Consider the following 72,089-nt stretch of genomic DNA (forward strand, 5'->3'; position numbering starts at 1 on the left):
TAAATCTCGGGGTTAGGAAATGAGGACCCACACACCATTAATCTAAGAATAAATAAACATAAACCCCGTTTAACTAATAATAGGGTCAAATAAGATTAAGTTTGAGACAAGATTACAACAACCATCCATATTATATAAATTACAACCCAAAATAATACCAAATTTACATAATCGATTCCGACTTGGAACCGACAGATAACCCATTGTATCTTTACAAACTTTTCGACTAAACGCTTGCTCACACATAACCTGTACTACCTGCTCTGGCATCTGGAAGCCTACAACACGGTAGGGGCCACCAGGTACGCTCTTACGAGCAGTGTGCCTAAGTCTGACCATCCTCTTGCTTAACTGCCATGGTTTGAACAAAGTATAATATATGAGTATAAAACTCAGCAAGTAACTAAATGACAGTTCTATGATGTAATAAACAATATCTTTTCACAATTACTTTTGGGGCATTCTACTGAAATTCTCTAGGTGGTAGAATTCTATCTTTGGGCTTGGAAAGGTTTAAGAAGAGATAGTTGGGCTTTCAAGAATTAAGGTTCAAGATAAGGAGAAAGCCGACATTCATCACAAATCATCAACAGGATCTCAAGGATCTTTCAAATAGAAAGCGAGAATCTTTTCAACTCTAAGAATCAATTATATGATTGATAATAATATTAGAATAAGAATCAGGGTTCACAAGCTGTATGCTAATCAATATCACCATCAACTCTTTTCAAAACATTATAAGACATTTCATTTTCAAAGTAGCAATTTGCTAAAGCAATGTATTTAATATCCTTTATAAAGTTATAGGGAACCCTTGATTGGACTACTTCAACTTTCAATTAATAATAATAATACGGGTGCTCAGCCCGTACCGACCTCCATCTGGTCATTAAGGTACCTATGGCATAACTTCAGCCTTAAATTGGACAAGCCCCGCTAGTCTCTTATATAACTGGACTAGTCCCACTAGTCTCTTACGTCTCAATCCAATCCATCAGGAATTCATTTGGAAAACCTTTTGTTGGAAAAGAAAGGTTTTACTAAGTTCATTTTAATATTACCAAAAATATGAAATCATTCAGACTCTTTCAAGACGAAACTCATTCTTAAGTTCAATTTCAAGAATTCAAAGAAAGTGAATGAATCAAAGGTAAGCAAAGTTCAATGCTAAGGATCTTGATCAAATGATCGCAAGGTATACAAGTTAGGGAATCAAAACAGTTCCAAGGATCATCATGGAATAAGGTAAACAAAGAAATGAAGGATCATTACGCAAGGGGGTTCATAAAGGTTCTTATAGGGTTTACAAGAGTTCAGGGTATCAACAGGTGATCAGGATATGAATAAAAAGGATACTATAAGGGTTTGAACAATAATCATATCAAGTTATTACAAGAACAATAATAGGGTTTCTCAAGAATCTATAACAGGTTTATCACAATTGCAATAAAAAGCCTCTAGTTAATCATGGCATCATCAATATCCTCTCACTAATCAAATTATACGAGTAGGCAGAGTTACTTGCCTGAATTCGCTTTCCTGTTTCACAAGGGTTGAATTATTGCCACCTAGTACACTTTTCCCTTTCCTGGCCTGAATGCCCACAAGTTCCAAATCTATAATCCAAAAATCAAAACCCTAATTAGATTCCCATTCGACATTCCCAGAACGATTAACAATTTCCCTTTATCGCAATACCCTAAAAGTACATATACTCAATCATAAACACAAAGCACGTTTGTACCATAACTCGTATACTTTAACCAAATAGTCATCGAATCACATATTGCAACGTAATTACGACACGTATCATATAATCCTTGTATTCAAACTCTATACTCGAGTTATAATAACAATTATACAATCTCATATCAAGACGACTCAATCCTTCCTTTTATTCCATTCAATTCGAACCAAAACCACCAAATGAACCAAATATTTCTTAGTAATCTTACATGCATTCACTTAGTGAATCCCTAAGATCAAATCAACCACTTTTATTAGTGATAAACCATTTTACAACTATGATCTATTAGGCTTTATCACAAAACACAAGCAAGAAATTAAACGATTCTTTTAAATCTTAATTTTACCAAATACAACACCATTCCTTAACATGCATCCACTATTTATTCAATTTTAACCTCAATTCAACATTATAACTCATGGAAACATATGAACAACACCTTGAGCACATAAATCATCTCAATTTCTTATAAACTCGAATTATACTATCTGAATTTCCCCAAAAACATCACATGCAAACATCAATTTCATCTTTATTCCATCAATCTAACTAATTACATCATGATCTCTAGTGACAACTACCACAATTATCAAGCTACTACATGCATGCATCATTTTAATTCTTTAAACCACATCTGAATCTAATTTCTAAAATCAATCAATAATAAACCATTTTTATCAACAAAAATTCAACTTAATCCTTTTAAAAAAAATCAGGAACCATTCGGGTTTGAAAAGAAACATCACATGCAACTTTTGAAAATCAAGTTTTAAAAATCTAGAGTTCAGTTTGTACATGATTACTCACCACCGGTTCACCGAAGTTCATCACCAGTGGCGGTGGTTTCACGGTGGTGCCCTCATTCGGGGGTTTCCAACCTTGAACCTCCAATTTTCACCTAAAAAACACAGCAACTAACACATACAATACACAATCATCACTGAAATCATAGAAATTCAAGTTGATCATTCAAAAGAAGCCAAGAATTCGGCCTTCGGTTCATCACCGAATCCAAACACACACATACACACTCGCATGCAAGCACCTACACTCACATGCACATGATTTAGAGCTCACAAATGAATCAGAAATGAAGTTTAATGAAGGAATTTATAGAGATCAATGGAGAAAGAGAGTTGTACCGAGAGGAAAAGAGAGAGAGACTTCGAGAGTGAGAGAGAAAAGAGAGAGATGGGAGAGAGTAGATCCGCGTGAAAGAAAAGGAAAAGGAAGGGGAGAGAGTATATATATATAGAATTGGCAAGGGTAATATGGTCATTGCACCATACTTTGATTTTCCCTTTTCTCTTTTCTTTTATTTTCAATCCAAAAACGAATTCCAAATAATGAATAACTCTCTCAGAAAAGGTGGGAATGAAAAGAATAATAATTTTAGAATAAATATCTCGAAATTATCTTTTCAGCCATATTTTTAAAATAATTTTTGAGCGTACGGTTGATTTATTACGGGTTTTACAAGATTGCGCTCAAAATAGAATTATAACTCGATAAAATCATTTTGAAATACACCGATCATGAAATAAATCCATCTATCATTTTTATAAAGTCTCTAGGACTATTTTGAAGATAACACAACAACTTTCACACCTCGAACATACTCGGATTATTTTATAAAAACATTTAAAGGTCCAATAAACCTTAATATAAATCAAATAAATCCCTTAAAATCATTTAAAATCATCCATATCACGTAATCATGCATACAGACAACAAACACATATATTCACACATCACAACTCATACTTGATCACAAAATTTTCCTTTTTATCATTACTTCCCTTTTTCGCGTAACGGGTCGCGTCCTGTCTGACGGCCCGACGCTGAGCGTTTTTAGACACGCTTCACAATCATTCTCTTTATATCAACTGACACATCACTGGAATATAATACTCACTTTAACTTTCCTATTTCACACAATAGCACATAGTTCACATTTAAACACTTTAATCCCTTTTAAGACGGGTTATGTTCTACCTGACGGCCCGACAACACAGCTTATCCCCTAAGCTGACTCATCAAACTGGAACGGTTCATTTTACTTTCCCAATTACTAATATACAATAAAGACAATTAACCAACAAAATAATTTGACACTTTATTTAATCACATAATTTATAATTACACCACAAACTTATACTTTATTCACTTATTCATGTCACGAAATTCCCAGTCGTCACAATCTACCCCCCTTAAAAGGATTCTGTCCCCAGAATCTACTCTAAGCAAATAGATGGGGATACTTTTCTTGAATTTCACTTTCTAATTCCCAAGTTGACTATTCTACTAGAGGGGGAGGGGTAAATACAGTTAATATAATCAACTCGAAAAAGATTCAACAGAATCAACAGTTTTGATATTAATCTTATAAAAACTTATTACACAACTACTCTCTCGAAATGATGAACAAATATCCTTGAGAGCTTCTAGGTTATGCGAAAGATATAACAATGTCGCAATGCTTATAGCATGAACCTAAACTATGCTTTATATAGAGCACAACTACCAATGTATAAGGAATTCTATTCCATTAATAACAAGGAAACCTATACTATTGCTTCTGAGATAAAGTCCTTCACCGCCTTGAAATTCCTGTTTCCTTCTCCTCCTCGAAGATCAACTGATGTGACAAATACTGATTTCATTATCCGTTGAAATTATCATCTGTTGATATCCTATCATCCGTTGATATTGTCATCAGCATCCGTTGATGTATAAGTTCTGAAATGAAATTCTGATAACTTCTGTTTGATATCATCAATTGCTTCTAACAATCTCCCCCCACTTGTTCATTATGGAATTATGGACAAGTTCCAATTGATGATGTCAAAACTATCTAAATGCAGGAATCAAGTATGCATATTCAATCTTGTTTCAGTGAATATCAGACTTTAACTCTTCATCCTGAACTGCTTCTTTAACTTAAGCAATGTCAAAGGTTAACTTCACTTCCTCAGCTCAGAATGCTTCCAGAAATCTTCTTTCTTTGACTAGCTTGAATAATTCCCGCTTCAAGTAAATTTTCTTCAGTATCAAGAGTTTAAACTACCGTATAGAATAAATCTATCAGAGTGTAAGATTTAGATTCCTTAGATACTGACTCCAGCTTTGGCTTTAGACTTTGAAATCCTTGACTTTTCTTCTATTTTCTCCTTTCCTTTAAGCTTTATGTCAACAGTTCCAATAACTTGTGATCTAAGAGATCTTTCATCTTCTTCCTGACTGATGTTCCTTATAACTATACCTCTGGTTGGTCTATTAAAAGGATCATCTTCATAAAGTACTTGAGAAACAACAATAATATCAGCATTTGTTGTCTTCGTAGAATTTTAAAGTCTTCCTCCGTTTGCCTTAGCTGTTCAAGATCAACTCCAGGATTTTCCTTTGCAAATATTCTTCTACTTACCTTAGAATCAAATAATTGAATCTTTGGCTCCTTGTAGAACGGAGTTGTCTTTCTTCCTTTAACTTTCAGAGTTTGAGGATATTGGTTTGCTTCAGCACCAGCTTCTTTCTCCAGAATACCTTGATTTTCATCAGCAACATGTGTGACTTGTGAAGATTGTAGCATTTTAGTAGTAATAGTCAATTCTTCAACTCTTCTTTCATTCCTCTTGCTTCCTCTTTTACTCTCCTTCTGTTCCCCCTTATTACCTCCATCAGGATTTTCATCATCAGTATCTATCAATGACAAATGTTTGCATTTAGATTTATCAATTTTCTCCCCCTTTTTGGCATCATCACCAAGCAATAAAGAAAGAATGAGCTCCATTGAATTCTGTACTTCTGTAAGTTGATCAGATATTTGAGCTTGATGAGCTTCCAATCTAGCTTGACTGGCTTCGATTGCAGCTTGTCTGATAACTATTGGTGATTTTTTTTTCTAAATTTCCTGATGAGTAAGAAGCTTTGAAGCAATCATTGATTCTTTAATTTGATTGATTTGAGTAGTAGTTGTTTTATGAGTTGTGTGTAAGGATCTGACAACTAAAGTTGATGCTTTCAGATGATTCAGCACATCAGGATTTGTAATCTTTTGTTCAGCTGTTTCCAGATGTTCAACTGCATGTGTTATGGAAATATGATATGTATTATCTTTCTAATAAGCTTTCCAGAGATTATTAGAATAATCGTGCTTCTTCTTAGCATCTAACTCTTTCATTTTCTGTTGTCTCACATGCATAGGCATATCTTCAGGAAAGAAAAGATCATTCTCAAGATCTAACATAACATTAGATACATGAGTTTCTTTACCATCATTAGATTCTTCAATAGCAACTGGATCTTGCACTAATTTCTGAACTTTATCGTCAGCCTCAGTATGCAAAATAGAATGAGAAATTAATCTAGTGGCTTCAGAAGCTTCAACACCTTCAGCAGTATCTCCACATCTTCAAGTATTGTACATAAATGAATTGGAGGTTCAAGATTAACTTCCAAGAGTGCAGGTCCTGTATAATACTGTGGTCATTATGAAATGGATGAATCTTTATGTATGGACGGTTGTGCTACTACATCTTCAGCAACTGTTAGTCCCTAAGCACGCGCTAAAATTCACGCAAGCATAGGCGTTCGCAAGTAATATAGAATATCTTCTAGTTCTTTCCCACAGAGAATCAAGTTTGTAATTTCAGTCAATGTACCTATGCAATAATGGTATGGTTATTATTCAATGCTAAGATGATTAACAATTTGAGATTGTTTTTAACTAAACTTAAGCTAACAATTATAACTAAGAGAAATAGAATGTTTGAGTTAATATATATGACAAACATGGATTCTAACTTCATTAAATACTTCATTCAATAGCCTTTTCATTCTTAACCTTAGCATATAATGGTGATGACACTAATCAGATAACACGAAACTGATAAACGCCAATTTTCGTTGCATGAATACCATACTATCAAACATCCACAAAAGAGATAAAAGCTGAATAGACACCAATTATATTGAGACCCTATATGTCTATAGAATTTGACAACATAACGGTTTAATGCACAAGTTATCTATCATGATTACATAGGGCAAGTAAGATTGTTAAAATTACCTATGAATCATGCATAATAATAACACATGAACCTATGCTAGCATGGCAAGTTCTAAATCCTTAAATTCATTTTCGCTTCATTAAGAATTAACACACTATCTTATAAGTTCGCAACGCTCATAAGACGAATAAGCCTAACCAATACTAGGTTATCATACAATCACCACACACTAAGGCATCAAAACAAATCAACTAAAGAAATCCATAAATAAATCCGCTAGAACCCCACGATAACGATTAGCCCATGATCGGACTCATCATCAATGTGGGTTCCGATGAAAGCATGGTATAATAAATGTATTCTTTATACTTAATAAAACCAAGTACGAAACACAAGTAAAGGTTCAAGAATAAGAAAACTAGCATCCAACTTTACAACTTATCTTTATATATATATGCTGTAGAATTGACCAGGATTTCAAACTCTCAAAATCCTATTAGAAACAGAATTCTGCTATCCCGACCTGGCGCGGGCGCGCTGAGTTTCTGATCTTTGGGCGCGGCCGCGCGCTATCACAGCGGGCGCGTTGACTCCTTGGTTAAATTCTGACTTCTTCTTTTCCTTGCTGATTTAAGTTGGTTTTCCACGAGCTTTTATTCCAACACCATCCTAACACCCAATTAGCACTAAAACCATGCTAATTTACCTGATTACCTGGAGAATGCCTGAAAATGCAAAAAAACTAGAAAATACATTAAAACACCAACAACTTGAGTACAAATACACCAAATCAAAGCTTTACGGAGCGTAATAAAGTGTCATAAATGCCACTCAACATACCCCCAAACTTGAATTGATGCTTGTCCTCAAGCATAAACAGACTCAAAGAACAAGAAATAAAAATGCATGAATGCAACTAAATGAATTCAACGATCCCCAATAGAATAATCTAAACAAATCAACAAGCAACATCTCAACAAATGCAGTTATTCGCATAAAGATCAATCAAACCATACAAATCAACTCACAAACCAGAGACGTACGTGTGTGCAAATGCTTACAGATATACTGTCGCAACTAGATCAATAATCATGACTCACTACTCATCAAAGCAATCACAAGTTTATAAGTAAAATAAAAGCTAGACTCAAAATAACTTATAAGACTTCAATTCTTATTTTGGAGTTTTACATGGATTCACGCTTTTATTCACAACAAAACAACAAGTATGCTTACTTGAACGTGCAATGAGTGAGGTCCACAAAAGACTTATACAATAGTACCCATGTAACGAGCGTTAGGTTAGCGGATCCCAGACTATAAAAGCCTTAGGTCACTAGGCAAAAAGTCCCCTAAGAACTTAAGAACTCGAGTACTAAAGAGCCCACTCATGATCAATTATACATAACGGTTATTTTTTTTCTTTTTTTTTCAAAAATTTCTGAACGAGTGCGTTTCGCTCCATCTCGCTCAACCCTAGACGACTCATATAAATATGAGCCGGCTACTAGCCATTTGACACCTAGCCACACAACTAGCAATGAAATCCACTTTTCTCCAATTTTAAAAATCCATGTTAATTTATCATTAAGAGAATGTCCTAAATTCTAAATATAAACAAGCAATTAAACCTTGACAAACAAATAAACCATGACCATGATATAGCACTCAAGCAACCTATAAGACTTAGTAAAATATAATTGTCACTGTCATGCAAATCAATTCAATCAGACTTAACATCACTAAATACGACATCACTATACTAGCATCAATATCACAAGTCAATCGGAAAAATCATCTAAGGGATCATGTTATAATGCAAATGCATGAAACTATATGAACAAACTATCATAAAAAACTACAAAAAAACAAAAAAACTACTATATGGAAAATATACAACTATATGCACTAAACTATCATGAACATGCAAACTATATATGCAACTATATGTGACTCACACAAAGCATATTCCTTCAACTACTACCCCCAAACTTAAAATATTCACTATCCTTAGTGAAGGTAATAGTAAGGAATCAAGCATACCTACTCCGAATCAGGATCATCACCCTCAACGGGTGGAGTGTCATGCGTGTCTGGTGGCGGATACACGAAATCCTCACTAAATACTGGCCACTGGATGTCAACACATGTGGCTCTAAATACAGTCCCTAGTGCCTGGGTGAGATCACGTGCAAACCTACTATGGATGTCGTGTATAGCATCCATCCTCCTCGCTAGTCGCCTATACTGCATCGTACTCAAACCAGCTCCAACATCTGATCCTGCCTTCTCCTGCTTCTATTGCTGTGATGGACCAGCCTCACCCAACTCAGCTCTCCAAGCTGCCTTGCTCGCCTGTGCCGTGCCACCAGTATATGCCTGAGGAGCTGGACGTCCACCTGGAAGATGATCATAAGAATAACCAAGCCCCTTAGGATCGGGCTAGCCACCATACCACTCAGTCATGTTCAACAGCGTCGAACTGTCGATAGGAGCACTGGGAAGCTGCAACTGCTTATATGCGGGCCAATGAACATCAACTGCCACACACAACTTCGTCACAACGGACGCATAGGGTATAGAACCTGTAGTACCTCCTCTCAAGAACCTCAAAATACCTTGGTAAATAACCATCCCCAAATCCACATAGTCCCCCTGAAGAATACCCCAGAACAGACGAGCATGCTCCACAGTAATCTCATGCATATGAGAAGATGGCATGATGTTAGCACATATAAATGAGTTCCATGCATGTGCAAACCTGTTCATGCACAAGGCAGAGAACGTGGAATAATTAGTCATGCCCCTCTTGAACTTCCAATGAGTCTCAGGCATAAATAAAGTAGCAACAATCAGATCCAGATCAAAGTCCTCTAGAGTCTTATCGTTCTAAGTGTCCTGACCAGGCTTCCTCGCGGGCTGCTCCATCACCCTCCTTATCACATCAACACTATACTCCACAGTCATCCCTCAAACCACAGTGAAACCATTCTTCTCTGCCTTCGCATTAGCATAGAACTCTCGAACAACGCTTATGGGCACAGCAGCGGGATCCTCACATAAAGGAACCCAGCCCATCTCCAATATCATCTCCAACAACTTACCATCCTTTCCTGATGGCAGAAAACCTCGCTCCTTTGCTATAGGATTCGAGAGAAGCCTCGTGTACTCCGTTTCAGCCTCGGGAGTTGAAAACCTCGGCCTCACACCACCCACACTTGAAGAATCGGTGGTGCTATTGCTTACTTGAGTTCTTTGTCTCTTGGGTGCCATTGGGATTAAATAAGAAAGAATAAAAGATACGTGTTTGAGAGAGATTTTTGTTTGAGAATTTGTGAAGTGGTAGAGAAATTTGTGTATAAGTGTGTGTATATATAGGAGGTGAGAAGAGAATTAGATATGGAATAGAAGTGGGTATTGATTATGAGAATCTTAGGAATAATGGGTTTGATTTGGAGAGGGAAATTTGGGAAGTGGAAGATTAAAATTCGGGTAGAAATTGATATTGTAGTAAAAATCCCGATTTTCTCTTCACAAACTGCTGTTTTTTTAAAACAAGACCCCGGCGCGGGCGCGCGCTAGACTAGCGCGGGCGCGCTCACCTTCTGCCAAATTGGCGCGGCCGTGCGCTAGGTCAGCATAGGCGCGCTTGGTTTCTGGAAAAATAGCGCGGCTGCGCACTAGATGAGCGCGGGTGCGCTCAGCTTCTGAAGTTGTCCCTGAATTTTTTTCTTTTTCTGATTTTTTTATATTTTTCTCCTTTCTTCTTGCTTCCTCTATCTACTAATGTACAACAAACTTGGGTTGCCTCCCAAGAAGTGCTTGTTTTACGTCGTTACCTTGATGTAGAGACTTGAGATCAAACGGACAATAAAACGGCACTAACCACCTCACGGTTTGCCGTGTCACCATAGTAATGCTTCAACCTCTGACCATTTACCTTGGATGCTTGACCCGAATCATTCTCAAAAATCTCCACCGCTCCATGTGAAAACACAGTTTTGACAACAAACGACCCTGACCATATTAACTTCAACTTTCCAGGAAAAAGACGGAGACGAGAGTTAAACAAAAGAACTTGTTGCCCCAATACAAATTATTTAAGCACTAGACCCCTATCGTGCCACCTCTTGACTTTCTCCTTATACATTTTGTTGTTCTCATAAGCCTGAAGTCGAAACTCGTCGAGTTCATTCAATTGAAGCATCCTCTTCTTTCCAGCTGCATCCAAGTCCAGATTCAACTTCTTTAAAGCCCAATACGCTTTATGCTCTAGCTCCACCGGTAAATGACACCCTTTACCATACACCAACTGAAATATTGATATTCCCAATAGGGTCTTGTATGCTGTTTTATATGCGCAAACAGCTTCGTCAAGCTTCAAAGACCAATATTTCCTTGATGGACACACAACCTTCTCTAAAATGCGGTTGATCTCTTTGTTAGATACCTCCGCTTGACCATTTGTCTGAGGATGATAAGCCGTAGCAATGCGATGATTCACATTATACCTTTGCATCATAGCAGTGAAGTTGCGATTGCAAAAATACGACCCATCATCACTAATTATGACTCTTGGAGTTCCAAACCTTGTGAATATCTGCTTGTAAAGAAAATTAAGCACTACTTTCATGTCATTTGTTGGAAACTCCTTAACTTCAACCCATTTCGAGACATAATCGATCGCCAACAAAATATACTGATTATTGCAAGATGAGACAAATGGCCCCATGAAGTCAATTCCCTAAATATCGAAGACTTCAACCTCGAGAAGCACATTAAGAGGCATCTCATCCCTCTTGGACATATTAACAACTCGTTGATATCGATCACATATCAAAATGAACTGATGAACATCTTTAAATAAGGTTGGTCAAAAGAAACCTTCTTGAAGAATACGAGCTGCTGTCTTTTCTCCACCATAATGTCCTCCAAAAGCCGTTGAGTAGCAATCTTGCAAGATTCCCCCCGTTTCACTGTAAGGAATACATCTCCTGATGATTTGGTCTGCTCCTTGTCGAAAAAGAAACGGCTCATCCCATATATACCACTTCACTTCATGCAAAAACTTCTTCCGTTGAGCATATGTCAAGTTGTGAGGCATGATATTACTCACAAGGTAGTTCACAATGTCTGCAAACCACGGTTCTTCCTCTTGTACTCCAAACAGCTGCTCATCGGGAAAAGACTCATTGATTAATGTCATATCTAGTGAAGTTGCACTTGGATCTTCTAAATACGAGAGTTGATCAGCAACTTGATTTTCAGTCCCTTTTCTGTCCTTTATTTTTAATTCAAATTCTTGAAGCAACAGAACCCATCTGATCAATCTAGGCTTCGAGTCATTCTTCGAGACGAGATAACAAATTGCAGCGTGTTCAGTGAAAACTATCACCTTCGTCCCAAGAAGATAAGATCAAAATTTGTCAAAATCATAGATAATAGCCAAAAGTTCTTTCTCCGTAGTAGTATAATTTAGTTGAGCACCATTTAGGGTCTTTCTAGCATTGTAGACCGCATAATATGTTGTTCTTTCTCTGCCCAAGAACTGCTCCAACTGCATAATCACTTGCATCGCACATCATCTCAAAAGGTTCATTCCAGTCAGGTTCTGTTATGACAGGTGCCGTGATTAAACTCTTTTTCAATGTCTCAAAAGTGGCAAGGCACTCGTCATCAAACTTGAAAGGGACATCTTTCTCTAGAAAGCTGCATAATGGCTTTGAAATCTTAGAGAAGTCCTTGATGAAACGCCTATGGAAACCCGCATGACCAAGAAAACTGCGAATTCCCTTAATAGAAATAGGTGGAGGAAGATTTTCAATGACCCCCACTTTGGCTTTGTCCACCTCAAGACCCTTACTAGAAACCTTGTGCCCAAGAAAAATGCCCTGTCCCACCATAAAGTGACATTTTTCCCAATTGAGAACCAGATTGGTCTCAACACACCACTTGAGAACGTTTCCAAGATTTTGCAAGCATTCATCAACCGAATCACTAAATACATAGAAGTCGTCCATGTACACCTCCATATTCTGGCCAATCATATCAGAATAGATGGCCATCATACATCTCTGAAATGTGGCTGGTGCATCACACGGACCATAAGAAACTCATCTGAAGGAGAAAGTACCAAATGGACAAGTGAAGGTAGTCTTCTCCTGATCTTCTGAAGAGATACAAATTTGATTATAACCAGAATAACCATCCAGAAGACAGTAGTACTCATGCCCAACCAACCTGTCGAGCATCTGGTCAATGAAAGGCAGAGGGAAGTGATCCTTCCTAGTGGCCTTGTTCAGCTTTCTGTAATCCATACAAACTCTCCATCCCATGACTGTTCGATTAGGGATGAGCTAATTCTTCTCATTAGAAACTATTGTGATACCTCCTTTCTTCGGTACACACTGGACTGGACTCACCCAAGAACTATTAAAAATGGGGTAGATAATCCCTGCATCCAGCCACTTAAGAATTTCTTTCTTCACTACTTCCTTCATGATTGGATTAAGTCTTCTCTGTTTCTCAACAATAGGCTTGTTACCTTCCTCTAGCAGAATTTTATGCATGCAATAGGAAGGGCTGATTCCCTTAATATCTGCTATGGTCCAACTGATTGCCGATTTGAATTCTCTTAGAATCCTCAAGAGTTTTTCTTCATTGCTACCTGAAAGGTCAGATGCAATAATAACAGGCAAAGTAGATGCATCACCTAAAAATGCATACCTCAAATATTCTGGTAAAGGCTTAAGCTCAAGAGTGAGAGCTTTCTTAATAGATGGCTTGAGGTGCGTAGGATCTTTGTTCAACTCCTCCATTCCCAGAGATTCAAAAGGCATATCAATCTTCCTCTTCCAGGGAGAAGCATTCATAAATTACAACGGATCCATCCCCTTCATCATCTTCACTATCGGAATTCCCCAACAAGGCCTTGTCTAAGGCATCAAACCTTAGCAATTGATCAAGTCTTGAAGTAACCACATAATCATCAAACTCCACTTTTAAGCACTCCTTATTTTCTGTAGGGAACTTCATGGCATTGAACACATTAAAAGTTATATCCTGATTCATCACTCACCTGGTAAGCTCACCCTTCTGAACATCTATCAAGGTTCGGCCAGTAGCCAAGAAAGGTCTTCCCAAGATTATGGGAATCTTCTTATCCTCCTCGAAATCAAGAATTACAAAATCAACAGGGAAGATGAGTTTATCCATCTTGACCAAGACATCCTCCACAATACCTCACGGATATGTAATAGAACGGTCGACCAACTATAAAGTCATATAAGTAGGCTTTGGATCAGGCAAGTCTAACTGCTTGAAGATTGACAAAGGCATCAGATTGATGCTAGCTCCCAAGTCACATAAGCATCTATCAAAAGGCACTTTTCCAATAGTATACGGAATAGTGAAGCTTCCTGGATCTTTTAGCTTTGGAGGCAACTTCTGTTGTAGCACAGCACTGCATTCCTCCATGAGAGCAACAGTCTCTAAATCATCTAGCTTCACTTTCCGAGAGAGAATTCCTTTCATAAACTGTACGTAACTAGGCATTTGCTCAAGAGCCTCCGTGAAAGGTATGTTAATATGAAATTTCTTGAACACCTCCAAAAACTTCTCAAATTGCTTATCCAGTTTTTTCTTCTGCAGCCGGTTAGGAAAAGGCGGTGGAGGATAGATCTGTTTCTCCCCTGTATTACCCTCAGGTGGAGTGTGCTCAACAGTAGTCTTCTTTGGTTCCACATCTGCTTCCTGCTGCTTTACTACTTCTTCAGCCCCAGCTTCTTCCTCCAAAATTTGAGTTTGTTCAGAATTTGCAAACTTCCCAGACCTCAAAGTGATTCCCTTCACCTGCTCCTTAGCTTCCCTCTTTCCTGGTACTTCAGTGTCACTAGGTAGTGTACCAGGTTGATGATTTAGCAAGGCATTGGCAATTTGTCCAATTTGATTTTCCAAGGTCTTGATAGAAACAACTTGGCTTTTGCACATAAGCTTCAACTCCTCTAATTCACATTTTTCATTAGCTTGTTACAGTTGAGTTTGCTGTCTTGGTGCATATTGTGTTTGATGAAAACCAAGGGGGTTGTACTGCTTTGCTGGGTACTACTGATAAGGCTGTTGAACCACATTCTGAGTGTTGCTCCAGCTCAAATTAGGATGATTGCGGTTGTTTGGATGATAAGTGGCTGGAGCTTGTTGCTGTGATCTCTGAAAGTTGCTCATAAATTGAGCTGATTCGCTAGAAATAGCACACTGCTCAGTTTCATGTGCTCCAGCATAAAGCTCACAAACACTAGAGATTTGATTAACTCCATAATTAGCCAAATTGTCCACCTTCATCGTCAAAGCCTTAAGTTGGGCAGCTATCACAGTTGCTGCATCCAACTCCAGAATTCCTGCTACTTTACCCTAAGTTAGCCTCTGAGAAGGATTCCGGTATTCATTAGCAGCCATCAGTTCAATCAATTCATAAGCTTCATTGTAGCTCTTAGCCCACAAGGCTCCTCCTGATGCTGCATCGAGCATGGGTCTAGAAGTAGCCCTTAATCCATTGTAGAAACAGTTTATAATCATCCAGTCAGGCATGTCATGGTGTGGGAACTTCCTTAGCATCTCCTTATATCGATCACAAGCCTCACACAGAGATTCTCCAGTTTGCTGAGCAAACTGAGTAAGAGCATTCCTGATTGCAGCAGTGTTCGCCATAGGGAAGCATTTAGTGAGAAACTTTTGAGCAACATCTTCCCAAGTAGTGATAGACCCCAGTGGTAGAGAATGTAACCAGCACTTTGCTTTATCTCTTATAGAGAAAGGGAAGAGTCGCAGCTTGATAGCATCTTCAATCATACCATTGAACTTGAAAGTGTTACATATCTCAATGAAATCCCTAATGTGCATGTTGGGGTCTTCTGTAGGAGAACCCCCAAACTGAACTGAGTTCTGTATCATCTGAATCATGCTTGACTTGATCTCAAAAGTGTTAGCCGAGATTGCTAGTCTGATGATGCTCGACTGAATATCATTGATCTTAGGCTGAGAATAGTCCATGTTAGTCGCTAAACATGTTAGTCGCTAAACACGCGCTAAAATTCACGCAAGTATACGCGTTCGCAAGTAATATAGAATATCTTCTAGTTCGTTCCCACAGAGAATCAAGTTTGTAATTTCGGTCAATATACCTATACAACAATGGTATGGTTATTATTCAATGCTAAGATGATTAACAATTTGAGATTGTTTTTAACTAAACTTAAGCTAACAATTATAACTAAGAGAAATAGAATGGTTGAGTTAATATATAAGATAAACATGTGATTCTAACTTCATTAAATACTTCATTCAATAGCCTTTTCGTTCTTAACCTTAGCATGTAATGGTGATGACACTAATCAGATAACACGAAACTGATAAACGCCATCTTTCATTGCACGAATACCATACTACCAGACATCCACAAAAGAGATAGAAGCTGAATAGACACCAATTATATTGAGACCCTATATGTCTATAGAATTTGACAACATAACGGTTTAATGCACAAGTTATCAATCGTGATTACATAGGGCAAGTAATATGGTTAAAATTACCTACGAATCATGCATAATAATAACACATGAATCTATGCTAGAATGGCAAGTTCTAAATCCTTAAATTCACTTTCGCTTCATTAAGAATTAACACACTATCTTATAAGTTCGCGATGCTCATAAAACGAATAAGCACAACCAATACTATGTTATCATACAATCACCACACACTAAGGCATCGAAACAAAACAACTAAAGAAATCCTTAAATAAATCCGCTAGAACCCCATGATAACGATTAGCCCATGATCGGACTCATTATCAACATGGGTTCCGATGAAAGCATGGTATAATAAACGTAGTCTTTATACTTAATAAACCAAGTACGAAACACAAGTAAAGGTTCAAGAAAAAGAAAACTAGCATCCAACATTACAACTTAAACAAAAAATCATAAGAATAAACTAGATCTTCTTCGCTTTGGTTGAATTGTGCTCTTCGGTCTTCTTTACTCCTTTTCCTTAGCTTTTATACGTCTCTCCTTTTACAAAACATCTTTATATATATATCCTGTAGAATTGACCAGGATTTCAAACTCTCAAAATCCTATTAGAAACAAAATTCTGCTATCCCAACCTGGCGCGGCCGCGCGCTTTACTAGCATGGGCGCGCTGAGTTTTTGATCTTTGGGCGCGGGCGCGGTGACTCCTTGGTTAAAATTCTGACTTCTTCTTTTCCTTGCTGATTTGAGTTGGTTTTCTCTGAGCTTTTATTCCAACACCATCCTAACACCCAATTAGCACTAAAACCATGCTAATTCACCTGATTACTTGGAGAATGCCTGAAAATGCAAAAATACTAGAAAACACATTAAACACCAACTTGAGTACAAATACACCAATTCAAAGCTTTACGGAGTGTAATAAAGTGTCATAAATGCCACTCAAAAGCAACAACAAGGATTTTTTCAAGTGATGGAAAAGAAGAATGGATGGACTAATTTTCAACAAAAACAAGGATTATCTCACGTGGTTGAATAGTAGAATGTATGGACTGCAAGAAAGTATCAGTACTTAGACCTGCAGGGAGATCAATAGCCTTTGATACATCAGAGTTTTCCTGAGATTCAACAAACTATTGTTCAACATCTGTTCCTTTAGTCTCTGAGCATCTGCAAACATATAGCAAATAAAACTTAATCTCTCTATTATTTTAAAGTAGTCTCACTACTCCTCACACCACACATCTCATGACTTTTAATAGTTAGAGCTTCCTCACAAGGATTACTAAATCTTATCTCTTATCTACCTCTCATTTTTCCAGGAAGGATCCTGCCTCTCTTTAATTATGTTTTTCTCTCAATCTTTTCACACATCTCACAGAAAAAGGCTCAGAAAGATTGTCATACAGAAATAAGAGGTGGCTAAAGAAGGGTGATATGTGAGCATACAACTAGAGGTAGTCCTTAACGAAGGTCTAGATGTAATCATGTCAACATGATTTATATCATGAAAAGCATACTATAAATGCTGAAAGAACTAAATCAGTATTTATAATAAATGCTGATAAAGTAACACCAATATTTATACCTTGTGAATTCACTAATAGGTTCACAGTAGATACCTGTGGTTATGACATTTATTGTTCATCAATAATGAGAACCTCCATTTGAATGGGAGAGGATTTGATCAGGTTACTGTCATGTACCATGATCTCAAACTATTATTCCTAAAAAATACAACAAGAATTACAGAAGGGGGTTGAATGTAATTTTGGCTTCTTTTTAAATTTCAAGAATGTTCTAACTTAATATATAATAGTGTTTGATTTGCAGTAATGCATAATAGAAGAATAATAGAAATCAAAATAATAAGTAGTAAAACACAAAGCTTTAAAACTTTCCGGTGGATTTGAATGTATCCACCAGATATATATATATATATATATATATATATATATATATATCAAATTGAGAACCCTGTGCTGCTTTGAATAGCACACAGCTGCTTCCAAGTGAACAATCAAACTTACAGAGAAATTCTTAGCAGATACAGCCTTATCTATTTCTCTTGAAAAATAAGCTTTCTTAGTTATTTTTTCTATTTGCTACACTTGGTTTATATATCACCAAGTTACATGATAATAAGACAAGAAAATAAAACAAAATGTATCTAGTTTAAAATCATGCTGCTTCACTACTCTTTCCAGCACTTTGACTGTCTTCTCATTTGCATGAAAATGGTAATGCTTCTTTGTTCTCTAACACTTGCAATTAGGATGCCACATTCCATTTGCAAACATCCAACGCATATGACTGTGTTGTCACTGTCAACGCATGTACCATGATCTCAAACCTTTGTTCTTCTTGCAAAGAACTAACACTTAAATGTTTTTAATGAAAGCTATCACAGAGTCTTCAGTAAAGACCGATGAAACCTCTGTGTCTCTGTTAGTATCATCAAGATCTACCTCAGCAAGTAGTCTCTAACCAACTTGATGTTGTTTCTGAGTGGTGAACATAATTCAAGAATTATAACACTTGATTTTTGGCAATATTTGAGAAAAGAATTCAAGTGTTTTAGTTGTAAGAAGAAATTTAAGATATAAGATATATGAAATTTGAGATTGAGTGTGGACACCTTTCTTGATGAGAAAAAGAAAGTTTCAAAAGGATTTTGAATGGTAAGCAACACTCAAAGATTATAATTCTGAATGATCAAGAATTAAGTCTTCCTTAAATTTCCTTCTTTAACAACAATTACTTCTTGTAGTGCTCAATCTATACTATAGTGATCATCTAAACTCAAACAGAGATTATTTTATTCATATGCACTATGAAAAATATCTGATATTTAGCATGGATTACTGATTTAACATTTAACACATAAGATCATTTAGCACAATTTGCATGTTATCATGGTATCAAACATTTATCATAAGAATGAGTATCTAACAAGTACTGACAAATAATAAGATACCATGCTTCGAGAATATCAGCAGACTTAATTATCAGAGTTTGAGAACTGTCCTGAAATCATTCCCAATTCATTCACCAATCTTGTGAATGTAGCTTCACAGAGGCTTGGTAAATATATCTGCTACTTGCTAATCTGTTGGAACAAAGACCAATTCTATTGTACCAGCTTCCACATGTTCCCTTATGAAATGGTATTTGATACTGATGTGCTCAGTCATTGAATGTTGTATTGGATTTCCTGTCATTGTAATAGCACTTTAATTATCATAATATATAGGAATAGAAGAATAGTCTAACCCATAATCCAGAAACTGATTCTTCATCCATAGAATCTGAGTACAACAACTTCCTACAGCAATGTATTATGCTTCTGCGGTTGAAGTGGAAATTGACTTTTGTTTCTTGCTGTATCAAGAAACCAATCTTCCTCCAAGAAATTGGCAGCTTCCAGAAGTGCTTTTCCTGTCTATTTTGCATCCTACAAAATCAGCATCTGAATACCCAATTAGCTTAAAGTCTGAATCTCTAGGATACCATAATCCTAGATTCATGGTGCCTTTGAGATACTAGAAAATTATTTTCACAGCTAATAGATGAGGTTCTCTAGGGTCATCTTGGAACCTTGCACAGAGACAAGTATCATACATGATATCAGGTCTACTAGCAGTCAGATATAGGAGTGAGCCAATCATACCTCTATAGTTAGTTATATTTACTGAAGAACCAGTATTTAAATCTGACTTGGTTGCAGTGGCCATAGGAGTTGATGTAGTTGAGCAGTCTTGCATTCCAAATCTTTTGACTAAGTTTCTGGTGTATTTGGATTGATTTATGAAGATTCCTTCATCAGTCTATTTGACTTGTAACCCCATAAAGTAACTCAATTCTCCCATCATACTCATTTGATACCTAGACTCTTGTGAAACCACTCTCTAGCAGAAATAAGGTAAGTATTTCATACCAGGCCCTTGAAGTTTGCTTCAATCCATAGAGTGCTTTATCCAGTAAGTAGACATAATCTGGATACTTTGGATCAATGAACCCTGGAGGTTGTTCAACATAAACTTCCTCTTCGAGTTCTCCATTTAAGAATGCACTCTTCATATCCATTTGGAATAATTTAAACTTCTTGTGAGCAGCATAGGCGAGAAAGATTCTTATTGCCTCTAACCTTGCAACTGGAGCAAATGTCTCATCATAATTAATTCCTTCTTGTTGTAAGTAACCCTTTGTAACCAGTCTTGCTTTGTTCCTTATAACAATGCCCTTACTATCAGTTTTGTTTCTGAACACCCACTTTGTGCCAACTACAGATCTGTTCTTTGGTCTTGGCACAAGAGTCCAGACTTTATTCCTTTCAGACTCATTGAGTTCCTCTTGCATTGATGTGACCCAGTCAACATCTTGCAGAACTTTTTCAACCTTTTTAGGTTCAGTTTGAGATAGAAAAGAATGGTAGAGAAATTCATTTTGAGTTTCTTTTCTTGTTCTTACACCACTGTCAGGGTTACCAATGATTAAGTCAGGTGTGTGACTTAGACCATTTTTTTGCAGATGGAAGTTGACTCCTAGAAGAGGAACCTCCCCCTTGATCCATGAATTCTCTGTTATTCCCTTGAGTAGTACCACTATTGTTTCTTGAATCTCCCCCTGAATCAATGTCCCCATTGTTATCAGTATTTGACTCATCAGAGTTTGAGGAAGATGAGTCTGATGATCTTTCTACTGATGTTTCTTGAGTTGAATCACTTATTGTAGTCTCTGGATTTGTGTCATTTTGCTCCCCCTCAATATATGCTTCTATGTTAGAAGTGTTTCCACTATTTTGTGGAACCTTAGAGCTTTGAGTGATATCAGGATTTACCGAATCAGAGTTAGGATTAAGAGTTCAGCATAAGGTACTTCATTTTCAAATCTCAACTTGTCATGGTCATCTGCATCTTCTAGACCTGTTATCTTCTTGTCATCAAAAGATACATGTATAGACTTTATGACTGTTCTTGTTCTCAGATTGTAAACTCTGAAGGCTTTTGTAGACAATAGATATCCCACAAAGATTCCTCCATCAGCTTTTAAGTCAAACTTGGTAAGCTGCTCCGGATGAGTTTTGAGAACAAAACACTTACAACCAAATATATGAAAGTATTTCAAATTTGGCTTCTTCCCTTTCACCATCTCAAATGGTGTCTTTCCATGCTTGTTGATCAATGTTGTATTTTGTGTAAAGCAAGCAGTTTGCACAGCCTCAGCCCAGAAGTAGGTAGGAAATCTTGCTTCTTCTAGCATGGTTCTTGCAGCTTCTATCAGAGTTCTATTCTTTCTTTCAACAACTTCATTTTGTTGTGGAGTTCCAGGAGCAGAAAACTCTTATTTTATCCCCTTGAGTTTGCAGAACTCTTTCATAGAGCTATTCTTGAATTCAATTCCATTATCACTTATGATGATCTTCAATTTGTATGTTGATCCTTTTTCTAGCCCCCTCACATGATCAAGAAGAATGGATGGAGTTTCATCCTTGGTATGCATAAAGTACACTCATGTGTATCTTGTATATTCATCAACAATTACAAGTGCATACCTCTTCTTAGTAATAGACATAACATTCACTGGACCAAAGAGATCAACATGAAGTAGATCATATGGTTCAAGAATTGAGGTTTCAGTTTTACTCTTGAAAGATGTCTTCCTTTGTTTGGCTTTCTGGCATGAATCACATAAGCCATCAGGAGTAACCACTGTATTTGGAAATCCTCTTACAAGATCTTTCCTCACAAGTTCATAGATATTGTTGAAGTTGAGGTGAGAAAGTCTTTTATGCCATTCCCAACTCTCTTCCACAGATGCTCTACTAAGTAGACAAACTTCTGAATTATCAATACTTGTGGAGACCCTGGCTTCATATAAACTACCATATCTCACACCAGTCAATGTGATCTTGCCATCAAACTTACTGACAATTTCAAAATTCTCCTTATAAAAATTGACATGGTAACCTCTGTCACAGATTTGACTCACACTGATCAGATTATGCTTGAGTTCTGCAACTAGAGCTACATTTTCAATGATGACATTTCCCACTTTGATTTTGCCCTATCCCAAGATTTTTCCTAAGTTTCCATCTCCTCAAGAAATGCTTGGGACAACCTTTTCCTCAAATTCTTATAACAGGGATTTATAACAAGTCATATGTCCTGAGCATCCACTGTCCAAGACTAGAGCATTCCTTCTGTCACCCTGCAATCAGTAATTTGAATCAGTTAGTGTTTTTAAGGACCCGGACTTGCTTGGATCCTTTGGCTTTTTAAGTTTGTAAACATATGCAATAGAAGACTTCATATCAAAATTTATGTTAACGTTCTTACTATCAGTATTTATACATGCAGAAAAAGATTTGTTTTAACTAAAGAGGGTTTCAGTTTATAAAAATCATAATACAAACTGTGATACTCTTTACATGTATAAATAAAGTGCCAAACACTGCTATAATAAAAACAAGGATTCTGTTATTCCCTAATAATACAACAAAAATTACAGAAGGGGGGTTGAATGTAATTCTGGCTTCTTTTTAAGATTTTAAAAATGTTCTAACTCAATATATATATATATATATAACAGTGTTTGATTTGCAGTAATGTGGAATGAAATAATAATAATAGAAATCAAAACACTAAGTAATAAAACACAATCTTTAAAACTTTCCGATGGATTTGAAAGTATCCACCAGATATATATATATATATATATATATATATTAGATAGAGAACTCTGTGATGCTTTGAATAGCACACAGCTTCTTTACAAGTGAACAAACAAACTACAAAGAAATTCTTAACAAGTACAGCTTTATTTATCTCTCTGAAAAATGTGCTTGCTTGGTTAGTTATTCTACTTGCTATACTTGGTTTATATATCACCAAGTTAGATGATAGTAAGACAAGATAATAAAATAAAATAAATCTAGTCTAATATCATGCTTCTACATTACTTTATCCAGCATCTTTGAATATCTTCACATTTGCATGGAAATGGTAATGCTTCTTTGTTCTCAAAATCCTGCTTAACAGGTTGCCACATTCCTTTTACAAACATTCGACGCATGTGACTATGTTGTCACTATCAACAGCTATTTTGAATATGATCATCCATCAGGACTATGTTGGTCATCCGTCGGGAGTCTTGTTGATTATCTGTTGGGAACTTTGGTGATCATCCGTCGGGAGTCTTTGTAGATTATCCGTTGGGAGTCTTTCTGTCACTTGACTCTATTTCACTTGTACAAAATTATAAGGCATCTTATATTTACAGTTAGCCAACCTATTCTGTACATCAATCTAGTAGTCATCATGATTTACAGAATCCTACATCATCTACTCAACTAAAACATGTTGTTTACAGAATTGTGCTACAATACTTATTGTTACATTAGCTACACTCTCAATGGATGTTCAATTGTCATCCGTCGGAACTATAAAGTTCATCCGTCGGGACTATATTAGAACATCCGTCGAGAGCTACAAAATTCACTAAGTTAAATCTACTAAGGTGTTTTGTTTAACTTATCATCAAGTTCACAACATATTCCTAACAATCTCCCCCAATTTATGACTACGGGAATTGTAGCCATAAATTAAGAGAAACTTGATAAAAACAAAACAACCTAAATCTACAGATTGAAATATAGTAGGTAAAATTAATAAGTGCTACAAATTTATTGAAAATTGAACAAAGCAAAGTGTGCAAAGAGTTCTCACAATCATTATCAAGGTGCTCCTCTAGTCTGAGCAGATGATTTCTATTTCCTTGATTGTCTGGATTTCTTCCCAAGCTTTTGGTTATTATCTTCTATTTGACTTTGGAGTTGTCTGTGGAATTCAAGTTCTTCAGCATCTGACAGATCCAGTTTTTCTTGCATTTCCAATAGAGTCTCATTGCTAGAGATACTCAATTGGTCATCCAGTCTGAAGAATCTTCTAACACCCTTGTCATCCATGAATTCCATCAGCCAATAAGGCCTCAAATGCACTCTATTTCCTGTGAAGGCAATTGATAGAGTCTTTGGGAGTGCATCTTTGGCTTTATTACTCCTTAGATCTTTAATCTTCTTTAGGACTAATCTCCTTGCAGTCATATTAAATCCAAAGTTTTTCTTGAAAGATGAGTAGATCTTTATCAGTACAGAGCAGTTTTCTTGAATAATCCTGTGAAGAGGCCATGTGATTTCTTTCCCTCCCTTGTACCTGTACACAGTCTTTCAGGGAGATTTCTGTGAGCATCAATTGCTCTCACTTCTTCTAGTTCATCCATGTAGAGATTAATCTCTAAAAATTATTTGATGTCACAGATGTATAGAAGATCTCCATTGTTGACTATTGGTTTGGCTAGGATTTTGGTTCTGAAACTCACAAGCTTGACCTTCTTGATTTCTCTAGACTTTGTTCTCATTGGCTTGTTGAAGATAGGTAAATTGAGTTCAGGAATTGGCAAACTTTCCCAGTCTATTGGCTCATCCTTGGGAATTATAGGCTTAATATGAAAATTCTTTGTTGGATCCACCGTTAATTCCTCATGTACCACTGAGGGCTTGGATGTTTGAGTTGAGGTTGTAGACTGTTTGGGAATGTAGTCTTCCAATTCCTCATCACCGAAGTCCAATTTTCTCTTGATTCTTTGCTTGTATCTTGCTTTCTTTGTCTGTTGAGGTTCACTGAGCATTTTCTGATCTTGAGCTTCAGTAATCAGAGGTGGTTTCTCAGAAACCTCAGTTGTAGTTTTCACATCTTGAAGTTTTTCCAAGATAGCAGCTTGCTTCTTCTTTTGTTCGAGCTTCTTAGCATCTAGAGCAGCCTACTTCTTTTCTTACTTGCTTCTTTCCTTTTCTTCCTTCTTGGCTTCTACAAACTGAGGGTGTCCAGCCACCACACAGATTTCCTTACCATTTCTGTAGATCTTGGAAATTCTTCTTTTTAGCACTGAATCAGTTGGATCTTTGAAGAATGCAATTGACCTTGCCAACAGCTTCTTTTCATCTGGCCTTGGAGTCTCAAACATAAGATCCACAGGATTTTTGTCTGATGACTTTGGATAGTTTTTCTTAGGCTTCAAAACCAGGTTGGCCTTTGGAGACTTTATACATGAAGGTTGGCCTTTTTCTAAGCTACCTAGACTCATTTCATTCACAGAGATACGCTTGACTTGAGAGTGGTGATGAAAGATCTTGTCTGGTTTTTGTATCTGACCAAATTTCTTCTGAATTTCTTCATCTATTTTCCTCCACTTGTCATCCAATTCCTTTTCAACAGCTGCAATATCAAGCTCCTTGAGATTTGACTTAGAATCCAGCTTAGCAACTGCTATCTGGATCTGCTTCAATATTGTCCAATACTAGTGGCTTTGGTAATGTAATTTCTGGAACTATTACTTGGCTGATTTGAACATTTAACACATGCTCCTCTCAGTGGTTTGCCCTCCTTGACTAACTGTGATGGTTGTCTCCCCCTTTTTGTTATGATCAAGTAGAGTGGAGGTAGAAATTTGTGCAGCCACCAGCTTTTAAAGCAACTGAGTTTGTTGTGCTTGATGTAGATGAATAGCTGTGAGAGAGGCTTCTACTGCTTTTAGTCTTGTGTCCAGGGAATCCACTTTAGTTGCAATGTAATAACCCCAATTTTTGGAAATTTTTAAAACCCTGATAATTAGTAATTTCTTTCTGTCTATACTGATTAAGGAAAATTATCAGACCACACTATATAGGAGTACTATTATGGAAATTCTGAGATCGTATTAGTATTCCATAAAGTAAATGAGTGTATGTAAAGGTCGTCAGAATTCGAATCCGGACACTTTGATTTTTTCCCGAAAATCCACCAGATACTAAAAAAATTGAGTATAAGGTAACATGATTAAAAGGATTTTTATTTAAGGATTATAGCAGAGGATCATTAAAGGAATATAATATATTAATAAAGGTTCAGGGAAGCCCAAGTATTAAGATCCTGGATATGATCCCTCAAACTATTAACGAGAACGAGAGTTAAGCGAACCGTAAAACAAATAAGCGACCAAGAGACAAGCTTGTACAAGAAGCCAAGGATTATGTCATCATCAAACCACAAGGGATTGACACATGGCAAGAAAGTGATGCATGATGGATGATGTCATCAAGAGAGAAGATATTTATGCAAGGAAATCAAAGAAGCTTTTTTATTCTTTTCATTTCATCATTTTGCTCTCGGCCAAAATGATATCAGAAATGTCAAACTGCCATATCTCCTTCAATACTCACTCAAATATTGTTTTCTATAGCTCGTTGGAAAGGTATTGAGATGACCTACAACTCTTGTTCATAATTCTTGTCTAAATAATCATGGTAAGACCTTCATTTTTACAGTTCTTTAAATAGGACTTTTAGAAACTTCAAAATCTAACTTTGTGTTTTCTTGATTGTTTGTGAGATCCAAGCTTGTATAAGGATGGAACAAGATTTTAAGGCTCCCTAGAAACTTTTCACTCACAAATCAAGGTAAAAAACTTCTTGACCTTTAGTACTAAGCTTGATTGTTTGAGTTTTTAGATGAATTGGTAAATGTATAGTTAGATCCACACTTAGTAGTGATTTTTGTGAAGTTGTATTGATTTTGAATGGTGAATTTTTAGTGATTGAATGAGTTGGTAAAACCTTGGAATGTGGACTGATTTTTTAGTGGTTTAATTTGTATTTTTGGTGTTATTAATTTTTGGAGGATGGGAGTGAATTGATGAGGATTTAGAGTAGTAATTATTTTGGGAATCGCGTAAACATCGCCGTCATAATGCCCAATTTTCCTTAACTGTTTCTATGATTAACTTTAGGACCTGTGAACTCACTTTAAGATTCTGAAATTTGCCATTTTTAGCTAGATCATTTTGTAAGATTCATTTTGATATGTGGTTCGCTTAGATCCGATGTACGGTTTAGGAGAAACGACCATTTTAAGTAACGGCGTTTCGTGAGTGAACCATTACCCCTTACTTTACTTTAAAACCTTGTTTAAGGCCCTTAAAAGACTAATTGGATAATGAAAAAAATATGTAAGGTGGATTAGGAAGTTGGTAAAGTATTCCCAAAAGAGTCTCCTTAAAATTCGTAACGGTTAATTTATTAAAATTAGTGGAGCCGAGGGTACGCGAGCGATTAATGCAAATCGTTAAGCATATAAGCGACCGTAAGTGACCGTTAGGGTATGGGTGAGTTTTGACTAGTTTCTTAAGTGACCGTGGTCTAATTCCGGCTTATGTTGTTGTTCATAGGTTACCGGACCCACTCTAAGCTTAAGTCTACCCTGGAACACTCAGGCAAGTTTTCTACCCGTTATACTGTCATTGTGATGTAAATATATTGATGTATTATCTTGAGATAAGTGCATGGTTATTATTAGCAAGCCTTGTGATATATTGGAGCATGTTGATATGATATATATGCATGCCTGTTTCATAATCTTGATATTTCATTTCCTATGCTAGAGATAGGCATTACTTGCGTATACCCTTAGTATAGGGGACCCAGAGTTGAACATTTTTCTAAACCGGAAGGCGATGTTCCGTAGTATATTATATACATATATATATATATAAATAGTTTGCAAAACTATTAATCGAATAATGTTTATTCGATAGTTTTATATTATAAGTGAATACTATTTTTTTAAATATTCATTTAAGATTCCTATTGTGATCAAAGACTAGTTTAATTATTGAATAGAGTTTCTAGTTATGAAACTTATTTTATTTCTATTAATAAATGAATATTAGTCTGAATATTCATTCGAGGACTTATGACTCCGCTTATTTTATTTAATGAATATTAGTCTGAATATTCATTCGAGGACTTATGACTCCGCTTATTTTATTTAATGAATATTAGTCTGAGTATTCATTCGAGGACTTATGACTCCGCTTATTTATTTAATGAATATTAGTTTGAATATTCATTCGAGGACTTATGACTCCGCTTATTTTATTAAATAATATTCTTTACTTTCTTAAAGAATAATGTGTCAATATTCGCCAAGTATTCGGAAAATGATTGATATTATCAAATCATTCTTACTTTAAATATTTCTAGAGATTATTTTCAAACTTTATCAAAACTATTTTTGGAAAGTTAGAGCGGATCCCGAAACTCGTTTTCAAATTTAAGATCTTCCTTTCGAAGGAGATTTAAATACTCGCTCAAAAATCTGAGGTATCCGGCTCCGTGATGTATTTTTATATTCGCAACAAGTTTGCTGTTTTGATAAAAGAGTTTTTGATTACTTACCCAATACCCGGTAAGTAAAATTCTTGAAATAAGTTAATCCATTAACAGGCATCGCCTGGGAAATATCGGTGAGTTTTCCTTTTCCAACTAGATACGACTTCTTGGTGGAGCCGTGTCAACAAGTTTCTACTTGGGGAAAGGGGGGACGAGCTTTACGTTTCAGAGTCATGGATTTCATCTAAACTAGGAGTAGTGTAAGTGGTCGAGTGGCACCGACCCAACCTTATTATATTGGCCCAAATGGCCCGGAAGTTCAGCATTCGGTCGACAAGTAAATCCGACTGTTCTCCTCTACATGTAGAAAATGGTGGGGTTGCACTACTGTGACTGATCATCGTGAGTGGTCTTCCTGGCGCAGCAAACTCCCGTAATGAGTTCATCATCTAGTTGGATATTTCTGCAACTACCCAGAGCACTTTGATAGAAAGGCTACGGCTGGGCGATTGTTGAGTGTTGGCAGGGTCGAGTTTTCAAAATGATGTTTTCATCAAATGAAGTATCTCATAACTTTATTTCATTTTGATGATATTTCAAAGATTGATTCTATACAAGTTTTGTCTTGTAGCTTCATCTATGGGATGAACTATTTATACCTTAAATGGTGGTAGTTCAAGTAGTATTCGGAAAAAAAGATATAAGTATATTAGAGTATCTTGTAACTTCATCTTTTCAACTTATATTTAGTAAATGATTATCTTATGCATGACAAAGATTTTCACAAAAACGTTGCGACAAGGTTAGATATATGAGATCACCTTGCAACGATATTTTTATACAGTTATAAACTAGAACTCTGTGTATAATATACATGTCAGAGGATTTCAAAGGTTTTTAAAAGTATATATGTATATATACTGAATATTTTGTGACTTCGTCGCATTAAGATATCAAACTTGGTTCATATATGCTTGACCAAGACTTTCATGAGTACTATGAGAAGGCTCATATATTGTTAATTACAATACATGTTATTTTGGTGGGCTTGTTGCTCACCCTTGCTTTCTTCTTTCATCACACAACAACAGATAGATGAGATGAACATGACCAAGCTCCCAATTGACGAGCGGATAGGAAATGTTCCACAGTTTCCTGTAGGCGTTGATGCCGTTGTAGCTGAGGTAGGAACTACCAATAGGCTAGGATTTCAACTTTTGATGTACCAGACTTATGTATATTATAAATTGTAATAATGGCAAAGAAATGTAAATTTATTCAGAAACCCTTTTTGAGGTGTAATGACTTATAATTGTGGAATAAAATGACTTGTGTTATTTTGGTATTCATCTCTGAGACTATAACTTGTGGTGTGTGTGTTTATTGTGGGGTCACAGTATGTAGTAGTTGGTTGTTTATTAAGATTGGGTGTTATTAAGGGAAATGGAACTCGTGACAACCCGGATCCCCTACCCCGGATTCGGGGGTGTTAGAGAAATGGTATCAGAGCTAAGCATTATAAACCTCAGAGATGATGCGACGTTAAGATAAGAATTTCACTAAGATAATAAGAACTCTTGCCAAGTTCATAGTCAGACTACCTAACATAGTACTGACAGTTAAAACCCTTTTGGGAACCCTTATAAATATCGTGATAGAAGCGTAGTTCGTTATCGTATATGGTAGTGGGACTCCGAACCCTGAAGTTCAAGAGCAATAATATGATGATGTTTTACTACATATTGGGGATCAGATTGTCGATCCAATGGAGCACCCTAACGAGGGACCAGATGATATTCATATTAAGGATATAACGGTTGAGGATGTTATCCCAGAAGGAATTGTTGCTAAAAAAGATCCCGTGGGAGATCCTGACAAGAATGAAGAACGGACCGTTGAGGAATCGATGACCGTGGTTAGGGCGACTATTAGAGGTAGGATTGGCCGGTTATTACCGTAGGAATCAATATTCCATCAAATATTTAGTCCTGTATGATTTTCTAATTTCATTTCTTTATAAAATCCGTATTTAATTATAGAATTCTTTAAAAATTATGAAACTCATATTTATTTAAGTTGGGAATATTTCGAGAATTTTAAAATTATTTTGGAAATTTTTTAGATTAGTTTCACCCGTACGTTGGTTCGTTTAATCGTTAAACGCGGGTCCGAGTTATGTGTCAAAAATGCTTTAAAAATAATTATAAGCATTTATGTTTTACTGGTTTCGGGATATTTATAAAATTTCAGCACTAATTTGGATTTAGTTTAAGGAGTTTTTAATCGCACCTCGTTTCGTTAAATTATAAAGATTTCGGATAAAAATGATTAGAAAATTAGATAAACACGACTGTGTTTTCCTTTCTCCCCCAAAATTCATGTCTCTCTCCTATTCAATCCCTCGAATCTCTCTCATTCTTCCCCCCTCTCGCTACCTCCTCTTTTCCTCCTCCCTGTTGAAGGTGACATTCCGGCCGCCTCTTTTCTTTCTCCGGCCCATCTCTGTTCTGGGTTGTTATTCCAATTAGTTTGCTGGTTTGTGGTTCCTGCTATATATACATATGTATGTATATACGGTGCTTTGTGTGTGTGCTTGTATGTTGTGGTGAATCGTTGCCGTTTTTTTTGTTTTGTTACTTCCCGGCTGCCGCCGTGCGTTTTCCGACGTTGGCCGGCATGCGTGTGATGCACGCGCCCGTGTTCCTGTTGCGTGTATATGTGTTGCCCTGCTGTGTCTTGGCTAATTCGAATTGATTTTTTTTAATTAATTATAATTTTTTCTGCAGAAATTACTCGAGTAGCATTCGTGATATAAACTATATTTTTCGTGCGGCAAATAATTTGAATAATCGATGAAATTTATGTTGGAAACCCGAAATAATCGGGTACCCGTAAATTTTATCGCCGTCGGTGATGAGCTTCGGCGAGCCGACGGTGGACTATGATAAATATTTTGGAGTCCTATAATTTAAAATACAAAATACGATTTAAAATGCAAATTGTGAATAAAATTATAAAATGCGAGTTAAGACATAAAAATGCCGATAATAGCGAATAATAAGTGTATTTAATTGATGTTTGTGAATTTGCGAATTGACAGTGTTGATTGGAATCGGTGGTTGGGAATTGTATTGTGGTTGGTTTGAATTGGTTGTGATTGATTTGACATCGGGACGTTCGACGGGTTAGCCGATAATCAAAGGAGGTGCTGTCCGATTTCCGAAAAATTAAATTACGGGAATACGAGGCCGTACCCAATGACTATCGGAACGTCGATCGGTTATATTGACGTACCTTATACGAAATCTGATTATGTGTTGTGATGAAATACTTTACGAAAATTGATAACCCTAATTTCATAAAAGGATAAATATACCTATTTTCTGAAAACGAACACCGAACCGACTTTCAAAGACATGAACCCTAACTGATACGTGTATTATAATATTGAATAAGTTACGAGTCGGGTTTTGTTAACGTTCGGGTAGATTGTTAGCGAGGATATGTCAAGCATAATCGATGGTCTAAGTTAGGGTGTTTCGACTTTGTAGGTGCTAGTCAGAAGGCCCAAGAGTTGGCATTGGATAGCCTAGTGGACAGTCGATGAGCTCAATAACATTCCGATCGAAGGACCTGAGTGTTGGAGTCGAATCCAGGGTAATCTAGTGGTTAGACGTTAAAGTCTGAGCGTCCGTGTCGGCTCAAGGTCAATCGATATTATTTGTAAAGCTCTGCAAGGCAAGTACCCCTCAACAAATCTTTTACGGTTCAACATATATGAATATACAGTTGTTTTATTCTCGTAGTGGAACAGAACGATTTAAGTTACGTATTCCCTGGGTTTAAAATTGTTTGTTAACTTGCGTTTTGGGAGAAAAGTAACTTCTGAAATACCTATCTCTAAATTTTTAATAAAATGAAAATGTTTTAGAAAGTGTGATGTGATATAATTATTTTGACAAGAGATAGGTAAGTGATTTAGAAAACTGGATAAAAATGACCAGATAATTGGATGAGTGTGCGTAGGAGGCCCGTAATGGCCTGGAAGTTAGCGTAAGAGGCGAAGTGGTTGCACACCCTATTATAACCACCAGCCCAGTATGACAGGGACCTAGCTAGTCTCTGAGTTCCAGAACAAGTTTTCATAGGATAGCCAAGATAGAGTTGTCCTATGGAGATAGCCTGATCAGCTGTCTCACCAGGGATCATCCAATACTTTTATATCTGAACAAATGATTTTGGGGTTTCCGGAGAGGAACAAGTTTTATAGGTCCTGTGATGGGATAAGTTTTATGGTTCCCATAACGAAACAAATGATTTTGGGTCCCTGTAACAGGACAAATGGTTTTATGGGTCCTGCGATGGGACGGAACATTTGAAAATGAAAGACGCATGCTAAAATTGAAATTTGCTATTTATGCACAACACACAACTCATGATTTGGTTTTATAGAGCATGCTAGTTTTGATATCCAGTTCACACATGTTTTACTTGTATTCTAGGAAGTTATGATTTCTGTTCCTATAATTGTTTATCATAAACTATTTTTGATTATTATTCATATAATGTACTGCTGAGCAATTGATTGCTCACGCTTGCAAAATGTTTTACATATGTATTGTAGATACCTAGGAGATTCTTCTGTGTTAGTCGGGGTAGAGTCCCAGTTCCTTCCGTGTCAGGCTCCTCTGAGGGAGTTGTGTCAGACCAGAAATGGTCTGTTGAGTTGCTGTATTAAGGTAGTATTGTCAAGATGGTTGTAATGAATTAGTTTTGTGGTAAATTATAACCTAAGTCATACTTAAACCTGGAAAAGATCTTGGTAAGAGGGGTCGTGATTATGTTTTATCAGTGAAATGAATTATTTTATGTTGGTTGTTCTGTTGTGGATGGCGTCAACTCCTGACCCCGGGGTTGAGGCCGTCACAGTTGGTATCAGAGCTACAGGTTTGAGTCCCTGATTTAGGTTAGGAATAGAGTCAGAAGAATGCAAGAAGGTTTATTCTATATAGATAAGAGTCAGCAACTCAGCCGGAGGAGCGAGTCTGTGAGTTTAGTCAAGGGTTCGTAGGCGTAACCCTGATGTTTGTCGGGGATTGGCTGGAACTGCCCTAGATTTTTGTAAGTCCCCCTTATATATAGGTATCGTTGGCAATGTCTAGTTGAGGTTTCTAGTTTTTTTCTCAAGTAAGCGAATCTGATCGTGAAAGTTCATGTGGAAGGGTATAGTCAGTGGCTGCCATGACAGCCGAGTCTTATAGTGAATGTGGATCAGTACTGAGGTTTATACCTGGAACCCTTATATTTCTTTCCTTGGAGGTTCTATCGGTTGATTGGGGCAAACAATACATATGATGTGACTATTTGTCTGTGTGACAAAGGGTCTGGTGGGACGCCTCTGAAATATTTGTTGTAAATTGCATGATACTAAGACTGGCCAACTTACGTACTTGTATGGTTGCTCCCAGTCATATTCGCATCTCCTTCACATTTCTTTTAGAATGGATTATCTTGATTTTAAAATTTTATTTGGTATTTTATGGCAATAAATTTCTTTCAATAACCACTGTGGTCAGATCGTCCTAGTTATGGAAAGTAAACGAAGAATTGACCGTCAGGAGAAATAAAAAGTTTTGCATCCGGTTGCTATTTTGGAATGATGACGGCAAAAAGGATTTGTGATCCATTGGGAAAGGTTGTTATCTTAGAAAAGTTAATTTAGTGGTTGTCGAGTCTATGGAAAATGATAGGGAACCGCCTTTAGAAGTAGGGTTGGCTGAAACTTAGATTAGTATGCCTAGTAGAGGTCCCTAAGTTGACCTAGTTTGCGAAGTTGCATGATGGTAGTTGTGGCTGAAATAGCCAACCTCACTTCATGATGTTGGTTAGTAATATATATGGTTATTAAAATGTTATGTGTCACAGTATTGTGAATCATGGAGTTGATAGGTGAAAGATGGTTAGTATACTTATTGGTGGTTTGGCTGATGTTGATGGATTGATATGGTTGGTGGTTGATCATTGGTGTCGGCTTGAGTCCGACTGGTAGTCAGTAATATAGAGGAAATGCTGCCCAAATTTTTGGAAATACCCTACTTTTAAAGATACAACATATATTATGGTGTGTTATTGGCGATTCGATTGATATTTCAATTGGTTAAATAAAAGCAAGGATTGGTTAATTTTACCAGCTAATGGTTAGTTAGATAGAAGTTGGTTCCAATTAGGTTAAGTTAGATTCTGATGTGATTTTCAGATCTGAAAACAAAGAATGTTCAATGTTTCAAATATGGTCATAAGGGTCATTATGCGTTGGAATGTAATCCAGAAAATTCTGGAATTATTCGCTACCATTATAGGAAGGTTGGGCATATTGCAAGGAATTGTGAAATGGTTACTCAAGGTATTACATCCCCAGGGTCAACATCCAGCACAGTTAGAGGCAGAACTTCCAGAGTGACAAAAAGATCGAGTTTTTAGAAATTCGGATGTAGTACAGCTGACCTGGCACCCTTTGAGCTAGAGGAGTTGCTATGATTTTAGTAACAAATTGGTTTTGCTTCCATAAGGCAAAGATTAATTCAGGAGAAGCGAATAGTAAAGTGTATGGAAGCTAGTAGTAGGGTGAGTTGCTAAAGGAAGGAGCAAGATAAGAAGCTCTTCCAATTGTGCGAAGAAAGGAGTTAATAAGCTAAGGAGATAGAGTAGATCCACCTTGTGTAAAGATATGAAGAAGAAAACACTTAAGCTGGAGGAAGTTGAGTAATATATAATTACCTTGGAATTTCTTTGAAGGCCAGTTGGGGAAATAATTAGTTCGATAAATGTAAAAGATATTAGTCAAGAAAATGAGCTTACCAGATATAGTCCCTTGGTTTACATCAGAGATGTTGCTGAAAAGAAGGAGGGAATTATGAGAGTATGTAATGATTACCGAGAGTTTAACAAAATGATGAATAGGAATAAGTAACCATATTAAGAATTGATTATTTAGGTGACTTAATTCAAGGAGTGTGTTATTTCTCGGGGATTGACTTAAGATCCAACCTGAGGACGTATCAAAGATGGCGATTAGAATGAGTTATGAGCATTGTAATTTCTGGTGATATTATATGGAGTAGCAAGTGTATCCGTTGTCTATAAGGAATGGAGGAAAATGGGGTATAATGAGTACTTGGATAAGCGAATTGTATTTATTGATAACATCCTCAGCTATTTAAAGATTAACAAAGTTTATGTAGAACGCTCAATGATTTCCCTATGAAGATTAGAAGGGAAGAAACTATACGCTAAATTTTCCAGAATGAATTGTAGCTGAGATAAACAAAGGATACCGATCGTTTCATCAAAGATCACTTAAGCAAAGTCGATGTAGTAACAGGTGCCCTGTATAGAAGGAAAGGATTGAATGTGATTAAAATTGCTAAGGACTTAATAAAGAATAGGGAAAAAGTGGAATATAAAGTTCAAATATCTGAAGGTGAGAAGAAGTGAAGATATGAGATTACTTTTCAGTCTTAGCTGATGGAGAGAAGTAAGAGGTGTTCGAATGTTTGGAAACTAAATTAAAAATGAGCACCGCCTATCATTGGTAGTCGAAGGGTCAAAGTGAAAGGACAATTCAGGCAATATAAGATATGTTGAGAGTATATAGTTTGAATCTAAAAGGAAACTTTGGTAAACACCTACCATTAATTGAGTCATCTATGTTAATAATTATCATGTTAGTAGGGAATGCTACCTTGTGAAGCCCTGTGTGAGCATAAGTGTGAGTTCCCCTCTATTGAAAAAAGTGGGAGTAGATAAGTTGTTAGATCCTGAGTAAACTCAGCGCACCAAGGACGTAGTGGTGTAGATTCGTTGACGCATCTTGGGATGGACAAAGAAAGGAGACGGATTTATATCGAAAGAGTATGGATATAAAAGTAGGATCATGGGTATTGATAAAATTTCACCTTGAAAGAAATTGGTTAGGTTTAGTTAGAATGGGTGAGTTGAGCCCTAAATATATGTACCTGTTGGAGGTATCGAGGAAGACAGATGAAGTGCTCATGGGTTAGCATTGTCATTACAATTGCAGACATTTATAATGTGTTCTGCATGTCATTGTTAAAGCGATATGTTCTTGATTCGAACCAAATCGTTAAGTAGGAGCCAATGGGCTCTTGTCCAAATTGTTCTGCATGGAATGATCGACCCAGATCCTAGATCGTTATGAGCGAATCCTTAGGATTAAGTTCATGTCTATAGTAGAACGCTTTAAATAAGTCCTCGAGTAGAAGAGTCTACTTGGGAGTTGGAGTCAGATATGTTTGACAAATATCCACCCTTGTTTAGTTAAGTCAGATTCTGAGGACATAATCTTTTTAAGGGGGAAGGATATAACGACTCGTATATTCTTATTATTTAAATATGTAATTATTGGGTAATTAAATAAATAAAATATGCGTATGGGTTCTGTTAGTTGGATAATATCTTTAATTATGTGAGATCGCTGGTGTTTAAGGATTATTTGTATAATTGTTTGTTGAACTGTATTGCCTCGTTATTACTTGTAAAAGTGGTTTTAGGGCAAACTTATTTTCATAAATACTGGGATTGTTTCTAAAATTTTTTAAGATTTTATAATTACAATAACTATTTTTGGGATTTTATAAAATTTAGAAATCAATATTCCATCAAATATTTAGTCCTGTATGATTTTCTGATTTCATTTCTTTATAAAATACGTATTTAATTAGAGAATTCTTTAAAAATTATGAAACTCATATTTATTGAAGTTGGGAATATTCTGAGAATTTTAAAATTATTTTGGGAATTTTTGAGATTAGTTTCACCTGTGCATTGGTTCGTTTAATCGTTAAACGCGGGTCCGAGTTATGTGTCAAAAATGCTTTTAAAAAAACTATAAGCATTTATGTTTTAATGGTTTCGGGATATTTATAAGATTTCAGCACTAATTTGGATTTATTTTGAGGAGTTTTTAATCGCACCTCATTTCGTTAAATTATAAAGATTTCGGATAAAAAATGATTAGCAAATTAGATAAACACGACTGTGTTTTCCTTTCTCCCCCAAAATTCATGTCTCTCTCCTGTTCAATCCCTCAAATCTCCCTCATTCTTCCTCCCTTTCGCTACCTCCTCTTTTCATCCTCCCTGTTGCAGGTGAGATTCCGGCCGCCTCTTTTCTTTCTCCGGTCCATCTCTGTTCTGGGTTGTTATTCCGTTTAGTTTGCTGGTTTGTGGTTCCTGCTATATATATATACGTATGTATATATGGTGGTTTGTGTGTGTGCTTGTGTGTTGTGGTGAATCGTTGCCGTTTTTTTATCATTTTGTTACTTCCCGGCCGCCGCCGTGCGTTTTCCGGCGTGGTGGCCGGCGTGCGTGTGATGCACGCGCCTGTATTCCTGTTGCGTGTATATGTGTTGCCCTGCGTTGCCCTGCTGTGTCTTGGCTAATTCGAATTGAATTTTTTAATTAATTATTATTTTTTTGCAGAAATTACTCGAGTAGTATTCGTGATATAAAATATATTTTTCGTGCGGAAAATAATTTGAATAATCGATGAAATTTATGTTGGAAACCCGAAATAATCGGGTACCCGTAAATTTTATCGTCATCGGCGATGAGCTTCGGTGAGCCGACGGTGGACTATGATGAATATTTATGAGTCCTACAATTTAAAATACAAAATATGATTTAAAATACAAATTGCGAATAAAATTATAAAATGCGAGTTAAGACATAAAAATGCGGATAATAGCGAATAATAAGTGTATTTAATTGGTGTTTATGAATTTGTGAATTGACAATGTTGACTGGAATCGTGGTTGGGAATTGTATTGTGGTTGGTTTGAATTGGTTGTGATTGATTTGACGTCGGGATGTTCGACGGGTTAGCCGATAATCAAAGGAGGTGCTGCCCGATTTCCGAAAAATTAAATTACGGGAATACGAGGCCGTACCCAATGACTATCGGAACATCGATCGGTTATATTAACGTACCTTATACGAAATCTGATTATGTGTTGTGATGAAATACTTTACGAAAATCGATAACCCTAATTTCATAAAAGGATAAATATACCTATTTTCAGAAAACGAACACCGAACCGACTTTCAAAGATGTGAACCTTAACTTATACGTGTATTATAGTATTGAATAAGTTATGAGTCAGGTTTTGTTAACGTTCGTGTAGATTGTTAGCGAGGATATGTCAAGCATAATCGAAGTTCTAAGTTAGGGTGTTTCGACTTTGTAGGTGCTAGTCAGAAGGCCCAAGAGTTGGCATTGGATATCCTAGTGGACAGTCGACGAGCTCAGTAAGATTCCGATCGAAGTACCTGAGTGTTGGAGTCGAATCCAGGGTAATCTAGTGGTTAGACGTTAAAGTCTGAGCGTCCGTGTCGGCTCAAGGTCAATCGATATTATTTGTAAAGCTCTGCAAGACAAGTACCCCTGAACAAATCTTTTACGGTTCAACATATATGAATATACTGTTGTTTTATTCTCGTAGTGGAACAAAACGATTTAAGTTACGTATCCCCTGGGTTTCAAATTGTTTGTTAACTTGTGTTTTGGGGGAAAAGTAACTTCTGAAATACCTATCTCTAAATTTTAAATAAAATGAAAATTCTTTTAGAAAGTGTGCTGTGATATAATTGTTTTGATAAGAGATAGGTAAGTGATTTGGAAAACTGGATAAAAATGATCAGATAATTGGATGAGTGTACGCAGGAGGCCCGTGACGGCCTGGAAGTTAGCGTAAGAGGTGAAGTGGTTGCGCACCCTATTATAACCACCAGCCCAGCGTGACAGGGACCTAGCTAGTCTCTGAGTTCGGGAACAAGTTTTCATAGGATAGCCAAGATAGAGTTATCCTATAGAGATAGCCTGATCAGCTGTCTCACCAGGGATCATCCAATACTTTTATATCTGAACAAATGATTTTGGGGTTTCCAGAGAGGAACAAGTTTTATAGGTCCTGTGATGGGACAAGTTTTATGGTTCCCGTAACGGAACAAATGATTTTGGGTCCCCGTAACGGGACAAATGGTTTTATGGGTCCTGCGATGGGACAGAAGATTTGAAAATGAAAGACGCATGCTAAAATTGAAATTTGGTATTTATGCACAGCACACAACTCATGATTTGGTTTTATAGAGCATGCTAGTTTTGATATCCAGTTCACACATGTTTTACTTGGTAAGAGGGGTCGTGATTATGTTTTATCAGTGAAATGAATTATTTTATGGTGGTTGTTATGTTGTGGATGGCGTCAACTCCTGACCCCGGGGTTGAGGCCGTCACAGATGGTATCAGAGCTATAGGTTTGAATCCCTGATTTAGGTTAGGAATAGAGTCAGAAGAGTGCAAGAAGGTTTATTCTATATAGATATGAGTCATCAACTCAACCAGAGGAGCGAGTCTGTGAGTTTAGTCAAGGGTTCGTAGGCGTAACCCTGATGTTTGTTGGGGATTGGCTGGAACTGCCCTAGATTTTTGTAAGTCTCCCTTATATATAGGTATCGTTGGCAATGTCTAGTTGAGGTTTTTAGTTTTTTTCTCGAGTAAGCGAATCTGATCGTGAAAGTTCTGGTAGAAGGGTATAGTCAGTGGCTGCCATGACAGCCGAGTCTTATAGTGAATGTGGATCAATACTGAGGTTTATACCTTGAACCCTTATATTTCTTTCCTCGGAGGTTCTATCGGTTGATTGGGGCAAACAATATATATGATATGACTATTTGTCTGTGTGACAAAGGGTCTGGTGGAAGGCCACTAAAATATGTGTTGTAAACTGCATGGTCCTAAGACTGGCCATCTTATATACTTGTATGGTTGCTCCCAGTCATATCCACATCTCCTTCACATTTCTTTTAGAATGGATGATCTTGATTTTAAAATTTTATTTGGTATTTTGTGCAATGAATTTCTTTCGGTAACCACTGTGGTCAGATCGTCCTAGTTATGGAAAGTAAACGAAGAATTAACCGTCAGGAGAAATAAAAAGTTTTGTGTCCGATTGCTATTTTGGAATGATGACAGCAGAAAGGATTTGTGATCCATTGGGAAAGGTTGTTATCTTAGAAAAGTTAATTCAGTGGTTGTCGAGTCTATGGAAAATGATAGGGAATCGCCTTTAGAAGTAGGGTTGGCTGAAACTTAGATTAGTATGCCTAGTAGAGGTCCCTAAGTTGACCTAGTTTGCGAAGTTGCTTGATGGTAGTTATGGCTGAAATAGCCAACCTCGCTTCATGATGTTGGTTAGTAATATATATGGTTATTAACATGTTATGTGTCACAGTACTGTGAACCGTGGAGTTGATTGGTGAAAGATGGTTAGTATACTTATTGGTGGTTTGGTTGATGTTGATGGATTGATATGGTTGGTGGTTGATCATTGGTGTCGGCTTGAGTCCGACTGGTAGTCAGTAATATAGAGGAAATGCTGCCCAAATTTTTGGAAATACCCTACTTTTAAAGATACAACGTATATTATGGTGTGTTATTGGCGATTCGATTGATATTCCAATTGGTTAAATAAAAGCAAGGATTGGTTAATTTTACCAGCTAATGGTTAGTTAGATAGAAGTTGGTTCCAATTAGCTTAAGTTAGATTCTGATGTCATTTTCAGATCTGAAAACAAAGAATGTTCAATGTTTCAAATGTGGTCATAAGGGTCATTATGCGTTGGAATGTAATCCAGAAAATTGAGGAATTATTCGCTACCATTGTAGGAAGGTTGGGCATATTGTAAGGAATTGTAAAATGGTTACTCAAGGTATTACATCCCCTGGGTCAACATATAGCACAGTTAGAGGCAGAACTTCCAGAGTGACCAAAAGATCGAGTGTTTAGAAATTCGGACGTAGTACAGCTGACCTGGCACCCTTTGAGCTAGATGAGTTTGCTATGATTTTAGTAACTAATTGGTTTTCCTTTTATAAGGAAAAGATTAATTCAGGAGAAGCAAATAGTAAAGTGTATGGAAGCTAGTAGTAGGATGAGTTGCTAAAGGAAGGAACAAGATAAGAAGCTCTTCCAATTGTGCGAAGAAAGGAGTTATAAGCTAAGGAGATAGAGTAGATCCACCTTGTGTAAAGATATGAAGAAGAAAACACTTAAGCTGGAGGAAGTTGAGTAATATATAATGTTAGATATATTTGAGATGTCATGTCTAAAGTGTTTCATGTTTTGTTTTCAGATCTTAACAAACAGGAAATATCAGTACTTACTGAAATCAGCACTTATTGGAAGTCAGAACATAAGGATATCGGTACTTAAATTATCAGGAGATAATTATCAGAAGATGGATATCAGAACTTAAGTGCGGGAGGACGAACAGTTAAGGAAAGGCTGATTGAAAGGAAAGAAGATCAAGACTAAATAAAGAAGAGATATGCATGGAGAAGATTTCTATGGAAAATAGAAGACTTGGAAAAGAAGATATCTAATTAATATATTTTAGGATACAGAATCATATTCAATATCAATTAGAGATTATCTTGTAACTGTGTAGTATATAAACACAGACATAGGGTTTACACTATATGTGTTATCATAATCGAAGTTATTATTTATTATAACCCTAGCAACAATCGTGATAAGTTGTTCATCACTGAGAGAGGACAGTTCCATATTGTAACAGAGTTTATTGTGTTAAATAAAATCTATTTTCTGTGTTCTTATATTCGATTTGATTGTGATAAATATTGTATTCAACCACCTTCTACAGTATGTGTGACCTAACAAGTGGTATCAGAGCAGATCTGTTAACACACAAATAGTTTAAGATCCAAAAACAATCATGTATGAAGAAGAACAAACTCCAACCAAGCCCACCAAAACTGAAGAACCTCCAAAGACTCAATTCCATAGTCGATATGAGACTATTAGAGTTCCCATACTGGAACCATCTGAATATCCCATATGGAAGGTGAGGATGTCTATGTTTCTGGAAGCTACTGATCCAGAATACCTTGACAGAATCAATGAAGGACCACACAAGCCAACCAAACTCTCTGTTGTAGTTACAGGTGAACCAGCAAAGTCTGTACCAAAGGAGAAGAGTGATTACACTGCTGAAGATATCTCATCAATTGCTAAGGATGCTAAGGTATGACACTTGCTGCATAGTGCCATTGATAATGTAATGTTAAACAGGGTAATTAACTGCAAGACTGCAAATGAGATATGGGATGCCTTGGAGACAAGATGCCAGGGAACTGATTCAATTAAGAAGAACATGAAGACTATACTTACTCAAGAGTATGAACACTTTGACTCAAAGCCTGATGAGTCATTAATTGGTTTGTATAACAGATTTGTCAAACTCTTGAATGATTTGTCACTAGTTGACAAGGAATATGATCTTGAAGATTCAAATCTTAAATTCCTATTAGCTCTTCCTGAATGTTAGAATTTGAAGGCCACCACTATAAGAGACAACTATGCTCTTGAAGAAACAACTCTTGATGAAATTTATGGGATGCTCAAGACTCATGAACTTGAGATGGAATAAAGAAGCAAGAGGAATGGAAGAAAGTCAAGGACTGTTGCTCTTAAGGCTGAGGAGGAATCCCCCAAAGCAGCTGCATTAAGGAAAGGAAAGGGAAAAGCTCTCATCACAAAGTCTGATACTGAATCATCAAGTTTTGATACTGATAATGACTCAGAAACTGAAAGCTTACCTGAGATGGATCCTGATGAAGAGATGATGAAGCTGTTTGCTCTTATGGTGAAAGGAATCACAAGGATTGCATACAGGAAATTCAGAAAGGGAAAGAAGTCTTCCAGGAAAGGTGCAAGTTCTGATAAAAAGAGTTTCAGAAAATCTGAAGGCAAAGGAGGAAAGTCTGACAGAGGAGAATACACAAATGTCAAATGCTACAACTGTGGTGAGAAATGCCATATATCTCCTGATTGCAAGAAAGTGAGGAGTGATAAAGGCAAGGCTCTTGTCATAAAGAAGAAAAGTTGGACAGACACTTCAGATTCTGAAAGTGAGGTGAACTATGCCTTGATGGCAAATGCTGATAGCAGTTCTGATGCTGCTAAGTTAAAGGTACCTCAAACTACTTATGCCTTTCATACTGATGATATTAATGAGTTGAGAAGATATCTTAAAACCATGTTCATTAGTTATAGAGATCAAACTTTAACATGTGAAAGATTAACTTCTGAAAATCTTGCTTAAAAAAAGAGGAATGATTATTTAGAAAAAGAGTTAGTCATGTTCCATCAAACTCATAAAGATAGAGATGATGCTTTCTATGTAGGGATGAAGTACTTAAAATGAATGAATCTCTAAAAACTGAGTTAGAAAATGAAAGAGAGATTATCAGGACTTGGACTAACTCTGGTAATGCAACTCAGGATATTCTTAGTAGTGGAAACTGGAAAGAGGGCTTAGGTTATGGAGATGATAAGAATGATAAGGGGACTGTAGAGATTGAGCCTATAGTTGTTAAACAAAAGCCAAAGGTAAATCCTGTTAAGTTTGTAGCTGTAAAGTTTGATATTGATAAATCCGAAGTTTAAGAGAAATTAACTTCTAACAAACCAAAACAGGGTAACCCAACTGAAGTAAACATAGGCTTAATAACAAAGAAGCAGCTTAAGCATAAGCTGAAAGATGTTAAGAATGTAAACAAGGTAAAGCCACCTAGGAAAAATAGGAATGGAAAGGAAGGTGTGAATAAAAGTAATGATTATAAGCCTGTTCCTAATGCTCCTAGAAAGAAATGTTATAACTGTGGAAATTCTAACCATCTGGCTTCTTTTTGCAGGAAAAATAAGAACATAAACTCCTTACCTTCAAAGTCAGGAGTTAAGAGTCAGTCTGTTAGATATAGGCCACAAAATCCTTGTTTTCATTGTGGTAGTTTATGGCATTCCATTTATACTTGTAAGGAATATCATAGTTTGTACTATGATTATTATCAAATAAAACCTTCTTTAAAGAAAGTTAGCATTATTCCTTCTAGTGTAAGTTCTGATGCAAAGTCTGATACTGTAAATGCTGATAAGAAAACTGTTAACATAAATTCTAATGCTAAATCCGCTGCAAATGTTAACAAACTTAATAAGGCCAAAGGATCCAAGCAAGTATGGGTCCTTAAAACTAATCATTAGTGGTCTTTGTGATTGCAGGGCAACAAGAATAACATCCTAGTTCTGGACAGTCGATGTTCAGGACATATGACTAGAAATAAAGCCCTGCTATCAGACTTTGTGGAGAAAGCTGGCCCAAGTGTTTCTTATGGAGATGGCAATATGGGAAAAACTTTGGGATATGACAATATCAATCTGAGGAATGTCATCATTGAAAAAGTAGCTCTGGTCTCAGGACTTAAACACAATCTGCTCAGTGTTAATCAAATCTGTGATAGAGGTTACCATGTGAATTTCTTTGAAGAACACTGTGAAGTTGTAAGCAAATCTATAGGAAAAGTTGTTCTGAAAGGATACAGGCATGGTAACATTTATGAAGCCAAGCTTTCAACAAGTACTGATGGTTCTGCAATCTGTCTGTTAAGTAGAGCATCAATTGAAGAAAGCTGGAATTGGCACAAGAAACTCTCTCATTTAAATTTCAACACTATAAATGAACTATTCAAGAAAGATCTTGTGAGAGGTTTGCCAAAATCAATATTTGCTCCTAATGGTCTTTGTGATTCCTGTCAAAAGGCAAAACAAAGAAAATCTTCATTCAAGAGCAAGACTGGATCTTTAATTCTTGAGCCTTATCACCTAGTACATGTTGATCTATTTGGTCCAGTGAATGTCATGTCTATTGTAAAGAATAAATATGATATGGTCATAGTGGATGAGTTCACCAGATATACATGGCTGTATTTCTTGCACACAAAAAGTAAACTTGCATCTATTTTGATTGATCATGTCAAGCAACTGGATAAATTGATCAAAGATTCTGTGAAGATTATAAGAAGTGATAATGGCACTGAGTTCAAGAATTTGATCATGGAAGAGTTCTGCAAAGACCATGGAATAAAGTAGGAATTTTCTGCTCCTGGAACTCCACAACAAAATGGAGTTGTTGAAAGAAAGAATAGAACTCTTATTGAAGCTGCACGAACTATGCTTGATGAAGCAAAGTTGCAGACTGCTTATTTTACTCAAAATGCAACACTCATTAACAAGCATGGAAAAACACCATATGAGATGGTGAAGAAAAAGAAGCCAAATCTGAAGTATTTTCATGTATTTGGATGCAAGTGTTTTATTCTTAAGACTCATCCTGAACAGCTATCCAAATTTGATCTAAAAGTTGATGAAGGAATTTTTGTTGGATATCCACTTTCCACAAAAGCCTTCAGAGTCTACAATTTAAGAACAAGGGTTGTCATGGAATCTATCAATGTCTCTTTTGATGATAAGAAGATTACCAGACTTGAAGATTTCAATGATCATGATCAGCTGAGATTTGAGAATGAAGTTTTAAATTCTGATACTGTAAATCCTGACAATCTAAATCCTGATACTACAAACTCTGATGGATTAAACTCTGATGTTATTGAAACTGTGGTGACTACGCCAAAGGAAGATGCACATGTGCAGGGGGAGCATACTGAAGATACAACCACATCTCAAGAAGCATCAGAACCTATAACAGGCTCTTCAAGTTCTGATTCATCAAGTTCTGATGGGCCAAGTTCTGATAATTTTGGAAACTCAAGTGCTGATAATTCTGGAAACTCAAATTCTGAAGGATCCAACTCAGAGAGCATAATATCAGGGGGAGCATCAGAAAATGTTGATGAAGACAGCATGGATCATGGGGGAGCATCCAGTTCTAGAGAAAATCTTCCATCTGCAAGGAAGTGGACTAAAGCACATACACCTGACTTAATTATTGGAAATCCTGATGGAGGTGTCAGAACTAGAACAACTACATCAAATGAATGTCTTTATCACTCTTCAAGATGCTGATTAGGTACAAATAATGCAGGAAAAGTTAAATGAATTTAAAAGAAATAAAGTCTGGACCCCAGTGCCAAGACCAAAGAACAAATCTATTGTTGGTACAAAGTGGGTGTTCAGAAACAAAACTGATAGTGATGGCATAATTACAAGGAATAAAGCAAGGCTGGTTGCAAAAGGATATTCTCAACAGGAGGGAATTGATTATGATGAAACATTTGCACCAGTTGCTAGATTGGAAGCCATAAGGATATTTTTGGCTTATGCTGCTCACAAAAAGTTTACAGTCTTTCAAATGGATGTGAAAAGTGCTTTTCTCAATGGAGAATTGGAAGAGGAAGTATATGTTGAACAACCTCCAGGTTTTGTAGATGTAAAATTTCCTAATCATGTCTACAAACTTGACAAAGCACTTTATGGCCTTAAGCAAGCTCCAAGAGCATGATAAGAGACACTAGCTCAGTTTCTTCTGGAAAGTGGATTTAACAGAGGGACTATTGACAAAACATTATTTTATCTCAACCATGGAAAAGACTTACTTTTGGTGCCGATATATGTTGATGATATCATTTTTGGTTCTACAAATGACAGAATTTGTAAAAAGTTTGCCAAGCTGATGCAGTCAAGATATCAAATGAGTCTGATGGGAGAACTCAGCTATTTTCTGGGCCTTCAAGTCAAGCAGAATGAAAAAGAAACTTTTATTTGTCAATCTAAGTACACCAGAAATTTGTTGAAGAAATTTGGAATGCAAAATTATTCAAGTGCATCCACTCCTATGGCCACTGCAACAAAATTGGATAAGGATATTGGTACATCAGTAGATATTACTGATTACAGATGTATGATTGGCTCATTACTCTATCTAAATGTAAGTAGACCTGATATCATGTATGCTACCTGTCTTTGTGCAAGATTTCAAGCAGATCCAGGAGAACCTCACTTAATAGATGTGAAAAGAATTTTCAAGTACCTTAAGGGTACACCTGACCTGGGATTGTGGTATCCTAGAGAATCAGACTTTAAGCTAATAGGTTACTCAGATGCAGATTTTGCAGGATGCAAAATTGACAGGAAAAGCACAAGTGGAAGCTGCCAATTTCTTGGAGGCAGATTAGTTTCGTGGTTTAGAAAGAAACAGAAGTCAATTTCCACATCAACTACAGAAGCAGAATATATTGCTGCAGGAAGCTGTTGTGCACAGATTCTTTGGATGAAGAATCAGTTACTAGATTATGGGTTAGAATTTTCTAAAATTCCTATTTACTGTGATAATCAAAGTGCTATTGCTATGACAGGTAATCCAGTTCAACACTCAATGACAAAGCACATCAGCATTAGGTACCACTTCATAAGGGAACATGTGGATGAAGGTACAGTTGAATTGCATTTTGTTCCAACAGATCAACAACTAGCAGATATCTTCACAAAACCACTGTGTGAAGCTACTTTTACAAGATTGGTAAATGAACTTGGAATGGTTTCAGGTTCTTTCTCTAAATCTGCTTAGTTTATGTTCTGATACATCAGACTTTATGATAAGTATTTACAGATATTACTATCTTTGTGTATTATGTGCTTAATTAGAAATTTTCTAAGTGCTAATTGTTGTCTGATGTGAATTTCTAAACTCTGATAGTGATATGACTATTTATGTGACTATTCAATCCAATGAGGATAACTGTGCTAGATGTTGACCTAGTAGTCTTTAATATACTAAAGATCCCATGTTTGAAGTAATTGTTTATGTGGAAATCTTTTAACACAAACAAATTCTGATATTGAGATTAGTTAAAGTTTACTTTGTATATCTTGTTACTAAGTCAAAAACTAGAATAGTGCTTCTTATCTGTTAAGTCCCGATGTTGGTAAATCTGGTGAATGTACTAAGTGCTGATAAGCCTCACTTATCAAAAGAAAAAAAAGAAAAGAAATAAAAATCAGTTACTCCTTTGAGATCTAGAGTAAAAATGTGGAAGGGAAGACCCAAGTGCATTGCTGGTATTAAGTTATATGCATTAGAAAAGCAAAATAAAATTTTCTTGGTGACTTTTCACATTCTCTGATTACTGGAGAAATACTCTGATAATAGCATAAATTCTGATAAGCAGTCGTGACTCACTTACACTGAGAAGCCACTGTAAAATGGAATTTCAAAAGATGCATAAAATGAACACAAAACAGTTGAGGTGGACTCATACATGAACTCATTCTATAGTAGACTTCAGAATAATGACAGATTTTGAGCAAAGTTCTTAGTTATGCCTTATTTCTATGATGTACTGAAGTGAATCAGACTTTAATCTTTATATGATATTTAGCTTACTGCACACACATACACTCCATATGAATGATGACAATTACTGTGGTGATAAATGTTAGTTTAGATGAACAGTTTCAGTGTCAGTTGCATAAATTCAGAGGACAAGTTCTGATGGAAGTTCTGATGATTAAGTTCTGATGAAACCATATCAGTACTTGTGTGAAGAATTACAAGAATAAAACATTCACTTTTTGAGTTAAGGAGCCATGTTCTGATGACTGTTAAGTTTTGATATAAGTCTAAGTTCTGATATTAAAGCCTGATTCTTTACTTGACTTATTTGTGGTTAAATATGAAACAGTCATATTTAAAATCAGAATATGTTTGGGTGAGATATAAAAAGTCAAAATAATTCGGGTTAGTGGTACTCGTATATGCATAGTAATTTTTACTTGTTTCGTGTGCTCATTAACTCTTGTTTTAAGCTTCTAATGGCTGTCATTATTACTCATCGTTCTAGCGAGATGAGGCTTTACTTCTTTTCGTTTTATATTCCCTGCATCCCTTGGTGTAATACACCCAAATCCGGGGTCGGGGATTCGGGTTGTCACGAGTTCCATTTCCCTTATCAATACTTAATCTTAACAGTCAACCAACTACTGCGTACTGTGACCCCATAATATACACACACACACCACAAGTTATAGTCTCAGAGATGAATACCAAAAATAACACAAGTCATTTTATTCCACAATTATAAACCATTTCACCTTAAAAAGGGTTTCTGAATAATTTACATATTCCTTGCCATTATTACAATTCATAAATATACATAAGTCCGGTACATCAAAAGTTGAAAGCCTAGCCTATTGGTAGATCCTACCTCGGCTACAACGACATCAACGCCTACAGGAAATTGCGGAACATTTCTTATCCGCTTGCGAATTGGGAGCTTGATCTTGTTCATCTTGTCTATCTATTGTTGTGTGATGAAAGAAGAAAGCAAGGGTGAGCAACAAGCCCACCGAATTAATATGTATAATAATTAACAATATATGAGCATTATCATAGTACTCATGAAAGTCTTGGTCAAGAAGGAATGAACCAAGTTTGATATCTTAACGCGACCAAGTCTCAAAATATTCAGTATATAAGTATATATACTTTTCAAAATCTTTGAAATCCTCTGCCATGCATAATATACACAGAGTTCTAGTTTATAACTGTATAAAAACATCGTTGCAAGGTGATCTCATATATCTAACCTTGTCTCGACGTTTTTTTCTAAAAATCTTTGTCATGCATAAGATAATCATTTGCAAGATATAAGTTGAAAAGGTGAAGTTACGAGATACTCCAATATACTTATATCTTTTCCGAATACTACTTGAACTACCACCGTTCAAGGTATAATCTGTTTCAAAAGTTCATCACATAGATGAGACTACAAGATAAGATTTGAATAGATTCAATCTTTGAAATATCGTTATAAATAATGAAGTTACAAGATACTTCATTAAGTCCCGATATATATACACCTATATATATATACATTTCATACACTCCTTGAAAACCTCTATTATGAAAATTATAAACAGAGTTGTAATATCCAATGAATTTGGAAAGGAGAAAACCTTGGCATAAACCTGATATCTTGCTGATCAGGCAAAGATACCAATAAGTAACCTTTTCTATTAGTAGATAGACGAATTCCCCACTGGTCATCACCCTGGCCGCAATAGAACCTTATGCCGGACTGTCACTCATCCAATTACACTTTTGATGGATTCCCACTGAGCCACTTACACTTTCATGGACGCCCACTGAGCCCATGTTGCTTATGCCGACTCAAATAGATGAACTTACTTCCCAAACGATGGGCAAGTAATCAAGATGTTTTCTCAAAACAGCAACCTCGTTGAGAATGTAAAATACACCACTGAGCCGGATCCCTCAGGTTTTGAGCGAGTATTTAAATCCCCTTCGAAAGGAAGATCTTAAATATAAAAATGAGTTTTGGGATCCGCTCTAACTTTTAAAAATCATTTTGAAGACTCGAAAACATTTTTAAGAATGTTTGGAGTAATGCTGATTTAATGAAATAAATCAGTACCGATATATTAGAAAATATCTGAATATTATTATTTAAATAATATTCCCAAAAGGATAATCCTTATAAAAAATAATTGAAGTAGAAGTTTTAAAACTTATACTTGAAATGAATAATAAATAACCAAAGATATACGATCTTTATTTAAATAATCAAAAATAAGTTTGATTATCGAAACATTATTCTTTAATAAAATAAAGAATATTATTTAATAAAATAAGCGGAGTCATAAGTCCTCGAATGAATATTCAAAATAATATTCATTAAATAAAATAAACGGAGTCATAAGTCCTAGAATGAATATTCAAACTAATATTCATTAATTAAAATAAAGTTATCGAATAAACCTTATTCGATTAATGGTTTTAAAAAATATTCATATATATATATATTATACTCGGGAACATCGACTTCCGGTTTAGAAAAATGTTCACCTTTGGGTCCCCTATACTAAGGGTATACGCAACTACTGCTTATCTCTAGCATAGGTATTATGCAACTTATAAGCATTGGAATCAACAGATAGATATCAAGATTACAAAACAGACATGCATATAAACCATATCAGCATGCTCAATATATCACAAGATTTGCTAATTAACCATCATGCATCTATCACAAGATAATGCATATACATATATACATCACAACAACAGTATAACGGGTAGAAAACTTGCCTGACTGTTCCCGGATAGACATAAGCTTAGAGTGGGTCCGATAACCTATGAACAATAACATAAGTCGGAATTAAACCCCGACCGCTTAAGAAACTAGACTTTAACCAATTGAACCCTAACGAATCATATAAGTCATTCGAGTACCCTCGGCTCCACCATTTTTAATGAATTAACCATTAAGAATTTTAAGGCGATTCTTTCGCGAGTACCCTACCAACTGCCTAATCCACTTTCCATAATTATTTCATACTCCAATTAGTCAATTAAGGGCCTTAACCAAGGTTTTAAAGTAAGGCGAGGGGTAATGGTTCGTTCGCGAAACGCCGTTACTTAAAATGAAGCTCGTAACATGAACTATCTAAACATGGCAATGTTAAGAATCTAACAGTGAGTTCACGGGTCCTGAAGTTAAGAACAAAACAGTCTAAGGTAAATCGGGCATTACGACGGCTATGTTTACGCGATTTCCCAAATTTTACCATTCCAAATCATATCAATCCAACTACCAATCAACAACAATTCAAGATACACATCAATGCTACTGATTTCAGTCATAATAAGCCCAAGAATCTCAATTTAATCCAATATCATACTATCTTCAAATTCAACCAAACTACTAAATCAAACAAGGTTCAATTCATACTTAAACATTTAAACTACTACTCCTCCATTAACAATCATCAACACATCAATTAAAATCCAATCACTACAAACCCAACCAAACTTTAAACACACAAGCATCATGCTTCTTGTAACACCCCCAGACCCGGGGTCGGGGATCCGGGTCGTCACGGTCTTTCTTTCCACAATATCACTTCACTTAATTAATAATAATAACCTTATGCTATGACCCCACACTAACACACACCACAACCCGTTATAGTCTCAGAGATGAAATTGAAATAAGTACAAGTCTTTGAATCCACAATTTAAAAGTTATTACACCCCAAAATGATTACTTGATAAATTTATAGTTAATTGCCATTATATGCCACAAGTTATAATTATACATAATTGATTCTCAAAGTAGATGGTCAGATCTATAATAGATCTACCTCTGCAGCTATAGCAGCTACAACATCATCGGGAAGACGCGGGACGCTTCCCACGCGCTTGCGCTGGGTCTGCTGGAGTCTGGCCATCTTTCCTAACTGTTGTTGTGTGATGAAGAAATAAAGCAAGAGTGAGCCTTACAGCTCACAAGATAATATATAGTGATAACAATAATATAAGTATCTAAATGGATACTTACTAGAATCTTTTATCATGTGTAAGATAATTACTTACTAGATATAAGTAAAAACAAGGGATGAAGTTACCAAATACTTCACTACACTTATATCATTTATAAAGCTACTTGAACTACCACTGTTCAAAGTATAATGAGTTTTCAACAGTTCATCACATAGATGAGACTACCAGACAAGATTTGAATAGATTAAATCTTTGAAATATTATTAAAGGAAATGAAGTTATGATATACTTCATTAAGTTCTGATATATATATATATATCCACATATACATCTTCTTTATACATTTCCTGAAAACCTCTGTCATGTAAAGTATGAACAGAATTGCAATATCCAATAAATTTGGAAAGGAAAAGAATTTTGGCATAAACCAGATATCTTGCTGATCAGGCAAAGATACCAATAAGTAACCTTTTCTACTAGTAGATGGACGAATTCCCCACTGGTCATCACCCTGGTCGCAATAGGACCTTATGCTGGACTGCCACTCAGCCACTTATGCATTTGATGGACTCCCACTGAGCCACTTACACTATCATAGACGCCCACTGAGCCCATGTTGCTTATGCCGACTCGATAGATGGACTTACTTCCCGAACCTTGGGTAAGTAATCAATTCATTTACCAAAACTGCAACCTTGTTGCGAATATAAAATACACCATAGAGCCGGATCCCTCAGGTTTTGAGCGGGTATTTAAATCCCCTTTTTAAAAGGAAGATCTTAAATATAAAAATGAGTTTTGGGATCCGCTCTAACTTTTAAAAATCATTTTGAAGACTCGAAAACACTTTAAAGAGTGTTTGGAGTAATGCTGATTTAATGAAGTAAATTAGTCCCAATATATTTAGAAAATGTCTGAATATTATTATTTAAATAATATTCCCATAAAGAATAATCTTTATAAAAATAATTAAAGTAGAAGTTTTAAAACTTATACTTGAAATGAGTATTAAATAACCAAAGATATACTTATACGAAAGTACTATCTATATTTGAATAATCAAAGATAAGTTTGATTATCGACACCTTATTCTTTAATAAAATAAAGAATATATCTCAGCAAATAATCGGAGTCATAGATCCTCAAATGAATATTCAATAATATTCATTAAATAATATAAACTGAGTCATAAGCCCTCGAATGAATATTCAAATAATATTCAATAAATAATATAAAGGAGTCATAAGCACTCGAATGAATATTCAAATAATATTCAAATAATAAAATAAAAGGAGTCATAAGTCCTCGAATGAATATTCAAATAATATTCAAATAATAAAATAAAATTATCGAATAAACCTTATTCGATTAATAGTTTTGAAAACTATAACCATATATATATAAAAATATATATATTATACTCGGGAACATCGACTCCCGGTTTAGAAATATGTTCACCTTTTGGGTCCCCTATACTAAGGGTATACGCAACTACTGCTTATCTCTAGCATAGGTATTATGCAACTACAAGCATTGAAATCAACAGATAGATAACCAGATTACGAAACAGACATGCATATATACCATATCAGCATGCTCCAATATATCGCAAAATTTGATAATAACAATCATGCACTATCACAAGATAATGCATATACATATATTTACATCACAACAACAGTATATCGGGTAGAAAACTTGACTGAGCGACTTGGGGTGATAAAAGGCTCGGGACGAGTCTGGTAACCTATAAACAACAAGTAAGTTGGAATTAAACCAAAGTCACTTGTAAATCTATACTTTAACTAACTTAGACTCTAACGCTTGTTTTGCGCTTACTGATTCTCTTAAGTCACTCGGGTACCCTCGGCTCCACCATTTTTAATAATTTAACCTTTACGAGTTTTAAGGCGATTCCTTCGCGAGTGTCTTACCAACTGCCTAACACACTTACCATAAATGTTTCATACATTAATTAACCCTTTTTGGTCTTTGACCTATGTTTCAAAGTAAGGCGAGGGGAAAAGTTTCGTTCGCGAAACACCGTTACTTGAAACAGTCGTTTCTCCTAAACCGTGCATCGGAATTGAACGAACTACATATCAAAACGAAGCTCGTAACATGAGCTATCTAGACATGGCAATGGTCATAATCTAGAAGGGAGTTCTCGGGTCCTAATGTTATGCACAAAAACAGTCTAAAGAAAAATCGGACGTTACGACGACTATGTTTACGCGATTTCCCAATTTAAAACCATTCAAAACCAACCCAATTCAACCTCAAATCAAACATACAACCAACATCCATCCTTATCACATCATATCAGCCCCAACCAATTCAATTTTAACGTTCATACTTATGCCTAAGCTTGAATTTAACTATACTACATTCTTTTAACCAAAACAACAAGATTTACCATTCCATTTCAGTCCCAAACTCTAAATCACAAACATTAAGCTACAATATCACCCTACTAATCAAAATCATCTTATAATACATAGGAATCTAGGGTTTGGAGATGATATACCTTCCTTGAAGTGGTGGGAGGAGCTAGGAAGCCTTAAGAAGCTTTGAGAAGTCTTAGGAATGCTTGGATCTTCAAGGAAATCAAGAAAAATTTCAAGTTAAAAACTTGAAAAAACTATTCATTGTCTTCTTCATTGATTAAATGAAGAAGATTGAGAAGGAATTGATGACTTAAACTCATGATATAGCCCTAACTAAGCATAAAGATGATTAGGGAATTATCTTACCAATTTAGGAGGCTTGGATCTTTGATTTTGAATTTCTCTCCCTTTGCAATAGTAAAAAGCCGAGAGCTATGAAGAACAATGCCTTGGTTTCTTTTTGATTTTTGATGAAAATGATTTGCTTGGCTTGGTTGGTTTGATTTTGTGTTTGTTTTAGTTAATTACCTATTTGCCCTTGATTTTGTGTGGTTAAAAAGCCACCACATCTCCTTCCTTCCCATGTCATGCCTATGTCATGTGGTGATGTCATCTTTCCCTCTTGTCCTCTTCTCATTGGTTGGGTGACATCACTCTCTCTAATCCCTTTGCTTAACTTCCTAATTGTTTGCCTAATGACCGCTGATCTGTTATACGGTTCGCTTAACTTTCGTTTTCGTTTATCGTTTGAAGGATCATACCCGGGATCTTATTACTTAGGTTCCCATAACCTTTCTCAATACATTATATTCCTTTTTATGATCCTCTATTATAATCCTTTAATTTAAATCCTTTTTATCCTGTTACCTTATACTCAATTCTCTCCGTATCTAGTGTATTTCCGGGAAAAACCAAAGTGTTCGGAATTGGATTCTGACGATCTTTACATACACTCATATACCGTATAGAGTACTAATAAAGTCTCAGAATATCCATAACAGAACCCCTACATAGTGTGGCATGAAAAGTTTTCTCATTCAGCAAAAACACTATTCATAAGGGTTTCAAAAATTTCCAAAAATTGGGGTTATTACAGTCTCCCCTCCTTAAAAGGATTCCGTCCCCGAATCAAATAGAAAATGAATAGGGATACTCTCTTAGCATTGCACTTTCTAACTCTCGAGTAAATTTTCCCACATTGTGGTTCTACCATCAAAATCTGACTAGTTTGATAACCCTTTTCCTAAGCAATTGTTCCTTTTCACTTTATAGTTACGTCTGGTTGCATGTCTATGCGCTCATATGCCCCTATTTATCTGGCATCCGAATTACACTTCCTTAACATTGATTCGTGAAACACGTTATGACTTGCTACATGTTCTGGGGTAAAGCTAGCTCATATGCTAACTTCCCAATACTTCTTAATATATCCAAGGGTCTGACAAATTGTGGACTTAGCTTTTCTTTCTTTCCGAATCTCATCAATCCTATCCAAGGGTTTCCAAGGGGATACCTTTAACAACACTAGGACCCCTACTTCCTATTCTTTGTCCTTTCGTGTCAAATCAACATACTTCTTATGTCCATCTTGGGTTACTACCAACCGTCCTCTGATTAGATCTATTATATCCTTGGTCCTTTGGACTACTGCAGGTCCGAGCATCTTGCGCTCTACAACTTCATCCTAACATAAGGGAGATCGACATTGTCTTTCCTCAAGGATCTCATAAGGCGACAACTCGATAATGACATAAGATCTATTGTCGTAAGAAAACTCAATCCGTGTTAAGTGATCATTCCAATTTCTTTCAAGTCTATTGCACAGACTCTCATTATAGCTTTTAGCATTAGAGCTTTTGCTTCTCAATACCCATTCTTTTCCAGTTCGTAATCGCTACTACCTTCCGTTCCTAATATTATACTGGTTATACTTTTGCTCGTTAGCGTTCTATAACCTTTTAATAACCTCGTCAACCTTAGTATCACGAATGTGTTTCCATTCCGCATACCACCATAACTTTACTACTCCTTTTTCAGCTGCTTCTATCTTCGAAAGCTTAGTCCTTCATATAGAAGTAAAAGAATTTATTGAGAGATCACTATGATCATGAACACTTGTTACATTGCATAGTTAGTACAGAAGGTGGCCAACCTTTAGTACTTGACAAGCAATTAAACAATATATGGTATCCTACTCGGCTTCTATCACACAGATAGATAGTCATTCGACAATACCTCCCCTTCTGGAAGGGTTGTTCTTCTCAGCTTTTATGAAATGAAAAGAAGAGAAAAGAATGAATTGAAGAGAATTGTATATGTGATAAAAAAATATACTGCCACCAAATATCTGGCTTGGAACCTACCTCTGAACTATAGAGGTTTGATATAGGAGAACAAAACATATGTGTATTTATATCAACATCAAGTATTATAGCATCGCATTTTACATGCTTAAATATTTACTATTCCATCCATCATTCTATGGACCCATGCTCTTGCTCGAGCTTATACACAATCACCTTTGAAACTCCCTCGACATCGAAAATCGAATCTGGGTTTTCATTCTAGACATCACCGTTACTAAAATTCTATGCTTGCACTGCAACCTTCCTCGTATAGTAATACGACTCTCTATTGATAAGAAGGAATAAGTATTCAATAGGTAGATAATCGACTTAATTAGTCAATCAATGATAACTTATACACTACAACAGAACCTTGGGAAGTACTTTCCCGAAAACAATTGTCTGAACTTTAATCAGTTTATTATAATCTCTTGCTCCGTGCCTTCCTTGGCCTTTCACCAGTGGGTGGCCTCTCTCTTAGGAGGGTAAGTGACAAAAACAGTCTTTTGTGGTTCGTTAATCATTCAGAATCTCAAATGATTCCTCTATTTCCTTTAGCCAGGCTCTTACCTCGACTAGGTCAACCTGTTCCTTGGAACTCTGAGAGCTTAGAGACTTAAAGGTCCTGAAAGAATTTCCTATCGCATTGTTTCCTCAAGGTGGTGGTTGGGGATAATAGTCTAAGTTCTGTCTAGACAGGTCCATAAATTGCCGTATAGGAGTACCGTCTCGGGTCTCCTTTCCTTACTCGACTATCTGTTTCCTTAGTATGAAATGTTTCAACCTTCTCCCATAATCGGGGTTATCTTATACATTAAAAACCTTGTTTTCCACTCTATTATGTTATGGGTTCTTTCTTTCTTGATGGCAACCTCCGTGACTATCACATTCAGGGTTTGCCCTAAATCTTATTCCTCAAACTATGGCTCTCATCTAAGTTCTCATCCTTAAGCTCTTGAACTTTCGGAACCCAAATTCTATAGGAATACCTCATTATTCCCTTATCATCTTTCTCGGTATTAATCTCATATTTATTTGTTGGCTCTCTGCCTTCATTCATCACCTTTTTCTGGCACAATATGCTCTTTTCCAATAATTCGGTCTCTATTGCAATCTCAAACAGCTTTTCGGTACCGGCTCCGGTTACCTTCACTTCTATTTCCATCTTCTCAAAATCTCTTATAAACTCTCTCAAAGACATTATCATCTTGAGTCTCTCCTTTTTACTAAGGGCATCAGCCACCACATTGGCTTTCCCCGAATGATAAAGAATCTCATAATCGTAATCCTTGATTAGCTCTAACCACCTCATTTGGCACATGTTGAGCTCTTTTCTGCGTGAAAATGTACTAGAGCACTTATGGCTTAGGTAATTCTCGCACTTCTCTCCATACAAGTAGTGCCTCCAATCTTTAAGGCAAAACTATTGCCATGAGCCCAAGCTCATAGGTGAGGATATCGAATTTTATATTCCCTTAATTATCTTGACGCGTACGCGATTACCTTGCTGTGCTGTATAAGAAGCACCCTAATTCCTTATGCGAAGCGTCACTACACTTCACAAAATCTCATTTTCCATCCGGCAACGCCAACATAGGGAACGTCACCAACCTTTGCTTCGGTTCTTAAAAGTTGTTCTCGCATTTCTCTGTCCATTCGAACTTCTCAGTCTTACGAGTAATCCGTGTTAAAGGGGCTACTATATTTACAAACTTGAACGAACCTCTGGTAGTGACCGGCCAATCCTACCTCTGGTAGTTTCCCTAACCATGGTCATCAATTCCTCAATGGTCCTTTATTCATTCTTGTTAGGATCTTCCACGAGATCCTCCTCAGCAACAATCCCATCTAGGACAACATCCTCAACCATTACATCCTCAATATGAACATCATCCGGTCCTGCGTTAGGACGCTCTATCGGATCCACAATCCGATCTCCAATTAGTAATAAAACATCATCGCGCTGTCACTTCTCAACCTCAGGGTTCGGAGTCCCGCTACCATATACGATAATGAACTACGCTTCTATCATGATATTTATAAGGGTTCCCATAAGGGTTTTAACTGTCAGTACTACGTTAGGTAGTCCGACTATGAACTTGGCAAGAGTTCTTATTATCTTAGTGAACTTATTATCTTAACGTCACATCATCTCTGAGGTTTATAACGCTTAGCTCTGATACCACTTCTGTAACACCCCCAGACCCGGGGTCGGGGATCCGGGTCGTCACGGTCTTTCTTTCCACAATATCACTTCACTTAATTAATAATAATAACCTTATGTTGTGACCCCACACTAACACACACCACAACCCGTTATAGTCTCAGAGATGAAATTGAAATAAGTACAAGTCTTTGAATCCACAATTTAAAAGTTATTACACCCCAAAATGATTACTTGATAAATTTACAGTTAATTGCCACAAGTTATAATTATACATAATTGATTCTCAAAGTAGATGGTCAGATCTACAATAGATCTACCTCTGCAGCTATAGCAGCTACAACATCATCCGGAAGACGCGGGACGCTTCCCACGCGCTTGCGCTGGGTCTGCTGGAGTCTGGCCATCTTTCCTAACTGTTGTTGTGTGATGAAGAAATAAAGCAAGAGTGAGCCTTACAGCTCGCAAGATAATATATAGTGATAACAATAATATAAGTATCTAAATGGATACTTACTAGAATCTTTTATCATGTGTAAGATAATTACTTACTAGATATAAGTAAAAACAAGGGATGAAGTTACCAAATACTTCACTACACTTATATCATTTATAAAGCTACTTGAACTACCACTGTTCAAAGTATAATGAGCTTTCAACAGTTCATCACATAGATGAGACTACCAGACAAGATTTGAATAGATTAAACCTTTGAAATATTATTAAAGGAAATGAAGTTATGATATACTTCATTAAGTTCTGATATATATATATATATATATATATATCCACATATACATCTTCTTTATACATTTCCTGAAAACCTCTGTCATGTAAAGTATGAACAGAATTGCAATATCCAATAAATTTGGAAAGGAAAAGGATTTTGGCATAAACCAGATATCTTGCTGATCAGGCAAAGATACCAATAAGTAACCTTTTCTACTAGTAGATGGACGAATTCCCCACTGGTCATCACCCTGGTCGCAATAGGACCTTATGCTGGACTGCCACTCAGCCACTTATGCATTTGATGGACTCCCACTGAGCCACTTAAACTATCATAGACGCCCACTGAGCCCATGTTGCTTATGCCGACTCGATATATGGACTTACTTCCCGAACCTTGGGTAAGTAATCAATTCATTTACCAAAACTGCAACCTTGTTGCGAATATAAAATACACCATAGAGCCGGATCCCTCAGGTTTTGAGCGAGTATTTAAATCCCCTTTTTAAAAGGAAGATCTTAAATATAAAAATGAGTTTTGGGATCCGCTCTAACTTTTAAAAATCATTTTGAAGACTCGAAAACACTTTAAAGAGTGTTTGGAGTAATGCTGATTTAATGAAGTAAATCAGTCCCAATATATTTAGAAAATGTCTGAATATTATTATTTAAATAATATTCCCATAAAGAATAATCTTTATAAAAATAATTGAAGTAGAAGTTTTAAAACTTATACTTGAAATGAGTATTAAATAACCAAAGATATACTTATACGAAAGTACTATCTTTATTTGAATAATCAAAGATAAGTTTGATTATCGACACCTTATTCTTTAATAAAATAAATAATATATCTCAGCAAATAATCGGAGTCATAGATCCTCAAATGAATATTCAATAATATTCATTAAATAATATAAACTGAGTCATAAGCCCTCAAATGAATATTCAAATAATATTCAATAAATAATATAAAGGAGTCATAAGCACTCGAATGAATATTCAAATAATATTCAAATAATAAAATAAAAGGAGTCATAAGTCCTCGAATGAATATTCAAATAATATTCAAATAATAAAATAAAATTATCGAATAAACCTTATTCGATTAATAGTTTTGAAAACTATAACCATATATATATAAATATATATATATTATACTCGGGAACATCGACTCCCGGTTTAGAAATATGTTCACCTTTTGAGTCCCCTATACTAAGGGTATACACAACTACTGCTTATCTCTAGCATAGGTATTATGCAACTATAAGCATTGAAATCAACAGATAGATAACCAGATTACGAAACAGACATGCATATATACCATATCAGCATGCTCCAATATATCGCAAAATTTTCTAATAACAATCATGCACTATCACAAGATAATGCATATACATATATTTACATCACAACAACAGTATATCGGGTAGAAAACTTGCCTGAGCGACTTGGGGTGATAAAAGGCTCGGGACGAGTCTGGTAACCTATAAACAACAAGTAAGTTGGAATTAAACCAAAGTCACTTGTAAATCTATACTTTAACTAACTTAGACTCTAACGCTTGTTTTGCGCTTACTGATTCTCTTAAGTCACTCAGGTACCCTCGGCTCCACCATTTTTAATAATTTAACCTTTACGAGTTTTAAGGCGATTCCTTCGCGAATGTCTTACCAACTGCCTAACACACTTACCATAAATGTTTCATACATTAATTAACCCTTTTTGGTCTTTAACCTATGTTTCAAAGTAAGGCGAGGGGAAAAATTTCGTTCGCGAAATGCCGTTAATTGAAATGGTCGTTTCTCCTAAACCGTGCATTGGAATCGAACGAACTTCATATCAAAACGAAGCTCGTAACACGAGCTATATAGACATGGCAATGGTCATAATCTAGCAGGGGGTTCTCGGGTCCTAATGTTATGCACAAAAACAGTCTAAAGAAAATCGGACGTTACGACAGCTATATTTACGCGATTTCCCAATTTAAAACCATTCAAAACCAACCCAATTCAACCTCAAATCAAACATACAACCAACATCCATCCTTATCACATCATATCAGCCCCAACCAATTCAATTTTAACATTCATACTTATGCCTAAGCTTGAATTTAACTATACTACATTCTTTTAACCAAAACAACAAGATTTACCATTCCATTTCAATACCATTTCAATCCCAAACTCTAAATCACAAACATTAAGCTACAATATCACCCTACTAATCAAAATAATCTTATAATACATAGGAATCTAGGGTTTGGAGATGATATACCTTCCTTGAAGTGGTGGGAGGAGCTAGGAAGCCTTAAGAAGCTTTGAGAAGTCTTAGGAATGCTTGGATCTTCAAGGAAATCAAGAAAAATTTCAAGTTAAAAACTTGAAAACACTATTCATTGTCTTCTTCATTAATTAAATGAAGAAGATTGAGAAGGAATTGATGGCTTAAACTCATGATATAGCCCTAACTAAGCATAAAGATGATTAGGGAATTATCTTACCAATTTAGGAGGCTTGGATCTTTGATTTTGAATTTCTCTCCCTTTGCAATAGTAAAAAGCCGAGAGCTATGAAGAACAATGCCTTGGTTTCTTTTTGATTTTTGATGAAAATGATTTGCTTGGCTTGGTTGGTTTGATTTTGTGTTTGTTTTAGTTAATTACCTATTTGCCCTTGATTTTGTGTGGTTAAAAAGCCACCACATCTCCTTCCTTCCCATGTCATGCCTATGTCATGTGGTGATGTCATCTTTCCCTCTTGTCCTCTTCTCATTGGTTGGGTGACATCACTCTCTCTAATCTCTTTGCTTAACTTCCTAATTGTTTGCCTAATGACCGCTGATCTGTTATACGGTTCGCTTAACTTTCGTTTTCGTTTATCGTTTGAAGGATCATACCCGGGATCTTATTACATAGGTTCCCATAACCTTTCTCAATACATTATATTCCTTTTTATGATCCTCTATTATAATCCTTTAATTTAAATCCTTTTTATCCTGTTACCTTATACTCAATTCTCTCCGTATCTAGTATATTTCCGGGAAAAACCAAAGTGTTCGGAATTGGATTTTGACGATCTTTACATACACTCATATACCGTATAGAGTACTAATAAAGTCTCAGAATATCCATAACAGAACCCCTACATAGTGTGGCATGAAAAGTTTTCTCATTCACCAAAAACACTATTCATAAGGGTTTCAAAAATTTCCAAAAATTGGGGTTATTACACTTCTCATGAACTATATTAATCAAAACCACTCCTAAATATTCAAAGTAAAACTAGGGTTTGAAGTTTTATACCTTCCTTGAAGTTTTTAATCCATGAAAGATCCTTGGAATGCCCATGGAAGCCTTAATATATGCTTAAGCTATCTTGACCTTACAAATAAAATCAAGAATCAAAAATTTGTTCTTGAAAGTTACTATTCACCCTAAACTAAAATGATTTATTTGAGCTAGCAAACCTTGGATTCAAGCACTCAAACTACTTGCCCTTCTTAGTTATGAAATATAGAATCCAAGGAAACAAACCTCTTGAATTATGATTGAGTGGAGCTTGGGTTTGGAAATTTTTCTTCTTGTTTTTCTTCAAAAAACCGTGAGGAAGGAGATGGGGGGGGGGAGAAATGAATGTGTTTGCTTGGTTGCTTCCTTTTGTTTGTTTAATTAAATTGTTACCATGGTAAAAATTGTGTGGCTTATAATCAACCAACAAATCCTTCCCATTTGGTCATGCTTATGTCATCCACTTATGTCATCTTCCCACACATGTCTTCTTTTTGTTGGTGTGATGACATCATCATCATTAACCTCTTTGATTAACTCCTAATTACTTGGCTAATGATCGCTGATTTGTTATACGGTTCGCTTAACTTTCGTTCTCGTTTATCGTTTGAGGGATCAAACCCGGGATCTTATTACTTGGGTTCCCTTAACCTTTCTCAGTACATTATATTCCTTTTATGATCCCCTCTTATAATCCTTGAATTTAAATCATTTTTATCTTGTTACCTTATACTCATTTCTTTCGGAATCTGGTGGATTTTCGGGAAAAATCAAAGTGTTCGAATTTGGATTCTGACGATCTTTACATACACTTATATACCATATAGAGTACTAATAAGATCTCAGAATAACAATAAAAGAACCTCTACAAAGTGAGGCATGAAAAGTTTTCTTATTCAGCATAATCAGCAAAATCACTATTTATAAGGGTTACAAAAAGTTCAAATTTTTTGGGGTTATTATAGTCTCCCCTCCTTAAAAGGATTCCGTCCCGGAATTAGATAGAAAACAATTGGGGGTACTTTTCTAGGATTGCGCTCTCTAGTTCCCAAGTTGATTCCTCCACATTATGATTCTGCCATAGCACTCTGACTAGCTTGATCACTTTGTTCCAAAGCACCTGTTCCTTCTTATCTATAATCTTTACCGGTTTCTCCACGTAAGTCAGATCTGGTTGCATATCCACCTGCTCGTACTCCACTATGTGTCTAGCATCCCGATGATACTTCATTAGCATTGACACATGGAACACATTATGAACTTGCTACAGTTTCGGGGGGTAAGGCTAGTTCATATGCTAACTTCCCAATACGTCTTAATATATCCAAGGGTCCAACAGATCATGGACTTAGCTTTCCTTTCTTTCTGAACCTTATCAATCCTTTCCAAGGGAATACCTATAACAACACTAGGTCCCCTACTTCCTATTCTTTGTCCTTTCGTGCCAATTCAACATACTTCTTATGTCCATCTTGGGCTACTGCCAGCCGTCCTCTGATTAGATCTATTATATCCCTGGTCTCTTGGACTACTACGGGTCCGAGCATCTTGCGCTCTACAACTTCATCCTAACATAAGGGAGATCGACATTGTCTTCCCTCAAGGATCTCATAAGGCGACATCTCGATATTGACATACCATCTATCGTTGTAAGAAAACTCGATACGTGCTAAGTGATCATTCCAAATTCTTTCAAGTCTATCGCACAGACTCTCATCATAGCTTCTAGCGTTATAGCTTTTGCTTCTCAATACCCACTCTTTTCCAGTTCGTAATCGTTACTATATTCCATACATAATACTATACTGGTTACACCTTTGCTCGTTAGCATTCTATAACCTTTTAATACACGCGTCAACCTTAGTATCACGAATGTGTTTCCATTCCGAATACCACCATACTCATACTACTCCTTTTCTAACTACTTCTATCTTCGAAAGCTTGATCCATCATATAGAGGTAAAGGAATTTATTGAGAGATCACTATGATCATGAACACTTGTTCTATTGCATAGTTAGTACAGAAGGTGGCCAGCCTTTAGTACTTGACTGTACTTGACAAGCAATTAAACAACATGTGGTATCCTACTAGGCTTCTATCATACAGATAGATAGTCATTCAGCAATACCTCCCCTTCTGGAAGGGTTGTTCTTCTCAGCTTATACAAAATAAAAAGGAGAGAAAAGAATGAATTGAAGAGAATTGTATATATATAAAATATACTGCCACAAAATATCTGGCTTGGAATCTACCTCTGAACTATAGAGGTTTGTCATAGGAGAACAAAACATATACGTATATATATCAATATCAGGTATTATAGCATCGCATTTCACGTGCCAGAATATTTACTATTCCGTCCATCATTCCATGGACCCATGCTCTTGCTCGAGTTCATAAACACCCACTTTTTAAACTCCCTCAACATCGAAACTCGAATAAGGGATTTCGTTCTAGATATCATCGTTACTGGAATCCATTGCTACACCGCAACCTTCTTCGTGTAGTAATACTACTCTTTATCGATAAGAAGGAATAAATATTCATAGGTAAATAATCGACTTAATTAGTCTATCAATGATAACTTATACATCACCACAACCCGATTAGTGGTACTCAATCTCAACATCCATTCTAATACAACTCTTGCAGTTGTAATCAACTCATTACTCGCAGAATCATTGCTGCATTACTATGGCCCATCGCTGACCTACTGTAGTCATTCGCTTTCCTCGGAATCTTAATATCTAATCATACGGAGTCTATATCTGCCGTATCAAAATCTTTTAAGGATTTAACATAATCACCATTCATGATTCATGAAGAACACTCCAGATCCTGACGTACATTCATGACATGAAGCAGACAAAATTACAGAAGAGTTTCAATCAAAGCAACGATAGCAGGTTAATACCATTCTTAATCATATGTCTTTATTAGAAGACATAAATCTCAAAGGTTCATTTAGACCTTTCGTAACATGGTCCTGGCTTATCTCAAGATATGACCTTATAAGATAGATAGCCCGCTCACGGCGATTATATAAATTAAATCTTTACCAAACTACTATCACAATTGAGTATCGCACAATCATCAGAAGGAATGTCAATCTTCCAAACCATAATACAACCTTCACGGCTTCAACCATCATCACTGTATTCCTCTTGAAAGAGATATGTCCTAAGTCCAATCATGAATGAGGATTTAGGAATAACTTTTTATGTAATCTGTTTTGATTTCATTGATATTAATAAAAGACTTGTTTTGTTTTATTACGGGCTCTATCTATTTAAGTGTTTAAATAAGATATACCATAGTTTAGAGTAAAGATTTTTATGGATTATGATGAGATCATAATAGTGAGACCTAAAAGATGATAACTCTAAACTTAAATAGTTCCTGGTCATAGGATTACTAACTGGTAATTAATAATCCGCAAAGATCGGTACATACTATGCTTGCTTCATTCTGAAGGATGTCTGTTCTCATAGATATTTGTGTGGTGACACTATAGCTAGTATGTAGGTGCTTATTATAGAATAATGTAGGTGCTTATTATAGAATAAGTTCACTGAACATGACTCGCACAGCTGAACAACTGATGGAGTTCACTCACGTGTCAGCAGTTGTTCACATAGTGATAGTTGTACAAGTATCCTTAGACTTGAGGTCATCATAGTCATCTTGTGTACACTGAACTATGCTTTGGTTTAGTTCTTAGTCTCCAAGGACAATTATTAGGGCTCTACTGGGTATAGGAATTTGTACACGAAGATAGTGTATGATCAATAAAGGATCTACCCCTTCCAGTGAAGGAAGAGAATGTTCATAGCTGATCCACTTATGCTAGTTCAGGAATCTCTGGCCAGAGTGAATGAAATTAGAAAGGAGTTTCTAATTTACATAGAACTGAGCATAGTAAATGGGAAAACAAATGATTAAATTAGATAGGCTTGACACAAGATCCATGCCTTGTATTTAATCAGGACATTGGAGGGTATAAGGAGTTAATTGTACGGTAACTATTCACTGACAGGTTCTTGATATTCTAAGCAGTGAATTCATATTATCCGGATAGTCGCGATATGTTGAGAAGCATCACTCACGATCTAGAATAAATATAATTAATCAGTTAATTATATTTAGTGAATTTTAATATTCATATAAATAATTAATAATAGTTTGTTATTATTTATTTCTACTACCGGCATAATTTTGAACCTATAGGGTCACACCATAAAAGAATATTTTCTTTGATAAAAAATGAGAGAGAAAATTATTTTCTAAATAGTTAAGAAAAAGAAATAATGATTAAAATAGTTTTGATTATTATTAAAGCATTTTACGAAGATAAAATGTGGGGGTTAATATATATAAAGATATATTATAAAACCTTAGGAGAGTCCTATAAATATAATGAGATGGATGGCTCATAAAACATAACATACAACTTTGGTTTTGTGAAAACCCTAGCCTCCATCTTCTTCTTCTCTCTCTCTCTCTCCCAAAAACTCCATTTTTATAAAAGCTTAGTTTTATAAAAAGGTTCATCGAAGAGGATCGTTCTTGGTGGATACCGGTAGAGTGCTTCACACACTGAGGAGCAACTGCTAGCACTCTAATTTTATAAAGTTTCGATTCACGAGGTATGATTTCGATTCCTCAGTTTTTCCCTTTTATACGTTTTTCTATATGTGCGGTATATGATTTTTACGGAATAAATGTTATTTCACGCTTCCGCTCATCCGTAAATTCCATCATTGGCATCAGAGCTAGGTTCTGCATATAGAGATTCATATAAAAAATTTCAGATTTTTTAATGCATGTATGGATTTGTTATGATTTTTGCAAGTTTATTTGGATTTAATTATGAATTAATTCGAAATAATTTTTGCATGAGATTTTGACTACTGATCTGGGTTCTACAAGTTTTATAGATCATCTAGGTATTTTTTTTATAATTTTGTGATGTGTAGATTATTTGTTATGAATTTTTAAAAAAATTGTTTTAATTAAAATTCATGAAATAATTATGCATGTGAATAATTATGATTAAAATTTGCACAAGGACCCATGGCTGATCTGGTATTTTTCTGCTACTCCCTAATTTGAGAAATTATATTATTTTGATTTTTATTAATTTATTAATTAAATGTTAATTAATTTATTAATAATAAAATTAAAATAATAAATTAATAAAGAGTTATTAATAAGGGAGTAAAGGGAAAAGGGGGTTACATCTCCTAATTGTAACAGCAGAAAAGGAAAAGACAAAAGCTGACAGAACAAAAAAAAAACCTGCTGTTGCCAACGGTCGGCCAGGTGCGGGCGCGTTAGACGCACGCGCGGGGTGTGTTGTGCATTCCGTGAATGCGTTACACACTGTTGCGCATTTACGGAATGCGTTACACGCGTAAATGGCTCAACAGTGTTATAACGCATTACGTACATGCGTTACAGCCCGTATGTCCACATTAAATTTGATTTTTTGGGAGTTTCGTAACTCCGTTTTGGGCGTGCAATATATCGTTGGATTCGTTTTTCCGAGACGGATCTAATGGAGTGGTCAAATATTTTTAATATAAAAGTTTTGAACTATTTATATTCCCGAAAGTGTTTTAAAGCATGTTTTAATTGTTTTAATTGCTTTTAAATGCTATAATAAATCCATACATCATTATATCAATGTGTGACATGATATTAATTGCATGCTTACTTGTTTATTTATTTTTATATATGAGATATATGCCCGTGTTTACCATGCGATGATAGATTTAGGTGAACTTAAATCAATATTAGGCGTGCTCTAGAAAATCTAGAATAGGAATCGTTTCTTGCCTTGACAATAATATTATGAATACAATCATGAGATTCTTGTGTTTATGAAACACGTAATTAAATATGAATTTTCAATTTTGAGAGAAAGGATGATTCTGTCAACAACAGATTTCTATCTGTAAGAAAGGGTTATTAAGTGACGCCTCTTGACAATGCTCCACCCAATCTGGGAATCATCTGATTATCGATTATTGATTTGAAATATTTAATTTAAAAGGAAGAATCTCTTTATAATATGATTATGATTGTAATGTAATATAATCCCTCTAAAATTAAATAATATCAAGTAGTAATTGGCCAATGACACAACGGGCTTGTGTCGGTCATAGCCTTCCAACATGATAGAAAGTGGTTCTTATTTTTAAATCATTGTCATTTCGTGCTACAGCCGAGGGCTTTGATTTCAAAATAAGAAATACTTGTCTATTACATAGAGATGTGTACATTGAATTAGAATCTAAAGGTCGTTACGTGCCACAGCCGTGGGCCGTTGGAGACTGATTCAATTATACGGAATGTTGGGTTAGACTTGACTTAGAATATTGAGTTTGTCGTGCCACAGCCGTGACTCAATTATTCAAGAGGCTAAAATTATATTAGGGAATAACATAAGATGTAGTTGACAAGAGTTGTCTGCCTATTGAACATCACATGACGTTTCGTGCTACAGCCGAGGTTGTGTAATGGAATGTAGGATCCCTATTCCCACTAGCATTATGAATGCCTAATTTTGACTTAGGGGGTGTATAAATTAGATAAACTAGTGGGAGCCACTTATGAATAAAGACCCGATTCATATAGTGTTTTGAAATGAAATTGAATATTTGCTAAGTATTGTTATGTGTTTATCATTTATAGATTTACTATATTCGTTATGTCTTCTGCACTATCACTCCGGAGTATACTAGATGCTCACAAGTTGACTGGTCCTAATTTTGCTGACTGGCCTCGAAACTTGAGAATTGTTCTCAGGGTTGAGAAGCTGGAATATGTGCTTGACTTACCTAAGCCTACTGAACCTGCTAACAATGCACATAATGATGAACATGTTGTGTATCGTAAGTGGATAGATGATGCAAATGTTGCTCAATGCATCATGTTAGCTTCCATGAACATTGAGCTACAGAAGCAGCATGAGCATATGGATGCTCACACTATCCTTATGCATCTACAAGAGTTGTATGATGTGGCAGGGAGGACAGCTCGATATGAGATATCGAAGGAGCTGTTCGGTTGTAGGATGTCTGAGGGATCATCCGTGAATGACCATGTACTTAAGATGATCAATTTGATTGAACGTCTTGGACAACTTGGTTTTGCCATGGATGGGGAGCTGAGCCAAGACTTGGTCTTGCAATCACTTCCGGGTTCGTTTTCGTAGTTTATTGTGAACTTTCACATGAATAAGCTGGATGTCAGCCTGGCTGAACTCCACAACATGTTGAAGACTGCGGAATCGAATTTCCCCCCTAAGAAGAGTTCTGTTCTTCTAATTGGTGAAGGTTCCAATCCTAAGATAAGGAAGAGGAACCCTTCCAAGAAGAAGAAATTAGGTGAAGAAAAGCCGGTTCCACCAAAAGCTGAAGACCCCAAGAGCAAAGTTGTTTGCTTTCACTGTAACAAGGTGGGGCACTGGAAGAGGAACTGCAAGGTTTACCTTACAGAGTTGAAGAAGAAGAAGGGGAGTGAGACTACCGCTTCTGATTCAGGTATGTTCATGATTGAAATGAATATGTCATTAAGTCAAATTTCTACTTGGGTATTAGATACCGCCTGTGGTTCTTACATCTGCAATTCGTTGCAGGGACTAAGGAGAAGTAGGACTCTTGAGGAAGAGGAGGTGATTCTACTGATGGGAAATGGAGCAAGAGTTGTTGCTGAAGATGTAGGATCATTTCATTTACATATGCCTACGGGCAAGACTATTGTTTGAAATAATTGTTATTTTGTTTCCTCGATTGTAAGGAATATTGTTTCAATTCCTATGTTGGATTTGGATGGTTTTTCATTTTATTATTAAGAATAATGAATGTTCTATCCTTAGAGATAATATTCTTTATTGACGTGGTATTTTAAATAATGGTCTGTATGTATGTGATATAATTTACTTCAGATTGAACAAACTAATAAAAGAAAAGGGATGATGAAAATTTCACTTTCTTTTGGCACTGCAGACTTGGTCATATTAGTGAAAATAGACTGCGGACATTGCATAAGGAAGGGTTACTTGACCCCTTTTGATTTTGAATCATATCCTACATGCGAGTCTTGTCTATTGGGTAAAATGACCAAATCTCCATTTAGTGGACATGGAGAGAGGGCTGCAGATTTGCTAGGATTGGTACACACAGATGTATGTGGACCAATGTCTACGCAAGCCATGGGTGGATTTTTATACTTCATTACTTTCATAGATGATAGATCTAGATTCGGATATGTGTTTGATGAAACACAAGTCTGATGCCTTTGAAAAGTTGAAAGAGTATAAGTATGAAGTGGAGAAACAAACCAAAAATGGTATTATAACTCTTCGATCAGATCGAGGTGGTAAATACTTGAATGGAGAGTTTCTGGATTATCTCAAAGAAAAGGGTATAGTTTCCCAGTGGACTCCTCCAGATTGGTATCTGAAAGGAGAAATCGAACTTTGT

The 72,089-nt window shown here is 36.0% G+C and overlaps 1 non-coding gene across 1 annotated transcript; it reads left to right on the forward strand.

Annotated features, from left to right (window-relative positions):
* The first annotated feature begins 15,340 nt into the window (after positions 1–15,340).
* On the forward strand, positions 15,341–15,447 carry LOC141681047 (small nucleolar RNA R71). The gene has a single exon (XR_012558489.1). It is a non-coding gene; the product is annotated as a small nucleolar RNA R71 (small nucleolar RNA).
* Positions 15,448–72,089: the final 56,642 nt, after the last annotated feature.

Source organism: Apium graveolens, chromosome 8 (genome assembly GCF_009905375.1).
Source record: "Apium graveolens cultivar Ventura chromosome 8, ASM990537v1, whole genome shotgun sequence".
Classification (NCBI taxonomy): Eukaryota; Viridiplantae; Streptophyta; class Magnoliopsida; order Apiales; family Apiaceae; genus Apium; species Apium graveolens.